Source organism: Mizuhopecten yessoensis, unplaced genomic scaffold, assembly GCF_002113885.1.
Source record: "Mizuhopecten yessoensis strain PY_sf001 unplaced genomic scaffold, ASM211388v2 scaffold5979, whole genome shotgun sequence".
Taxonomy (NCBI): domain Eukaryota; kingdom Metazoa; phylum Mollusca; class Bivalvia; order Pectinida; family Pectinidae; genus Mizuhopecten; species Mizuhopecten yessoensis.
Window position 1 is genome coordinate 535,302 of NW_018406319.1, and position 59,112 is coordinate 594,413.

At 39.8% G+C, this 59,112-nt stretch overlaps 1 protein-coding gene across 1 annotated transcript; it reads left to right on the forward strand.

Moving 5' to 3' along the window:
* The first annotated feature begins 23,485 nt into the window (after positions 1–23,485).
* LOC110451385 lies at positions 23,486–41,731 on the forward strand. The gene is made up of 3 exons (XM_021499365.1): positions 23,486–30,732; positions 31,584–31,607; positions 40,771–41,731. The coding sequence occupies exons 1-3, from the start codon at positions 24,057–24,059 to the stop codon at positions 40,782–40,784; spliced, it is 6,714 nt and encodes a 2,237-aa protein (XP_021355040.1). The 5' UTR covers positions 23,486–24,056; the 3' UTR covers positions 40,785–41,731.
* Positions 41,732–59,112: the final 17,381 nt, after the last annotated feature.

Below are 59,112 nucleotides of genomic sequence, written 5' to 3' on the forward strand. Positions count from 1 at the left end.
CCCGTTTAGTGTCTGACCCGACACAACAACACGCGCCTACCCCCGTACAGTGTCTGACCCGACACAGCACCACACGTCTAATCCCTTCCATTGTCTGACCCGACACAACAACACGCGCCTACCCCGTTTAGCGTCTGACCCGACACAGCAACACGCGCCTACCCCGTTTAGTGTCTGCCCCGACACAACAACACGCGCCTATCCCGTTTAGTGTCTGACCCGACACAACAACACCGCCTACCCCCATACAGTATCTGACTCGACACAACAACACGCGCCTACCCCGTTTAGCGTCTGACCCGACACAACGACCACGCCTACCCCCATACAGTATCTGACTCGACACAACAACCCGCGCCTCCCCCGTTTAGTGTCTGCCCCGACACAACGACCACGCCTACCCCCATACAGTATCTGACTCGACACAACAACACGCGCCTACCCCGTTTAGTGTCTGACCCGACACAACAACACGCGCCTACTCCGTTCAGTGTCTGACCCGACACATGAACACGCGCCTACCCCGTTTAGTGTCTGACCCGACACAGCAACACGCGCCTACCCCGTTTAGTGTCTGCCCCGACACAACAACACGCGCCTACCCCGTTCAGTGTCTGACCCGACACAATAATACGCGCCTACCCCGTTTAGTGTCTGACCCGACACAACAACACGCGCCTAGCTACCCCGTTTAGTGTCTGACCCGACACAACGACACGCGCTTACCCCCATAGAGTATCTGACTCGACACAACAACACGCGCCTACCCCGTTCAGTGTCTGACCCGACACAACAACACGCGCCTATCCCGTTCAATGTCTGACCCGACACAACACCACACGTCTATCCCCGTACAGTGTCTGACCCGACACAACACCACGCGCCTACCCCGTTTAGTGTCTGACCCGACACAACATTACGCGCCTACCCCCGAACAGTATCTGACTCGACACGCGCCTACCCCATCCCCAACCCTCATACATACTCTTTCTCTCCTTACACTTCACCGTACAAATATAATGTGTATACATCACAAGCAATAATGGATGACTTGCAATGTCTGATGTCTAGTAGATAAGGTGCACATGCAATTCTCGTGTACCGGGTAATTTACTTGGAGTACATGTTCAGACAGTTGGTACATGCAAACTGATAGAACATTTTCTGTTTTTTTTACATAATATACTGAGATCGTCTTCCATTCTGAATGTTGCCTCCCCTTCTCGACTTTCCCTGTAGATCTACATCGTAAACTGGTGAGATTGAGGTAAAGCACTCCGTCTAGATTCCAGGTGTTGTCTAGTAAGAAAAGGGTTCATGCACATTGCTACCAGCACGTATACTATGCTGAATGACTTTTTGCTATTCACACGACCTCTGTCTGTCGGAGTTACTTTGTATGTAGTACAAGGGGTAACAGAAGTAGTCAGCATCAGTACCAGTATGCCGTAGGTATTACTAGAATAGCCTGCTACCGTAAGTCCTTATGATATTTTGATGTTGTTAAATTTTGGCATTTTTAGCTCACCTGACACGAAGTGCCAGTTGAGCTTATGGTATGGTGTATTGTCCGTCGTCCGTCAAATTTTTCTTTTAACGACTTCTTCTTTAGAACTGGAGGACCCAGGACCATGATAGTTGGCCAGTAGGTACCTAGGACAGAGTACTATAAAGTTTCCTCAAATAAATGTCCTTGACGTACTTTCAATGTCACAGGGGTTTAATATGCAAAATCATTTAAACAACTTCTGAATAACAAATAGGCCCAGAAAAAGACATTTGGCCAGTACGTACCCGAGAAAGAGTGCTGTAAACAACTTCTTCCGAATAACCAGGAGGCCTTGAGCAATGATACTGTGCCAGTAGGTACCTGTGCTATAAAGTGTCCTCAAATAAATGACATTGACCTACTTTCGTCAAAGGGGTCAAATATGTAAATATTTTAAACAACTTCTACGATACATGGAGGCCCTGTGTGATGATATTTGACCAGTAGCATGCTGGTATAGAGTAGTATAAAGTGCCATTTAGTCTGGAACATTCTTACGCCAAGGAGACTCGGTAAATATAATTATTTACAAAAGTACTTTTATTGAGAATATTTTTCCATGATTGCTCATATGTCCAGGTGGGCGATACAGGCCCTCTGGGCCTCTTGGTTTTTCGAAAACATTAAAAATGATCATCTAGTCCGGTTTCCATTACCTGTCAAGTATTCCCAGTAGATACAGCTTGGGTTGTACATGATATGTTCCTGCGTTTTTGTCTAGGTACATGTATGACTAGGGGATTCGGAACTGTCACTCTAAACTCACAAAGAAAACACCATTACATGATTGTGTAACTCCGCTAGTACACCACAACAAACCACATTCCACACTGCACTGAATTATCACGTTGTGTTTGGTTCGTTTACTTTTTTGTCCAGACCTGTTTCCCCCAGCAGGAGTAACCAGGTGGGACGTATGATGGCCGCTTACGACCATCAATATTTCTACCTGTTGGGATTTCTATGTAAGTCGAATTCACGACAATACTTGAGTTGTGAACCAGACGTGTACGGAATCGAACCCTGGACCTCTAGAGTTTAGCGGGTATTTAATCTGTTGCGCTATTGGCCATGATACACGTATTTGTTCATACCTTTCAGCAACATTGTTGTGAATGACATCACAATATCATATACAATGTATAAAAGTTGGGAACACTCTATCTAAAATACCTTCTATTACACATGACCTTCGTGGTTACTTCCGGGGATATGATTGATAATTGATTAATTTAGAGATACTGACTTAAGTTTTAATCGTGCATTGGTTTGTACAACTAAAACGTCATTCGTGGACGTGACTATAAATAGAGTAGAAGCCCCGACCTGATTTTGACGTTACTGTGTCTGGATCCGATAACTGTTTTCAATGGTATTTTATACCGTACCGTATACATGTAAGGGGGCAATCACTGTGTACTTCCATGTACAGTTTTATATCTGGTAATTGTTTACATACTAACAGCAAACATCACCCTGTGTCTGTCATGGTCTAGTGCGAGTCTACAGGCCGGACATCATCCTGTGTTTATCATGGTCTAGTGCGAGTCTACAGGCCGGACAGTATAAGAATGGCGAGGTTTCAAAGAGTCCGTATCATGGTAATCTACCGCCTGGCAATTCGGTCTCAGGGATACACATCAGGGTTTGTTAGAAGCTTGAACTGGGGTAATTTGTCAAGGCATTTGTACGCGCTTTACAAGCTTTAGATGTATCCCCAAAAAAATGGGAAAACATATCGTCGAGATTAGGATAGCATGAGTCAGACATTGCTGTACTCCTTTGTAAGGGATCAGCTGGAGATCGTATATCAATCGAAGTGATGCAAACAAATTCGAAGAGATGGTGTCTTAATTTCGAACACATACTCTAACGAACAATAAAAGGTGACTAGAAGTTAAAGTTTGATTGGTGATGTAATTCTTCTCGTGAGAGACGTATCCAAGATTCCGTGTATGGGGAGGGATATAAGTAAGTGTCTTACTTTATTGCCCTTTAAAACTTGCTTACAATGACAATGTGTAAATGGAACACGTTTGTTTCACACAAGAAGTGACGATGTAAATATTTTCTCAAATGTGGAAGACTTTCATGGAGATGCGATGTCCTGATCCTGTATCCTTCTCCTATACAAGTACCATCATATACCGTCATATACCGCCGTCATATACCGTCATATACCGTCATATACCATCATATACCGTCATATACCGTCATATACCATCATATACCGTCATATACCATCATATACCGTCATATACCATCATATACCATCATGCTCTGTTAACTAAGATTTATGGGAAATTTGCTTTATATTGGAGGGGGAAAGGACAACGACAACCCTATCCATAGAAAGAAACTATACCCCAAAGCAAATTCCAAACGCCATGTACCCTAGACAAAACAACGGGCAGTATTCATATCTCCATATATACTTTGGCAAACAAAACCCAAGTTAATTTCAATCGTCATTCTGTACCTACATTTTAAAGCACAGGTCAATTACAATTATCAACTCTTTAACGAATGCAAGTCCTGTGAAATACCCAAGTATACTCTATGCCAAAATCACATGCAAGTCTAGGCTAAGCTTACACTTCGTGATATCCCCCCCCCCCCCCCCCTCCCTGTGTACAGGCTCGCTAAGTAGCCTTACAACATACGTGCACGCTACATCATCACAGCATTACAGGGAGATATTGTTCACACAATACACCAGTAAAAATACAAAGGTTGTCATGGTAACAGCAAAAAAAATGTGATAAACCTGGAGTGCATGGTACAAACGCAGCTGTCATATGACACAGTTCTTTCAATGAACATATTTGAACTTTGCTATAATATTGATTAATTACAGAGTATAAATACGCTGTGAGTGATAAGTACACGTGTAACGTATAGTTTGTGACCATCTACATCTGACACGCAATGACCGTAATCTACTGTACAATGTGTTGGGGAGTGTGTGTATTGGAGGGGGATGTATTGTTAGATCCACAGGTACGATGGGTTGGGGAGGGTGTGTATTGGGGAGGTTGTGTGTATTGTTAGATCCACAGGTAGAATGTGTACGGGAGGGTGTGTATTGGGGAGGGTGTATGTATTGTTAGATCCACAGGTACAAGGTGTTGAGGAGGGTGTGTATTGAAGGGGGTTGGATTGTTAGATCCACAGGTACAATGTTTACGGGAGGGTGTGTATTGGGGAGGGGGTGTGGATTGTTAGATCCACAGGTACAATGTGTGCGGGAGGGTGTGTATTGTGGAGGGTGTGTGTATTGTTGGATCCACCGGTACAATGTGTTGGGGAGTGTGTGTATTGAAGGGGATTGTATTGTTAGATCCCCAGGTACAATGTGTACGGGAGGGTGTGTTTTGGAGCGGATTGTATTGTTAGATCAACAGGTACGATGTGTTGGGGAGGGTGTGTGTATTGTTAGCTCCACAGGTACAATGTGTACGGGAGGGGGTGTATTGGGGGGGGTGTGTGTATTGTTGGATCCACAGGTGCAATGTGTTGGGGAGGGTGTGTATTTGAGGGGAATGTATTGTTAGATCCTAAGGTATAATGTTTTGGGGAGGGTGTGTATTTGAGGGGAATGTATTGTTAGATCCTAAGGTATAATGTTTTGGGGAGGGTGTGTATTTGAGGGGATTGTATATTTAGATCCACAGGTACAATGTGTTGGGGAGGGTGTGTATTGGGGAGGGTGTGTGTATTGTTGGATCCACAGGTACAATGTGTTGGGGAGGGTGTGTATTGTTAGATCCACAGGTACGATGTGTTGGGGAGGGTGTGTATTTGAGGGGAATGTATTGTTAGATCCTAAGGTATAATGTGTTGGGGAGGGTGTATATTGGAGGGGATTGTATTGTTAGATCCACAGGGACAATGTGTTGGGGAGGGTGTGTATTTGAGGGGATTGTATTGTTAGATCCACAGGTACAATGTGTTGGGGAGGGTGTGTATTTGAGGGGATTGTATATTTAGATCCACAGGTACAATGTGTTGGGGAGGGTGTGTATTGAAGGGGATTGTATTGTTAGATCCTAAGGTATAATGTGTTGGGGGGGGTGTATATTGGAGGGGATTGTATTGTTAGATCCAAAGGTACAATGTGTACGGGAGGGGGGTTATTGGGGAGGGTGTGTGTATTGTTAGATCCACAGGTACAATGTGTACGGGAGGGGGGTTATTGGGGAGGGTGTGTGTATTGTTAGATCCACAGGTACAATGTGGTGGGGAGGGTGTGTATTTGAGGGGATTGTATTGTTAGATCCACAGGTACGATGTGTTGGGGAGGGTGTGTATTGGGGAGGGGGTGTGTATTGTTAGATCCACAGGTACAATGTGTTGAGGAGGGTGTGTATTGAAGGGGATTGTATTGTTAGATCCTAAGGTATAATGTGTTGGGGAGGGGGTGTATTTGAGGGGATTGTATATTTAGATCCACAGGCACAATGTGTTGGGGAGGGTGTGTATTGAAGGGGATTGTATTGTTAGATCCTAAGGTATAATGTGTCGGGGAGGGTGTATATTGGAGGGGATTGTATTGTTAGATCCTAAGGTATAATGTGTCGGGGAGCGTGTATATTGGAGGGGATTGTATTGTTAGATCCAAAGGTACAATGTGTACGGGAGGGGGGTTATTGGGGAGGGTGTGTGTATTGTTAGATCCACAGGTAAAATGTGTTGGAGAGGATGTGTATTTGGGAGGGTGTGTATTGGGGAGGGTGTGTGTATTGTTAGATATTCATTCTAAACCGATCAGGTATACCATTTGACCGCAAGTTATTTACATTGTAACAAGATGGCGGCGCCAAGATAGCTTTTAATTATTGCCAAAAAAAGGATCATTTCTTTTCGGAAAGTGACAGTATATCTGATCATCTTTATGAATTATCTTCCATATCACATAGAACAACGTTATGTACTCGTCAATTTTCAGTATTTGAAGAAAGGGTGTACGAATGGTACACAGGAGGTAAATCAGTTTCATTCCCACTGAACTTGAATTGCGAAGATATAATAAACAACAGTCCATTTCTTTATTGTTGAACTCAAAGAACTATTTTTTACGTATTCGGTGTTATGATTAAGGTGTAAACATTACACTAAATGAAAAAGCACGTGGGAAGTAAATGTTCGCTCAAAGATCTAGGCAAAAATACCCGACGTGATAATTTGGTGATAATAATCCTCTTTACGGTTACTTGATGCAGCAAAACATGTATACATTCAATGTAAAAATATATAAAAACTACATTGTATTAGTCCAAAGTGTTATCACAAAATGTGGTGTCAGTACGGTTTTTTCTGCAATAATGGCGTGAGACAGTAAGGGAAATGAACAAAAGGGAACAGCAATGTTTTATGCGAGAGATTGGAAGTACATAAAACTGTGTTCAAACTTTTACGAGATACTGGTTGTTTTCCTAATAGATTCACCAGCAATCGGGGCTGATAAGAAGTGTAAAACGTGTCAGTACGCGAGTAAAACATCAATGCGCAGGTAATGACGATACAGTCACAGGCTATGTCTCGCGTAAGGAAAATGTGTATTCTATACATGTACTGCCAGAACCTACTTGTACAACATGTAGACACTTCATGTAAAAGTGAATGGAAATCTGATATGTCCTTCATAATTTATCCAATATGTAATTTCTTTGGGTTGGTAATCGACACCATATGCGTCTCATCCATATAGGTAAGGTAACAAGCCTCTCATCATCCTGGTGTCATTGTTTCTCCCACAACTTGTTCGTTTGTTCGTAAATGCATACACCTACTGTAGACCTATACGTTTGAGTAATACATTTGATCTCAATACGAGCGTCTCTTATATCATAAATACATGTCTCTGCCGTTCACAGGCCATGCTGTATATACTGTATTTCTACTCGTACGTGATATTGTAGAACACGGCACCATTTCATGGGAGTGTAAACTAGGATTGTAAGACGTTTATGATCTAGTTAACCCGTTGTGTATCCAATATGTTGATTTAGTACTACGGATAAGAACTTACCACCGGAAGTCAAAATTGCACCATGTCTGGCCTCGGCCTGGTCAATGCGTTCTACGGTGGTGGTCTTGAATATGTTTGTGTTTCATGATCACTTGTATATACTATGTCACTGGGTTCATACATGTCCCTAATCGTTTATCTATTAAAGCGGAGATACCGAGATCGTATGCTCATTATTGATCTTCTGAGTTCGTCTATCGTCGTTACCGTTAAAATATATTGAAGCCGTTACAATCTACTTTAGAATTGAAGTTGAGCTACTGAGTTCGTATATCGCCCTTACCGTTATGATCTGTTGAAGCTGAGCGAGTGACATCGTCTTACAATTTATTGAAGCTGTGCTACTGAGTTCTTACATGTATATCGCCGTTACTGGTGCAATCTATGGAACCTGAGATAGTGACATCGTCGATACAATCTATGGAAGTTGAGCTACTGAGTTAGTATATTGCCGTTATCGGTACAATCTATGGAAGCTGAGATAGTGACATCGTCGTTACAATCTATTGATTGTATTGAAGCTGAGTTACTAAGTTCGTTTATCGACGTTACCGTTAACAATCTATGTAAGCTGAGATAGTGATATCCCCGTTACAATATTTAATCAGTTGAAGCTCTTCTTCAAATCCAAATATCTGCTGATATGTGTAACCCTTGCATTTCGAGGATACTTGAACGTTAGCCATCGAGTTCGTACATTATCGTTACAACTTGATAAAACTAGAAAGTGATACCTATCGGGGCCATGTTTGAAATTGAATTGAACGTTTGGCACAGTTTTTGTGTTCGACAGGATCTCCTTCACTTTCCTCTCTACATGTAATGCCGGTGTAAACAGATGGAGGGGTACTGTTATCAGGTCGGGGTAAGGAGAGGGAGGGATAGAAATCTAAAGAGTCTGTAAATAAAGCTAGAGAATTTTGTTGTGTTTCAAGATTTTGCTAATTTGGATATCTGTCAGATTTCAAGATTTTGTTATTTTGACAAGGTGGATTGAAGTTTTGATAACTTAAATACCTGCACGCTGTATCTGCCTCCTATTTCCCAAACGTTCGTCGGTTGTGCCAATATCAATATTGTCTTTTAGTCTTGTATGCAATGGTAGACTAGACAGCACCGCAGCAGCCATGAGCACTGCCACAAAACGGACATGCGCTATTCCTGGAACGAATTAGCTATTTTTGAAGGATAATTCAGAAGTAATAACGTGAAAATGTTGGGAAATAGTCTGCTAAAGAAGCCATAGTTAACGAGTAATTGATAGTTTTATTAAATTTTGTATCTGGTGCTGGAAATGGTTTGGCAACCATGTATATCCCATTGATATAACAAACAAAAAATGAGAAAGGTGAAATACGTTGTGGTACATGATGCAGTGTTCTAGGTATAGTAAAGGCGTTCTCAGAAATCCCTGAGATAGGTGCATTTGGTATTCGGCTGTAGAATGTACGAGTGTTTAATTTGTGTACATGATACTAGAACTATCGAGTTAATGTGAGAGTCGTAACTTGAAGCATATCTGTACAAAAACAAACAGCGGATACAAGAATGCACATAAATAATATGCCTTCATCATATGTAAAAGAAAGTTATGATCCAATGGTGCTGTCTGCATTTAATGATATATACGCTCATTTGCACATTACATGTGGTGCATGCATATAGTATATCAAGATACCTGTATCGGGAAGATAACGGATACGCAGTGTATTACACGTGTCTACACACGGCCAAATGAGCACGTGCTATACAGGATACATGGTAGTGTTGATATTATAACTGATTCTCTATCACAACAATGCTGGACGTATTTGTTGGTGATGATAAGTCTTTAATTTCTACAATAACAGTCGAGTACCTACAAGGTGTGTGTGATGGGGGTGGTGGTGGTGGTGGTGGTGGGGAATACTCCGACACGTATGTATCACATATACAATTGTATTTACTGCAGTGTACTTTGTAAACATCCCTGTTAGTAAACATCCCTGTTATTTTTGGTGTTGGTCTTGCAGCATTATAGTAGAACGTTGCATTGGCATTCTTACCAGATTCCGTATTCCCTACTCGTCATTGGACAGACATGTTCAAGGCTACATATTTCAGTCTAGGGTTTCGTTCTTGTTAAACATATATTCTGTGAACAAGAAATATGGCTGTCGAGAGCGGAAGCCTTGTATTTCGAAGTTCGGCAATCGGACAGCTGTAGTTAATTAGTAAATAATTAATGGACTTTACAAAAACCATAATATAATGCAGAGTAAAAAAAATGCAAGTCCTGTTGCTTTTTCCACTAGCTTTTCTCCTCCCTAGTTTGAAACAGCGGGAATCGAATAACCAAGTGATCAAGATTATTACACTGTAGTCATATTTTCCCGGTGTAATTCACTATCTATGATAAAGACTGGGTCCGTCTATTACATGTAACGTGCTAGTTTTACACAGATCCAATGGTCTAATATGTCGGGGTTTAATGTATCAGGAGAAATACAATGTAACTAACACTGTATTGTTCATCCTCGATAGTCCAGGGGTTACGCTCACTTACGTGTTGAGAACACGAGTGAGCTTAACCCCTGGAATTTTGAGGGGCTTATTTCTTTCAAATAGTGAGGTTTTGTCGAAAAACAATAGAAACTTCTTAAACTCGACACAGGTGGAATAATAAAGGTGTGTTCTTCTACTAAAATAATATCGCTAAGATGGAGTGGCACCAGTCGTGTGTAGCCTGTTCTTTCATCGCTCATACAAATGTATCATCGCACCTCTCCTTTGCTGCTGACAAGTAAGATTCTCCAAATCACCATGTAGTCGTAAAACATAGCAGCAGGAAGCCGTAAGTGGTTTTTTGACGTCTCGATTACGGACGGTGTATTTTTACACTCTATGTTTAGAACGGATATTTTAGTACTTCCACGAACTTAGATAATCTAATTCCGTGGTACTTCGTAAGTTATTAAACAGTGTAGATCAAGTGTACAATGATGGTCCAATGATGCTCATGTTTTAGTTCTTGGTTGACATCAGGTAAGTGTTACGTTCACACGTCTTATTGATGCACTCAAAAGATTTGACAACCACAGTTAACTCTGATATAGCCCCACCCTCTCTGTGATGACCCCACCCTCTCTGTGATGACCCCACCCTCTCTGTGATGACCCCACCCTCTCTGTGATGACCCCACCCTCTCTGTGATGACCCCACCCTCTCTGTGATGACCCCACCCTCTCTGTGATGACCCCACCCTCTCTGTGATGACCCCACCCTCTCTGTGATGACCCCACCCTCTCTGTGATGACCCCACCCTCTCTGTGATGACCCCACCCTCTCTGTGATGACCCCACCCTCTCTGTGATGACCCCACCCTCTCTGTGATGACCCCGCCCTCTCTGTGGTGGTCGCAGTTTCTGTGTTTGACCCGGCCCTGAAGTGTTCCCAGTGTATGTGTCCCAATCCTCTGTATGTTACACAGGCTCTGTGATGACCCAATCCTCTGTATGTTATAATCAATCCTCTATTTATAACTAGCCTATATGTGTTCCTGTCCTCTATATCATCGATCCTCTATTTATAACTAGCCTTTATGTGTTCCCGTTCTGTATATAATCGATCCTCTATTTATAACTAGCCTTTATGGGTTCCCGTCCTGTATATAATCGATCCTCTATTTATAGCTAACCTTTATGTGTTCCCGTCCTGTATATAATCGATCCTCTACTTATAGCTAGCCTTTATGTGTTCCCGTCCTGTATATAATAGATCCTCTATTTATAGCTAGCCTTTATGTGTTCCAGTCCTGTATATAATCGATCCTCTATTTATAACTAGACTTTATGTGTTTCCGTCCTCTATATAATCAATACCCTATTTATAACTAGCCTTTATGTGTTCCCGTCCTGTATATAATAGATCCTCTATTTATAGCTAGCCTTTATGTGTTCCCGTCCTGTATATAATCGATCCTCTATTTATAACTAGCCTTTGTGTGTTCCAGTCCTCTATGTAATCGATCCTCTATTTATAACTAGACTTTATGTGTTTCCGTCCTCTATATAATCAATACTCTATTTATAACTAGCCTTTATGTGTTCCCGTCCTGTATATAATCGATCCTCTATTTATAACTAGCCTTTATGTGTTCCCGTCCTGTATATAATCGATCCTCTATTTATAACTAGCCTTTATGTGTTCCCGTCCTGTATATAATCGATCCTCTATTTATAACTAGCCTTTATGTGTTCCTGTCCTCTATATAATCGATCCTCTATTTATAACTAGCCTTTATGTGTTCCCGTCCTGTATATAATCGATCCTCTATTTATAACTAGCCTTTATGTGTTCCCGTCCTGTATATAATCGATCCTCTATTTATAACTAGCCTTTATGTGTTCCCGTCCTGTATATAATCGATCCTCTATTTATAACTAGCCTTTATGTGTTCCCGTCCTGTATATAATCGATCCTCTATTTATAACTAGCCTTTATGTGTTCCCGTCCTGTATATAATCGATCCTCTATTTATAACTAGCCTTTATGTGTTCCCGTCCTGTATATAATCGATCCTCTATTTATAGCTAGCCTTTATGTGTTCCCGTCCTGTATATAATCGATCCTCTATTTATAACTAGCCTTTATGTGTTCCCGTCCTGTATATAATCGATCCTCTATTTATAGCTAGCCTTTATGTGTTCCCGTCCTGTATATAATCGATCCTCTATTTATAACTAGCCTTTATGTGTCCCTGTCCTCTATATAATCGATCCTCTATTTATAACTAGCCTTTATGTGTTTCCGTCCTGTATATAATCAATCCTCTATTTATAACTAGCCTCTATGTGTTCCCGTCCTGTATATAATCGATCCTCTATTTATAACTAGCCTTTGTGTGTTCCAGTCCTCTATGTAATCGATCCTCTATTTATAACTAGACTTTATGTGTTTCCGTCCTGTATATAATCAATACTCTATTTATAACTAGCCAATATGTGTTCCAGTCTTCTATGTAATCAATCATCTATTTATGACTAGCCTCTGTGTTTCCGTCCTCTATATATCGATCCTCTATTACATGTTACTCGCCTCTATGTGTCCCCATACTCTTTGCTTTTCCGTGAGCTGTGTGTTACCAGTACCTGTGTGTTCCCATACTCTGTGTATTCAATCCTGGTCCGTGGTCCGTCCTTAAACAATTCTTGTTATCGCTATTTCTCAGAAAGTACATGAGGTATCGTTCTCAAATTTGATATGAAGGTTCACCTTGGTCTGAAGTTCTGTATGAACAAAATGGCCACAGTATGTACTAATGAGATCTTTCTGATATTGTGATGATCGGATATTTTTCTATTACATTTAAAGAATTGTACTAGTAAATATGTGAAACGGTTCATTTACTGTTTACATGACTTGATCAAACAGATAAGAGAAAAAATGAGAAAAGATCAAACTGACATAAGCTAAAGAAGATGGTACAATGGTGAGCGCGAGGATCCACCTCGGCTCTCTTGTTTCTGTTTATTGTTGATGTTTCTAGTGGCGTCGTGAAGATGTGACATAAACATTGTTGAACGTAGCTGACCGTGGTCATCAGTGAATGTAATACTGACTGAACATGATCTCTACAAGGCTCCGTCTACACTTGGGACAAAGCTTGGACAATTGTTTGTACCGGCCATCACAAAACCTGGGTCCGAGTCAGTAAAGATATGTCCTTAATTTGTGCTAATTGGCCATTACAGTTGACCTGTTGGGGACGTTAATAAGAATATTACCATGTTTGGACATGTCCGGTTAATTGGCTTGGCGACATCAGAGGAAATAATGTAGGCTATTACGAAGTATAATTAGTTGTGGCCCCTGTAGCTAAGTCGTTCATTTCGAGTCATTGTCAGCTTGTGTTTGCAGATACGTGGTTAATAAACTGTATTAATATGGAATTTTGCAAGCTAACCAGGAGTCGGATGAGGAGCTAAGTGAGTTGAGATCGATACATATTACAAGTGTGTATTGCCGGTAACGTCATATCGATATAATTACATCTAATTGCCACAGTGAAGTTATTTACATAACAATGGATATTAAAGGGCAATGGAAGGTTAGGGACAGGCTTATTGAATGTTACAAAACACGCACAGTCAAGTATATAGATACTGTTCGAGTCGTACTAATTCTTGAGTGTATTACACAACTGCAAAGACGCTTTATATTCAGCAAGGCGACTGGGCACTCAGCATGGACTGTATCAAATTGTTATTATTTTATCAGACATTACTGTTTCAAAAATCTGTTTCTTGAACTCCCATTCTATTTATTTACTTTTTATTGTGATTGGAGAGAATCACCATATATGGGATAAAAAATGAAAGCTTGGAACTAATGTTTGGTCCATCGCTTAGTTGTTCGGCGTATAACCCCTTTATCTTACGTCACTTTGGACGAGAAAAATTTCAACAGCAGGCACCCAAATTTGGTATTTCAAAATTAATATGTAGATAAGAAATATTGGATCTCGATAAGGATATAGAATTAATGACAAGTTTTGTTTTCTAAAATAAAGTAATAATGATAAAACTTTATCTAACTGTACGTACCAATATGGTGTTTTAACTTTTCAACTTCTGTATATGAATTGATTATTTCAATAACGATGTTAGTGTCTCATAAGTCAGCTAATTATGGCTGGGTATTGATCGCTTTCACCATGTGTATTTTATTATTGTGATTTGTATTTTACTGTCGATCAATGCGTGACACTTAAATTAACTCAATTCAATTAGTTTATTCTGTAAGCCTTACTACTTATAAGATACAAAACACTATTAATATATACAGGAGAGGGATAATTGTATATAATCGTATCACTATTATTTATCTTATCTCATGTATAATGTGTTAATTACTACTAATTAGACCTCTCGATGATGACATTGACATGTGACACGCGGTCACATTTATATCACGCGTGACAGCTGTTGATCAGCTGTTCTGTGTGAGTTTCCCCTCTCTCAAACTGACCGATTCGAGAACTCTACACATGTGTGTACGTAAGTATAGACTTTGTAGCGCATCTCTTCAGGATCTACAACTTCACCTCGGCGATGACAACACCCGATAGAAATGTGTGTGTTACTGATATTGTGAGTGAGTGCTGGGGGTGGGTAGGGGGTGCCGGACGGACGGAATTTAGGTGTCTTTAATGGGACTTGCATGCCTTATTATGATGATTCCAAATTGTTTGATTAGCTGGAGTGATTGGTGTAGGCATTGCTGACGGAACACCCACGGTACATCGTTAGACCAGTGATGGGCGCAAAGTAGTTTATATACAGCAAAACAATCGGTAATTATGATAACGAATTTCAGATATAGTAGATACTCGTGAGAGGGTGCTTCGCCAGACAGGAAACATGGTGAATACTCATAGGCAATGCCATCATCGCAGGTTACAGTCAGTGTTAGCTTCGGATAGTTTCGCTCTATCCATAAACACAGCCCGTGTTTGCACCATGTTGTATGGGTAAAAGATTATAAAAACACCTTTAAACATTATATACATTAATAAATATGTAGTACTATACATTATAACAAACATTACAATGAAAAAGGAGGACTAGAGACTTAGAATATCCTTGATTGCCTCAGTTTAATCTCAATCCTCCCTGTTGTCTTATCAGTCCAACTCTTAGTCATCCCCTGTTGTCTCCTCAGTCCAACTCTCAGTAACCCCATGCTATCTTCTCAGTCTAACTCTTAGTCATCCCCTGTTGTCTCATCAGTCCAACTCTTAGTCATCCCCTGTTGTCTCCACAGGCCAACTCTTAGTCATCCCCTGTTGTCTCCTCAGTCCAACTCTCAGTAACCCCATGCTATCTTCTCAGTCTAACTCTTAGTCATCCCCTGTTGTCTCATCAGTCCAACTCTTAGAAACCCCATGCTGTCTTCTCAGTCTAATTCTCAGTATTTCTCTGTTGTCTCCTCATTTCGACTTTTGTAACGCTCCCTCGGATGTCTCATCAGTCTGCTACTATGAGTCTAATGGACGTATATTGCTGTTCCTGGTCTTGTTCCAAATTGGTTATGAGGTTCACGTGGAGGTCTACAGAACGTGATCATAAGCTTCATGTCAGACTTATGTCATTAATTCTCCAGCCACCGGACAGATGGGAACTACAGATTAACATATTGACCACATGGCCAGAACTGGTCGGTGTACAGGCCGCACGCGTTATAGATTAGGCAATACGGCCAGACGTCTGGTTAATCATCTTGACCGATCAAGTGAGAATGGACCGGGGGCTGGTGACTTTAAAAATGCTTTTCAAGGGGAGTAACTCTAACATCCCTCGGCATCATACTTCTGTTCACTTCGTTTATTTCTCGCGTATTGTTATATTGTCCTTCATATTTGGGTTGTATCTCCCAATTTTAAACTAAGACAAAATCTGCAGATATAACTATGAGTTGATATTTGTACGTGTTTAGCACCTATTTTGAAACATAACCAAGAAAAATATCGTATTATTCGCAATATTAGAAGTTCCTGAAAATAGATCCGAAGAAATCGATGCCATTGCATGCATATGAAAGTCGTCGCGATTTTCCATAAATCTCGTATGAAATGGAAAACCGTATACCCTTATTCATGGCGCCTATCAGTCTGATATTTTTTTTTTCAATAAGTTCAAAATTTGACATCGTTTTTCTGTTCAAGAGAACAATCAAATAGATTAATTACACACGTGATATCTTAAAATGTTCACACAATTCACAGTATACATCGTCGGTCACAAACATTTCCAAATATTTTGTGGTTAAAAAAAACTGTTGAACGAATTTTATTTGACTAATTTTTGCAAAATTGGGATTCTGACAAAAATGAATCCAGCAAAGGAATAAATTATAAATTATTTAAAGATGAACTAAAATTAGAAAATTATCTAAATATCCTGTCTACAAAAATGCCATTATGTTCTGTAAAATTAGAACTGGCAATGCCAGACTTACAATAGAAAGAGGAAGATGGTTAAATATAGAGAGAAGAAATAGAATATGCCATTTGTGTAATACTGAAGTTGGAGATGAATTTCTATATATGTTTCATTGTCCAAATTTTTCAAATGAAAGAAAATTGTATATTCCAAATTATTATAGCAGGCAACCAAACTGTTTAAAATTCCAGCAACTTTTTTCAACAAATATCAAAGTTTTACTAGTTAGAATATGCAAATATATTAATATACATTGTAGTAATAGAGATAGCCCGTTCTCCTGGTTAAAACAGCACGTACTCTATCTTGAATGTACCCATTGTATATTTTCTTAATATCACATGTAAATTGTGGTTTAAAAGAATAAAATATTGTCTTGTCTTGTCTTGTCAAACGTAACACTGATAATCGATTATACAACACGTACTACTGTATATCGATTATACAAGATGCAATAATGTACATCGATTATACAATACGTGTTTAGTTTACGCAGCCTAACGCCTTATTACAACCGGCCTTGTGCATAAACAGCTGTCCTTCGATTTGACCAGAATGGTATTCATACTCTGCCTAGCAGATGTGAGTATGAATACAGAGTGTACTAAAAGACTTGACCTTCGTCTTGTGGTTGGCCATTGCCTATTGAACCAAAATGAACTTTCGTCCAAATATTGAGGGAGCAAATACAACATGGCAATGGTCACTAAATACAGAAATGGTTATGGAAATGAATCTGTTAATTACCCACATAACCACATCATCGTTACAGGATAATGCCGAGGTTCCATGCATATACAGTCTGTTTGGGTGTTTTTTTTTTACCTTTTTTGCCGATATATTTATTTGATGTCGTTTGGTTATATAAACCGCGGTAAATATGAGTTGCGAACTATTATTCATAGAAAATAAATAGAGTGTACAAATCTGGCTCAGCGCTTGAGTAGGAAAGAGTTTTCTGGAGCGTGTGTAACGCTGTGTAAGTTGTCCAGAAATTTCTGTGACCTTTCTACCTCTTTTTCACAGAGAACTGTACATTATGTCTTTGAGAAATGGAAATGTTTACATAATAAAGCTATAACAATCATATAAAATGTGTATGTCGCTTATCATGAAGAAATGCCAACTGCTATTTCAATGGAAATTTTTATTCTATAATCATGTAAAATGCACAATAACAAGATGGGAATCTGTCCTTATTTTTCTAACAAGCGAATTTATTCAGATTGCGGTTAAATCTTGGTCGTTGAAATTGTAAATATATCAGATGAAGTCGAGAAAATAAAGCTAAAAATTCTCTCGTGCAAAAAGGTCTTAAACAGATCCTAACTATGCACTGGATATAATGGAAACTGATAATTTGATAAAACTCTATTTGAAATCAATGAAATGGAATCACGGAGAAATGAATGCTCATACATTCATATTCCATACCAGAATGCATGGCTGCTTCACATGACATCACAAAGGGAAAATGACATCAAACCTAAAGTCTTAAATTGCAGACGACCCAGTGGTAGTTAATCAAGGAAGCTAATTATTGTTATATATTTAAGAAAACAATTACCGCCATGGTTACTGAGGGATGCAATTTGATCAATCTTGTATAATATTATCCTCCAGAAACCTCCACTGAAGGCCAAGTATGAAATTGTGCTATCCAATATTGTTTATAACCTGTTTATTAAACGTTGTCTTTATAACGACGGTCATACTCGCTGTTCTGTTTACGAGTCCTCGTTTTTAAACGAGGAAATGTTTTGTTTTAGATTTGTTCATGTTTTGTAGTATGCTTTTTATAAGTAGCAATTTCCCGACTGATTATGCAGTTTTCATCCAAGACCAACACCTAATTTGGGAAACAGAGTAAGATGTGTTTTCACGGAAGTAACATAAAACCTAAGATCTAATAGGTCCTGTGTTTGTGTTTCAGGTATGGCGAGTGACGTGTTACCTCGGACATCGGGTCTACCCTAGGGGGAGCCACCTCCTGACCGATCATAACCATAGGTAAGATATATAGGTTTACGGGGTAGCTGACCTCCAAATGACCCCCAGACCGGACATTTGCATCTATATCAGCTGCGTTACAAATGCAAGTTGATTACTTCGAGGTTTAACCGTTTCAATAATTGTTTTAGATTACATACAGATCAACGTATAGCCACCGTTAAGCACCGTACTCCAATCAACTACACATAATCAACCTACTTATAACACATAAACATGCGCAATTCATTTTGTTCCTTTTAAAATATTTTTAATGATTTTAAAATATTGCACTTGTATGGTCATTTGTTATGCCTTCTCTATTATCCTACCTGTATAGGCGGGTCGTGTGTATCACTTGTATCGTCATGTGTTATGCCTTCTCTATTATCCTACCTGTATAGGCGGGTCGTGTGTATGTGTTGCGTGCTATCGGTGTAATATACATGTACCTGTAACGTCATTTGACGTCAACTTAATAGTATCGTCATCATGAGGTCGTAGTCTCTCATAGAATAGTGTATCAACTGAGTTCACGAGCCGTCCGTGATGTATACCGCCTGCTCACACGATAGATCTTATCGAAATTGTAGTAAAATCCCAAAACGTCGACACATTGACAGTTAACACGTAAAGTCTGTCCAGTCGAGCTTTATTTATGATTTAGTAAGTTATTACCACGAAATATGTCAAGTACCAAGACAAAGGACAAGAGCGAACAGTTTTTACGATAAGATTGATCCTCGCTACCGTTCTCCAGAGATTCTTACAGATGTAGACCGTTTTCCAAAGTTGTCGGTGTACGCATACTTGTTTACTATGTAACCTGGACAACCAGCTGCCTGATTCAGTAAACCGCCTCCTGCATCTTGTTGCGGGAAACGACGAAGCATTAAATAATGATGTAAATATTGTCGAAAACGACTGAAGATAATATAAGAGCTATGTTATCCCTTATTAACTGGCAATGGTAAAAACAGGGCTAACGTCATCAGACCAAGTAAACGCGTGTACATTTTGGACATCCTTGTTTGGGTCTCGGTGAATATGACGAACAATTTGGATCTTATTGTCCCATATAACATGTTTGTTCATACTTAGTGTTGTAAAATCTGAAAATCAATACTTTATGATGTCACCGCGCTGATGGTATTCGTAACAATTGTAGAAGTGTAGATATGTGTAACAAAATGGACAGAGAACTAAGGGTATACGTATTATGTAACAGACAGTTTGGACTAGTCAGCAGACGGTCATTCACCAAGGTGCCATTCTCCCGGGGCTCATTGCTGATCTGTCCTTCCTAAATGTTTATCAATAATTTCATCGCATTAAGATAGTATCTTCTGCAAATATCGCAATGATCTGATTTATTTTGCATTTAAAACCCCCACAAGTGACCTAATTCCTCCGGTATGATATACTTGGGAAACCGGTTAAAAGACAGGGCCGTTGTTCCCACGATATTGTATAACTATATATAAAACACTTATCGCTGTTCTGTTAGAAGTCTAAAGATTTTGTCTCTTGGGTTGTACAATTTTCTTTTTTTCTCCAGTCGCATAAGAACGATCTGATTCAATTGTTATGTTATTTAAAGGGCCCTTTATATTCGGTTGTTTTCTGTTTGAAACTACTTGAACCGTTGATCAGAAAGACTGGATAACCTCTAATACAACTTTTAATCAGGTGACATATATTACCTGGATGTGATATACTTTTAATTAGGCCAAACAGTTGCAGTGAGATCTGAACTGGGGCATAATTTAGTAATAACTTTATCACATAGACGGCTACAGTAAGATCTAGGTTGGGACAGATGGCTGCATTGGGGTCTAGACTGTGTCATATAGCTACAACAATCTCTTAACAAGGTCAGATAGCTACAACAAGCTCTAAACTGGGTCAGATGACTGCATTGGGGTCTAAACTGGGTCATAGAGCTACAACAAGCTCTAAATTAGGTCAGATGGATACAGGCAGCAAGCTCTAAACTGGGTCAGATGGCTACAAAAAGTATCTAAACTGGGTCAGATGACAACAGTAAGATCTGATCTGGGTCAGATTGATGCAGTAAGATATATGAACTTGGTCACATTGCTGCAATGGGGTCAAACGTGGCCCTGAAAATCTCTATGTACTACGAACACATTAAACACAGCGAGTTATAAAAATATAAATAGCAGTGACAGGTGACAACTAAACACGTTGATTACGTAATGTTCATTCCTGGTAATTAGAACCCCACCAAGGTTAATAACGTTCAGTTTAACTTATCATATTGCTATCACAAATGTATGTGATACCGATATCGTCCATAACTTCCTGTTAAGAGTAAACATATTGTTACCAGAATAAACCAACTAAATGTGTGATGATTCAAACAGTGTTACCGCAGACTTAGAATTCCGTCATGTTTCTCTACCGTATCGATCACATAAGATCTATTTCAGACACGTTCCGTTAGGTCAGTCATCGGCTGTGTTGTGTACAGTTTTGTATAACCTATATTTTGTTATCATAAATCTTGCCCCGTCCCCAACCCCCGTGGCGCCCTGCCCTCATCTATCACAACGTCGTGTTAGTTACATGTTCATAACAATGCCATGACCTATTAGTGCCATTTTTATGGACTTGTTTTATTTACTCCGACCTCTCAATATTCCATTTTTAATAATCAGACTCATAATATTTAATGTCGAACATGTACACATGTAGGATCGATACATAAAACATGATATAATACCGGGTTTACATCAGATGTAGGATTGATACATAAAACATGATATAATCCCGGGTATACATCAGATGCAGGATCGATACATAAAGCATGATATAATACCGGGCATACATCAGATGTAGGATCGATACATAAAGCATGATATAATACCGTGTATACATCAGATGTAGGATCGATACATAAAACATGATATAATACCGGGTATACATCAGATGAATAGGTCGTTAATAGATATGAATTAGGTGTGACCACGTCTATATAAATACTTAGATATACAAGTGTATCACACACTTAATCTGACTCGTTCATTATTAATATCATACATATTGCCTGAAAACGCAATAGTAATTAACCTTCATTCTTTTTCAACGTTAAACATGGTATCCACCGTCATATATGATAAGTGTTACAAAAAAAGATGTTCTGAGTAGAATATAACAGACGATATAAAACGCCACGTAATTAGCTGTTCGCTGTTAGGTACTGCATGTGATCAATACGATCTGCGCGTGACGGTACAGGACAATAACAAACTGTTATGTAAATAGGTACGGAGCAGTCTGTGTACATATTGACATAGTCTGATTAGGTATTTAAAGGGTAAATCGACGTACAATATTGTTCTATCATACTTGTTCTGTTGAAAAAAATACATACTGGCACTACTCGTCTGATAGGGAATGGTATCTGACATGCGTTATCTGGCGATTACATTTATTTCGTCCACACAACATCAGCTACACGAGTGTCGCCATTAAAACAGGGTATATACTAACATGTATCTCGTGGACTCAATTTATGGTGAATACTCTACAAATATTGAACAAATCTCAGAAGCCATACCCGATAACTTATCTCGCCGACTTGTTCCAGAAAATACTTCAGACATTCTAGTTTATATCATTATTTTTCTCTTCCAAAACAGGTATATAAGTTCGTAACCCCGTACATGGTCGTTGTTGTAACAAAGTATCGTTTGCAACACTTATTGTGAAGATATATATCTACCATTTTTAACGTTGAAAAAGAATGTAAGTCAATTATTTTCGCGTTTTCAGGCAGTATGTATGATATTAATAATCAATGAGTACGCCTAGTACAACAGCTACCTAATTACTACAGTGATACATGTAGATGGACTTGATATCTACAAATTCAATTCATATTAAATTATGATAGGCAGTTTTCTGAGACTGATAGGAGAGAATAATAAAATCAGTTATGAATTGTCAAGTTCTATTTGAATGTCCATCGAATATTTCTCAAAATGAAGCGATTCAACAAGACATATAGGATTGATATAGGTTCTAGTGACACGGAGTTTATGTGACGTTTGTACACGTACGTTTTAAGGACTTTTACTCGATGTTCTCCATATTGCTACGTTTTATTGATTCATAATTAAACGTGTAACTTTACATTGTGCACAGCGTCGAGACATAACAATCAGAGACTTACACATTGAGAAAATGTAACAGTAGCTCGCTGCTAACCACAATGTAATCAATATCGCTTGTCTGGTTTTACTATTCACCGACTTTAAAAGTTTAAAACTGACTAAAGGTGGGCGTGTGGAGGAATAAACAGTGTAATTTGTTAGATCTATGCATGGCATTGTCCCATGTATAGTACAAGTACCTAGTTAACCCAGCTCCGGAGGTCTAATGTCGAAAACAAATTGATAACCACCCTCGCCAAGAACAAGGCCAACTGACACTTTCCGAGAATAGATCAATCTAAGCTCAACAGGAACTATTTGTAAATCTTTAATACTTTATATTGATTACTTATGATGCAATATATATGCAGGTAAGCATTGAACTTTGTTGATTTACATATTATTCTGCAAATACTACTCATTATAAACATTGCATGCTATTTCTTTTTGTTTGTTTATCTTTCAATACTGATACTAATAATTGGAATATGCTATGATAACCAGTTTCCACCATGTCGTAGACGGGCCCACCAGACCGTACGGTATAATTATAAATATAAATACACAGTCGGTAACACCTGTACACGACCAATACAACAATACATGGCCTTCAACTGACTCGTGGAATTATACCAAATGCTTACGTCACCATTTGAAATAGAAATTAAATCTGTAGACATACACCCGAACAAAACACACGTGTCCATGTCGGTACACACACGGTTAAGGCTTATCGCTCCGTCCAATGTTTACATCGGATCCTCAGGGAGCGCGAAACGCTGTGACAGTATCTGTGTCCTTTGACCTGCCGCCGTCAGCTAGATTATCGCAGGTGAGGCATTAATCTTTGATAAACAAGTGGACAATTAGTGAGTGTTAAAACAAGTTAACGTCGCGAGCTGTCAGCCCAACGACACAAGCTCATGTGTGTCAGATCGCTAATAACACTGTAGTATCGATCCGGCCTCGGTATCATGTGACCCAGCTCTGACGCTCCATTGGATAACACCGCAAGGAATCTCGATCTATTCTAAACATTCGTCGATGTGGTACATTCACAAAATACTCGAGATGTTTTGAGGTGAGTGTGGGAATGTTAGCGGGTGGAACGTATATGTACCCCGCAAGGACACTGTTATTTCATCTGGCATTTTTTGGTAAGATTGAGACGGTAAACAACGACCATGCTGATGGCAAGGACTGACTGGTTAACAGAACACACTGTATATGTGTATGTATGTAGTGTATACCTGTGTTGTGCCGGTAGGTACAAATTACAGTAAGGAGATCAGTGAAGTGTGTCCAGTTGACAGATAGGAGAAAACAGCATGGAGAACTGGGCTACTAACACAGGCACGGGGACCACGGTGGGGGCTGACGGGGCATTCGAAAGGTTCCTCACGGCCGCTATAGCTACAATAATAACCATCATGTTTTCTTGGAGGCTTTTAGTTGAAAATGGTGATGAGAACGGTGATGTGAGTGCATATCAAATTCGTCAACATTTGCTTGCAGTGCAGGGTGCGACGGGTGGTGGCCCGCCCAGTGACCCGGAAGAGCAAGGTGACAGCGACGGGAGCAGACATCAGGGACCCCATGGAGTACCCATACCCGTCAGTAATCAGAGATCACATATGACCTCAGGTCACGATGTAATGGAATGTAAACACGAGAGTCAGTCACATTCTTCACAGTCAACTTATAGAATGTCCGGACATAACGTACCCCCAATGGACGAGGACGAAAATCAGACAGCACAGTCCGTTGGTGCCCATAGAGAGGAGGTGAATGAATCTGATGGGGATGAGCAGCCTGCATGGGGGTACAATAATTGGGAGGAGGATGCTTACTGGAATATAAACACGCGGAGAAAACCCAAAGACTTCATGACGTCAAATGTGAGGACCAGGTCCGAATCCTCGGACCAGAGTTATACGGGAGGATCGGATAGCAGTGACCCCGATGGAGGGGGTGTCGTTACGACGTCTGAGGGTGAGGACGAGCAGTATGTGAACCGCGAGTACCGCAGCATAGTGGAAAATGACGGTTATACTAACATAATGGGAGACAAAAGTAGTGATAGTGAAACTAGTGACAGTGAGGAGGGCGAGTACGAGCCCCCCATGATCGATTCCGATGATGACGACGATGCAAATTATTCGAATGCTTTGGAGCCTATTATAGAGGAAGATTCAGATGACATGTGTGCTAGCGAGGATGAATCAAATGATGAAAATGACGAAGGTAAGAGAAACTTTGGAAACAATGACAATGCATATGTGAATGAAAACAGTGATCAAAATACGTATGACAAAACACCAAATTCTGGTATTTCAAGCGATGTTGGAGATAAAGTCAATGACACCGTCAACGATCATCGCGGAAATGAAGGTGATAACGATGAAACTCGGACAGGTATAAATAAAACTGACGAGGGGACGGATGTAGATTCGCCTGTATGTGTCATACACGCTGAGTTAAACAGGCGTGATCCATCATATCCCGCGGATATACCTGTCGTACCTGGAGCAGACGACACCAGCTCAGACCACGTGGATTTGTTTACATCTCGGCGCGAAGGCCCGGGGCCCGCCATTGTTAATGTGATTGAAGGGGAGAGGTCACGGGTTGGTGACACCGAACATTGTATGAATGAAAGCCGCGTTCCAAAGCTTGACATTAATAAACATCACTGTAGGGATCTGGATTTAAACCCACCAGCAGACGACAGTAGCATTGCCGAATCGCCCGTACGTACGTGTGCGGTCGAGGATATATTTGATGGTTATATTTCGGACGAGTCTTGTAGTAGTGCTTCTGTTGTGACTGTCGTCAGTGTAGATGTTGATGACGATGAGGACGGGGAATTAAATCAAAACAGATCAACGGATCGTACATTACTTGGATCTGGAGGTCGCGGGGAGCCTGGGGATTATCCCAAACAGGAACATCCAATAGGCAGCTTAAGTGACGACGACGACAATGCATCAGACTCAAATTCCGAGGATTGTTATGATGGAGACGAAAATTGTGTTGAAAAAAGTGATTCTGTGATACACATTCCCCAGTTAGTGGAGTCAGAATGGGCAGAAATCGAGACAAATAACAATCGTCAGCCGACTGCGGGATTAAAGGACGGTGTCATTGATATCGACTTTATAGAGGAGGACAATGGGCAAAAAACACAGGAATTCACTTACGGCGATTTTATTACAGAGATTAAAGTAACAAATGAGGAATTATTACCGCCTACAGGTGAGGTACATGAAACCCCAAACTCTACACTAATTGTAGGTATAAAACACCCTACCACAGAGGAATCTGCCCTACGAACAGAAGGAGACACCGATCGGGACCCCAGTGATAGGGTGGATAAGGACGGTGCAGGCACCGGTAACACACTCTCCGACGACGAAATGTTCGCTCTGTCCCAATTAGCTAGCATCCCTGAGGAGGGTGAGGACCCCGTTGAGGACGATGGCGATACTGATCAAGACCCACGTGACCAGGAATCTTACTCAGGCGGCAAATTCAGTGATCCAGACTCTGTCAACTTTACTCCATTAGGACAAGAATGTGTCGAACAGCTGGAAAGTGTCAACACAAGCATTCCCGAGAGCAGCAATGTCAGTGTTATAAGTTACCAAAACATTGATGAGGATGAGGATGAGTTTACGGTTTCATCGATCCCAGACACAAATGTTGATACTGTGCCACGTTTTCAAAACATATCGACGAATATAGAGGATTACGTCAACAGCTCTGACGATGACGTAGAACCACGTGAGTACAATCCTTATGAAGACGACTTTGCCGAGTTTGAATTTGATCATGATTCCGATGAGGACTCTTTCTTTCTTGTGATGGGTGATCAAAGTCACCTTCGGAAATTGGACACGGTGACAAATCTGGACGCGCTTGGTCTGAATCCTTCTAATGACGGGTACGACGTTCAGCCAGGTGAGGACGGCAAGTCTGTGGTATTTACAAAGACAGAGGAGGTTTATACTGATCACCGTGTTAGGTACTTCACAGAGGACAGGGTTCCAAGTCCGACAGAAACTTACATTCACAATACAATTAATGAACAGGACGAATATGCTCCGAATGAGCATGTAACAGATACCGGAAGTATTACCAATGGAGTTGTAGAAACAGATGTGCCGTGTGTTATGAATGGTGTGAACGGTGTACACGGAGACAAACCACACGTTTCCGAGGAGGATTTGTCAGATAGAGACCTGATACCAGATGCCATTGATCGGTCGGCGTGCAATAGATCGGGCTCTCTGATAAGAGACAATGACAGAGAAAACGATTCTGACTTCAACAAAAGTTTAAAAAATGATTTATTGTTTGAGCACAACCAACTCGAGCAGTCAAAGGGAATTAGTGCGAGTCTAGATAATACGCAGGACATGTCGGACAATGATCGCACGAGTGACTCTCACTCAGACCTCAGCTCAGCTGATATGACAGGAAGTGGTGATATACGCATGCGTAGTCTGCAGGAGAATGTGATAGAACAAAGTTCTCGAGAAAGTTTGGACGAAGCATTGCATATAGATGAGGAACAAGACTCCGGGATACAGTGCAATAGTTTTTCTCCTAATCAAAGTGGATTATCTCCGGATAATAGACAATTTAGTGTCGTAACAGATGTCTGTCCACAAGGAATTGAATCTCGTAACGCAAGTGGTAGCTGTGATGATGTATCTACCGTGGAGTTGTTTATCAATGAGAGTGATTTGAATATCGACCAAACAGAACATGACCAGGGAAATCATACGAAAGTTCATGGGCAACACAATGAAACCGATTTAAGCATTGTACCGGCATTGATGTCAACAATCGAAACTCGGGAGTCTGTTATTGACGATATTTCGACGTTATGTCGTCCAAAGGAGACTGTGATCGACGATATTTCACCGTCAAATCGTCAAATGGAGACTGTGATCGACGATATTTCATCGTCAAACCGTCAAAAGGAGACTGTGATCGACGATATTTCACCGTCAAATCGTCAAATGGAGACTGTTATCGACGATATTTCACCGTCAAACCGTCAAAAGGAGACTGTAATCGACGATATTTCACCGTCAAACTGTCAAAAGGATACTGGGATCGACGATATTTCACCGTCAAATCGTCAAAAGGATACTGGGATCGACGATATTTCACCGTCAAACTGTCAAAAGGATACTGTGATCGACGATATTTCACCGTCAAACTGTCAAATGGAGACGGTTATCGATGACATATCACCGTCACATCGTCAAATGGAGACTGTTATCGATGATATATCACCGTCCAATCGTCAAATGGAGACTGTTATCGATGACATATCACCGTCAAATCGTCAAATGGAGACTGTTATCTATGATATATCACCGTCACATCGTCAAATGAAGACTGTTATCGATGATATATCACCGTCACATCGTCAAATGGAGACTGTTATCGATGATATATCACTGTCACATCGTCAAATGGAGACTGTTATCGATGACATATCACCATCAAACCGTCAAAAGGAGACTGTGATCGACGATATTACACCGCCGCCGACTGTAATCGATCAGGTGTTTGCTCCAAACAGTAAACAAGAATACATCAGAGAGACTAAAACGCCGAAGGAAACCGTCATTGACGATTGTTCAAACCCGCAATATAGAAAAGAAACTGATATAGACAATATATTTCCTTCAATACGCGAACAAGAAGAGCCTGCCATGCACGATCGGTTACCTACATACAATACAAAAGAAACTGCCATCGACGACGTGTCGCCTTTATCATTGAGGAGAGAAACAGTCTCAGACGATATTTCACCTTCAAAACAATCTACTATTAATGAAACAATCATCGACGATATATTGTCCTCAAACCGATCCATTGCATCTTCGGTTGAATATATTTCACCACAAACAGTCAAAACACAATCTCCAGTGAATCTGACAAGGGAGACGGACATAATTCCGAAGGCTGAGATACGCAATCTTGTTGTTGATGACGTGTCGACTTCGCTGCCGATTGCGACTAAATGTGAAACAAAACATGAATCTGTTATTGGTGACCCCGCAGGATCAGACGTGATTAATTCCAGTACATTGGACGACCTTGAAAGTGCAATAGCTCCGTGTATAGAGCAGTACACAAAGTCAGTGAATTCTCCTACTAAACTTCAGCCGGAAGTAGACCATGAACGGTCTTCAACAGAAAAAGTTGAAAAACAAGAAAAAGCGACGGATTCAGATGCATCCAACGAATACAAACATATTCCAGTTGTGCCAACGTTTGGTTGGGTTGTTCGAACGTCTGTTGTTAGTCCTTCCGGGTTAAAGGGTATAAAAGCGAAAATCAGTAAACAACAGGAACGTTCGCGCGTTCGCAAACCTGAGCAATACAAATCCGTGCTCACTGAACCTGTTGTGATAAACCCTTCTCCACCGGTCGTACGGACACCCGACAAAAATCCGCTACCCGTTATTCGCCAAAAGATCATGTCCTCTCGACACCGCTTTCTCAGTGCTGATAATCTGACGGACAACGTGAGCTCGCAGTTCGAGCACTTCAAAATGTCCGTGTCTAAAACGCCGACGAGACAACGTATTTATACGCGTCGCGAGACAACGCCAGCTCAAAAAACTCGCCGCATATTGAGCTTTGAGCGTGTAGATAATCTAAGCAGTATGCATTCCCCGCGGCACAATAGTGACGACTCGTTCGAAAAACCCGCGTTCGACACCCTTCACAAAGACTGTATGTTCTCGGCTCATAAACACAAAGAAATACAAAAAACCACAGAATCTATAGATCAATTACACGAACCTTTGCTCAGTTATGGGTCTGTTTCGTCATTGGTGGAAACAGATATTGACTCTGGTGAAACGTTTGAAACATTTTTCCTTCACGAAACTGACGTTGATATGTTTGGGTTTCAGCATATACCTTTACAAAGAACTGCAAGCATGAGTGACATGATAACGTCAAGAAATCTGGAAGAACAAAAGGTGAGGAAGGGTCGATTCGCCGACCGAAACATGCCAAAGTCTAAAAGTCTCATGGCGTTGGAAACGGACATCGACGAGGAAGTTGAGGGAGACGGAAGTCTTAAGCGTGTGCCGTCTATACACGAGATTCGCGTTGCTAAATCTCTACAGAAGCTTAACGTCCCTGATTGGTACAAAAGGTCGAGTGTTTCGCGGAGCGGAAGTACGTATAGTCTTTTCTCTGAACGACGAGACTCGACGTCAACACTCAACTCCATAGGGTATGCAATGTCCACAACGTCATGTCCTTGTCCCTCTATTAGTCCCACTTCCGGTGCTGTCGTGATAAAGACCAGAGTTACACCGTCGAGTGCAAATAGGTTTCTTCGTGCACCTAAACTCCCTGTTACGCCGGAAAAATCCCCATTGCCCCCCATGAACTTCCGATTACCTAGTGACAGATTACGGAAAAAAGAAAAATCTAAAGAACTCATGCCGATACCGGTCGTGCCTTTCTCACAACTAAGACTTATGTTTGAAACTGGTAAAAAGAAGACATCACCCGTAAAAAAATCTCCTAGTACCAAATCTGAAAAAATATCTCCTCTTCCGTCACCTGATGTACCAGATCACCCTGCTACGTCTCCAGTGACATCATCAGCTCCCCATCCAATACTCAAGGTGACACACGCTGACCAACCGCCAACGAATGGTACCACAACAGGCAGTAGGGATGAAGAGAGCAGAGTGAAAAATGGTCGCGTGCGAATTAGTGAACCTGAGGTTACAAATGTCAAACCGGTTCCTCCAGAAAAACCGGCGTCTTTGACTAATAAGGAAGCCAGCCAAGAAAAGCCAACTACGCCGACGAAAAAGGGATTCTTCTCTCATTTTAAAAAACAGAAAAGTTCCTCTATAAAGTCGGCACCGGTAGCGCCACCTGTGGAGCCAGAGAAACTCAAACCGTCCATCAAACCGCCTGTCCCCGCAAAACCCGTCAAGAGTAGGAAAGGTAAATATGACATATATATGGACTATCTGTGTTTAGGGTTGTAATTTCAGCCAGGTATTGGTTTAAAGTCTATCCAAATACAATCCATTGTAGTGCTTACTGTAAGCATCCCATAAATGGTTTTTTCTAATGAAGTTGAAATGCAAGTTCATGTTTTAGTCATGTCTTGTAAAAGTTTTCAATGAAATAGCAACTACGTGTAGTTTATAGAGAAAGATAACTTTTATTTCCTTATAAATCAATGTTTCCCCAGTTTTTGCCTATAACATTTTCATGTTATGATCACATCGATATTTGCTGAAGCTACAAATGTATTCATATTGTAACTCATTTCAGTGAATTGATATTTATAATGCAAAGACCATGTGTGAATGGCTACGGTCGCCTTCATCGTGGATTATCCACGTACCATTCATTTGTTCATTTATATGCTTTATTACACCTGTGATTAGTGTCAGCGTTCCCCTACCTCCTACCTCTTATAAAGGATATTTGATTTATGGAATGATTTGAATTTTAATTCAACGGAATGATTTGGATTTTACTATCACGCTTTAAGTGTGTCACCAATTAAATGACCTAGATAAAACTAACAGTCACAACAGATAGTGTGTACATATGTTCAGAGTGGAACTCTTTCGTATTGGAGATAAATTAAGGTTCGACTTTTTCGATTTAGGTATTTTTGTGATAAAATTTAAAACCAGACAAAATAACACATGTCTTGGTATATTTTTACTTTGAAAAATGATCAGGGTTGTATTGTTAATACTGGTCTTCAGCAAACGTTAACAGTTGATGTACAGTTTTGAATATGAAGCATAATTTGTTTTATTGTGTTGTTATCGCAGAGGAGGTTAACAGTTCGTCTGTCGGTAAGTGAAATAACATCATCGGCTAAATTATAAATATATTCTACAGCGCTTCACATATTTCTTGCAAATCGCCTCTTTTCACTCTGCTTTTGGTGGTGGTTGGTGGTGGTGCTTACCGTACGCTCTGGGTGACTGAATCTATCCACTGTAACCCTGCATTGTACTGTTATTGAAAGTAGTTCTAGTTACGTTCGCTTTGCTTCACTTAATTTATATGTTACGACTGATTAATCAGGTTTTTAATTAATTTTACTTCTCTTTCCGGGGCATTTTTTTTTTTATTCTGTCTCCATATGACGTCATTCCCTAACTAGACATACTCTTCAATCTATGTTATCACGTCCAATTAGGAATGTTGAATGGCACGAAGCCATACTACGTCTATTGTCTCGACATGACACAGGGTGCTAAGTAGATAGATGTATAGGTATCGATATGACGTCATATTACATGTACATTTGTATATATTAATGTCTGTCTCGACATGACGTCATATAGGCATTATGGATTTATAGCATTGTATCTTCAGGACGTCATATGAATTAAAAGGCTTGACTATTGTTATTGTCGTTTTCATGGGAAAATGAATGGAAGCGGTCTTGAACAAATTAAGCTTTGAAGCATCTTATGTTGAATTTGTCACGCGACTTACTCAGTTCAACACCATATAAGATACACAAAAGCGTGTTTAAATCCTCCTGTTTTAACTTTTTGTTAATGCATTGGATTAATACTTGCTAAACAGCGCAGAATAAAGGCACATATCAATATGATATGCGGTCCACACTCCACTCCCCCTCCCCACTTATTGTTATAATCTATATATTGTATATTGTAGGATGGCTCTTTCTATAAACTTCTGAATACACACGTTCTATGATTTATTTCAGTATGCAAAAGTCGATTTTCATACTAGTTGTTGCTGCTTTGAACCTTTTACATTAGACACTTGATATATAATACACTTGTTGTGCAGGAAGTCGGATGCTATGAATGAATTCTCTATGAAGTGAATAGTATTTGATTCAATGAGGGAAACAAACATCCATATCTCCTTACTTCCAGGGCAATATTAAACAATATATGTCATTTGTGATGTTACTTTTATATCTGGAGCAAAAACAACGTCATATTTCTCAAAAAGGAATTATGTGTTTCCTGGATGCGTTAGGTTTTGTTTCCCGGTCATGTGACATGTTTATAAATAGATTCAGACATACTATAGCATACACTAAGTCTGTATAATAATAATACAATTAACAACAGTTTTCCCCCCATCATACTATGCTATCGTACTACATACATAATAATATAAACTGCTTGATTTGATGCAGGGATTTATATGTCTAAAATCGTTCTAGTAAATGGTCATAGAAAAACGTATAATGCGTTCACAAGTAACTCTAAAAAGTAAACTCTGTTTCCACAGAATATTATGCAATAATCGAATTTGTATAACAAAATTTTAATTGTTTGTAGTCGTATGTAGAAATCATTTCCAGTTTCAAACTAAAATAAGCACGCCCCATATTAGCTTCATGCACCAAAATATCAAGCAAGGCTTTAAACACGAAACACACATCTACGAAACAAACAACTGAGATTTACAATTTCCACAGTGAAAATTCTGTCCACGTGTGGCGCGCTGATCGCCAATGATGGCTGTCATCATTGCAATGTCGGTTTTGTTTGGTTTTCATTTGGGTCCAACGTAGACATAATTAGATTTGGACTGGTCTCGTCTCGGCCTCCGGGAGACGGTAGCGACACGATTCTCGGGGGAATTAGCCCCGATTATCTCCCTGATGAATGGGGTTTTCCATATAGAGCTGTATCGATTGTAGGACACGCATCAGCACCTTCCGTATGTCTATATACTGACAGGGGAATACATACACACCTAACGGTACCTACTACACTGTGGGTTAGCATTATAAGTTTTATTTCTTCGAAAGTTTTCTGATATATACTGACATGCCGTGCAGATATTAATCTTATCTGAACACGAGTCGCTTCGTGAAGATAATCCAGTGAACCATAGTATATATATTGTATGTATTCATGACAGAGATATCGCCAATTCTTCATTCTGTAGACGGCACGAGGTCATGTTCATCCGCTATATACTTCAGGGAATTGGCTTACTGCTTGGTCAATGTTTGTATTTGAGAGTTATTTATATCAAATATTTATGCAAGAATTGTTTTCTTATTTATTTAAATACTTATTCGGTGTTATAAAGTCTCCAGCCCAAAGTACCTGCTTTTTGGGACAATATCTCAATGCGCGCCAACGTCACTGTACAAGTAATCAACCTAATATCTTGTTCAGGGGAATGAATATGTTAAATATATAAAGTAGTGTTAACCTTAGACTGCCAGCAACTTGTTATATAATTCTGGTAATGCAATTGCAAGCTTAGACAATTTACCAGCGAACAATACAGTAAACCATTAACTTATCCGTGTACTTCTCGGTTTGTGCCAAAAAGCAATTCGCCATGAATTTATTTTATTTTTGTCTCAAAATGCTGGAAATGAAACACCGACACCAAATTACCAACCGAAAAATAAACGGAAGCAAAGACATTAAATTGAACTTTATTACCCCAAAATTCGTGCGACATTTAGCTGTGTATATCATTCCTTCATCCGACAGCGGTTCAAGTGTGGGTCGATATTTCTTACCCTGCCTAGGAAAGGTCACATACAATTTAGTGTTCCCAGTGCTAAACCCGTTTCCTAGAAACTGTCTTCTGGCTGCAAACATTTGTGACGCGCAATGGGCATTAACAAAAGGCAAAAGTTATCGATATGTTGTGCTGTCTCTCTTGCCTTCTTATTGATTAGATTAGCCTGCGATGCGCCATATATCATGGCCGCATATGTGACATCCGGTAAATGAAAGATGTCACGCTTAATGTGGTAAGCACTGGTAGCTGTTGCTGTTTTCTCCTTGTTCACGTGGATGTGTAGAAAATAGGTTTTAAATTAATAGGAAGCAGTTCAAATACAAAAAAAACCCCACCGTAACTATAGTGTCTTTTCTTGTTGTCTAGTAGAGTCGTTTGTTTTGTATTAATTATTGTTGGTTGTTCAACGTCATTTCATGACCCATAACTAATTGTCGAAGTGTGTACAGAAGGAAACTCTAACACTCATAATTAGATCAGATCTGAACTTTTATTTATTTACCGGTACTAAAAGTCGTCTGGATATCATGCACATATCTTTAATAGTTTGAACTTTTTCCTTCTCTTTTTCAATGTCGTTAGATTCGTTCGTGTTTTCTTGAGACGATTCTGTGAGAGTGAATAAAATGTGGTATAACATTTTGATATTCTGTCGAAAACAGATCTAGTAATTAGCCAGCTGTGGTAGACTGTTATTTTATACTGGACATGCGTTATTAGCCATGGTCATATGCGTACATAGGTATACTATATAGGGTTATCATGCATTGCAATCGGATGTTTACATCATGAATATTCAACTGCTTTGCCGAGTTACGTTTCGGAACAAGTGCTTGTATTTACGTGAACGCTTGGTGCGTTACAAAAAGGGAACTCATTTTGATTTAATTGACGCTGGTGCGGTTTATTTTGACAGATATTTACACCCACGCCACCCACTTCACATGGCATATTGTTCAACTTTGATACCCAGCATTAGAAATGACTGTGCATTACAACATGTACTCGTTACGAAGAATACATCTATTTTAAATGTTTGCATTTTTATGGTCTTCACAATTACATGACTAACAGCGTACTTTAAAACATAACATAATATTGTGATTAATATTACATAATACATATTTCAACCGAGTTAAAAAGGTTTCTAAATAGTTTCCCTATCGAGTTTCTATACTATAGATTTATATGAAACGAGTCTCGGTGATATTCATAAAAATCCGAAGCTATGTGAACACATTAAATACTTTTCTATCATATACATATATAATTCACCAACACATGTAAAATAACCTCTCTCAGTGATATTTACCTAACAGTTTAAAACATCGCATTCTATCATGGTATATATCTAACCATTTCTTATAACGCATTTCATAACACAGGTGTTAACAAACTGGTTCACGGACATTTTCCGTCACTACGCGATGTACATAATGGATGCTTAATTCTAACTATTGGCTAGCTTTACGAACGACGGGTAAATAACATATATGAAATATTTTATTACAATGTTAGTATAGAGAAAAAAAACCTCCTCAACTTGGTCTCGTCACTTGGTACAATGATTCTTATTACACGTCACGTGACATCGAACTTTTATTAGACCGAATTATAGCTATATACAGACAGGCCTTATAATTAAAAAGTCAAATTAACGTTCTACAACTGACAAAAGCAAGCAACCACTGGTGGTGTATACATTTAGAATATACACGAGTAACAAAACAGGTAGAGCACGGACCTTTTATTTCCCAGACGGACAGATGGCGTTTAATCAACACATACATACATATATCATATCCCAACTGAGTGTATACAAACATACTATTCACTTTACAGAAAAATAGTAGAGAACCATCCATCCTGACCGCACGTACATAACCATCACATTAACCGCACGTACATAACCATCACATTAACCGCACGTACAAAACCATCACATTAACCGCACGTACAGAACCATCCACGCTAACCACACGTACAAAACAATCACATTGACTGCACGTACAAAACCATCACATTAACCACACGTACAAAACAATCACATTGACTGCACGTACAAAACAATCACATTGACTGCACATACAGAACCATCCACGCTAACCTTACGTATAAAACAATCACATTGACTGTACGTACAAAACAATAAGATTGACCGCACGTACAGAACCATCCACGCTAACCACACGTATAAAACAATCACATTGACTGTACGTACAAAACCATCCACGCTAACCACACGTATAAAACAATCACATTGACTGCACGTACAAAACCATCCACGCTAACCACACGTATAAAACAATCACATTGACCGCACGTACAGAACCATCCACGCTTACCACACGTATAAAACAATCACATTGACTGCACGTACAAAACAATCACATTGACTGCACGTACAGAACCATCCACGCTAACCACACGTATAAAACAATCACATTGACTGCACGTACAAAACAATCACATTGACTGCACGTACAGAACCATCCACGCTAACCTCACGTACAAAACAATCACATTGACTGTACGTACAAAACAATCACATTGACTGCACGTACAAAACAATAAGATTGACCAAACGTACAGAACCATCCACGCTAACCACACGTATAAAACAATCACATTGACCGCACGTACAAAACAATCACATTGACTGCACGTACAGAACAATCCACGCTAACCGCACGTAAAGAACCATCCACGCTAACCGCACGAACAAAACAATCACATTGACTGCACGTACACAACCATCCACGATAACCGCATGCACAGAACCATCTAAGCTAACTGCACGTACACAACCATCCAAACTGACAGCACGTACACAACCAACCAAGCTGACATGACGTACACAACCATCCACACTGACAGCGCGTACACAACCATCCTCACTAACCGCACGTACACAACCGTCCAAACTGACAGCACATGAGCAACCATCCAAACTGACACCACGTACCCAACCATCCACGCTTACCACACGTATAAAACAATCACATAGACTGCACGTACAAAACAATCACATTGACCGCACGTACAGAACCATCCACGCTAACCGCATGCACAGAACCATCTAAGCTAACTGCACGTACACAACAATCCAAACTGACATCACGGACACAACCATCCAAACTAACAGCACGTACACAACCCTCCAAACTGACAGCACGGACACAACCATCTACGCTAACTGCACTTACACAACCATCCAAACTAACAGCACGTACACAACCAACCAAACTGACAGCGCGTACACAACCATCCACCCTGACATCACGTACACCTAACCACACGTATAAAACAATCACCTTGACTGTACGTACAAAACCATCCAAACTGACACCACGTACGCACCCATCAAAACTGACAGCACATGCGCAACCATCCAAACTGACACCACGTACGCACCCATCAAAACTGACAGCACCTACACAACCATCCAAACTCACAGCCCGTACACAACCATCCAAAATGACAGCACATGCGCAACCATACAAACAGACATCACGTACACAACAATCCAAACTGACATCACGGACACAACCATCCAAACTAACAGCACGTACACAACCCTCCAAACTGACAGCACGGACACAACCATCTACGCTAACTGCACTTACACAACCATCCAAACAGACAGCACATGCGCAACCATACAAACAGACATCACGTACACAACAATCCAAACTGACATCACGGACACAACCATCCAAACTCACAGCCCGTACACAACCCTCCAAACTGACAGCACGGACACAACCATCTACGCTAACTGCACGTACACAACCATCTAAGCTAACTGCACGTCCACAACCATCCAAACCAACAGCACGTACACAGCCATCCAAACTGACATCCCGTACACAACCAACCAAGCTGACATGACGTACACAACCATCCACCCTAACCGCACGTACACAACCATTCAAACTGACAGCACGTACACAACTATGCAAACTGACAGCACGTAGACAACCATCCAAACTGAAATCACGTACACAACCATGCAAACTGACAGCGCGTAAACAACCATCCACACTAACTGCACGTACACAACAATCCAAACTGACATCACGAACACAACCATCCAAACTCACAGCCCGTACACAACCATCCAATTGACTGCACATACAGAACCATCCACGCTTACCACACGTATAAAACAATCTCCTTGACTGTACGTACAAAACAATCACATTGACCGCACGTACAGAACCATCCACGCTAACCTCACGTACAAAACAATCACATTGACTGCGCGTACACAACCATCCAAACTAACAGCACGTACACAACCATCCAAACTGACATCACGTACACAACCATCAAAACTGACAGCACGTACACAACCATCCAAACTGACAGCACATGCGCAACCATCCAAACTGACATCACGTACACAACCATCCAAACTGACAGCGCGTACACAACCATCCACACTAACCGCACGTACACAACCATCCAAACTGACAGCACGTACACAACTATCCACGTACAAAACCATCCACGCTAACCACACGTATAAAACAATCACATTGACCGCACGTACAGAACCATCCACGCTTACCACACGTATAAAACAATCACATTGACCGCACGTACAGAACCATCCACGCTTACCACACGTATAAAACAATCACATTGACTGCACGTACACAACCATCCACGCTAACCGCACGAACAAAACAATCACATTGACTGCACGTACAGAACAATCCACGCTAACCGCACGTAAAGAACCATCCACGCTAACCGCACGAACAAAACAATCACATTGACTGCGCGTACAGAACCATCCACGCTAACCGCACGAACAAAACAATCACATTGACTGCACGTACACAACCATCCAAACTGATATCACGTACACAACCATCCAAACGGAGATCACGTACACAACCATCCAAACTCACAGCACATACACAACCATCCAAACTGACAGCACGTACACAACCATCCACCCTGACATCACGTACAAAATCATCACATAGACCGTTCAAACAGGTTACACAAAAAGACTACAGTTAGACACAGTTGCTCAATTAAGTAATGACTCAATAGTAAGACACAAGTCATGTATACAGTGACTGTACACTACAGTGTAAAATATAGTTTTTACTTGACATGTTTAGTGTCGCCATACTTGCTTCAGCTTGAAGAATAACTTTGCTCGCTGTACGATGTGTGTGCGTGAATTTGAACCCCATTGCGACCCCGTTGCGTTTTCCCTCTACTGTTAAAGGTACACTACTGCGGCCGTACATACGAACAAATTGTATTTCTCCATACACGTATATAGCCCGACTTACTTTGTTTACGTGTGAACTGAGGATGGTTTAAATGGCATTCAAGTCCTTATACTTTTTGTATGGTTACGATTGTTTTGTGCTTGAAAAATAATCCACATTAAAGCAGGCGGAAACAGTTTTGCCATGGCCTTACAGGGTCACCCATCCGTAGCTTGGAATGTTAATGTTTCCAAACACAGAATGTACATAAAATAGACACAAGCTGTGTTGGCCCAAACACTATAACACATGTATTCTATACCATTATACAGTCACAGAAACCTCACCTTCGGACGATATTATACAGTGCACTACCAGCGAATCTGTCTTCATCCGTAAACAATATGATCGTAACAGCAATCTAAAAATAATAAAAACAGCTCTGTTTGTTTGTTTAATTTGGATTTTGTTAAAACAATTCTGCCGGATTTTGTTTTCGTCGGTAGATAGGTCAGGTGTCGGTCACCTATAAACAGTTAGGTTGTACACCTGTGCGCCATGTTTTGTGACAGAAACGCAGGAGAATCCCGCTTGTCGACATCCAATACACGTGACGTGCATAGCTCAGTGACTGTTAAAACATACTTGATATCTAATCTTGACAAAACATTAACTCCAGTAATATAGACCGGTTTTCACAATTTATCTCATAACTACCTGACTACTGCAGGTTGCTTCTAGCTCGTTTTCTAATTTTCGCGTAACATCACGCGGTGTGACGTCAGACTTTGTGACGTCACATTAACATGAGGTATTGAATCGCATTTCTCTCGAAAAAAAGAAATCAAATATTTTTGTAACAGAGTTTTGCTTGTATATATGGGTTTTTGGATAAATCAGACTTGAGAAATTTTATTGATAGCCTGTCTCACGAGTTTATTCTCCGACATAATTTATTGACTGAAACCTGTAGCTCACATTTGAGAACAAAATATTACAGTTAATGATATATGTATATAGCATAAATATATATTTACATGTATACACCCAGTGATGTAACCGATACAATGATAAATAGATAATGATTTACACATGAAATTCCTTCATAGATTAAAAAAAAAACATCTTTGAAAACGATATATGATGCATGCATTTATAACGTACATGTCGTCCTAACAAAATCGCATTACACATTACTTAGTATAACGAATTAATATTAACGTTTGATATTTTCCAGAAACTACAGTGTAACCATACAAAGGCCTATGCTGAAATGGAAACTTCAACGTTACCACTGAAACGGTGCTTTGTGTAAGCATGAGCTGCGATGTGACTACACGTGACAGTGGCTGCTTGCGAATCAAAAACGAGGCGAAAATCAACGTTAGATCGAGGCTTGTGAGGTCACAACAAGCAAGCGTTCTCGTGGCGACGATTCACCTGGGCGGAGACGGTATATCACGAGAGACACCAATACATATCACTAACGAATAAAATGCCTTTGTGTTTTTGGAATTACGTCATCATCACGTCATTCTTGAACAACGGATATATGTTTATAATGGAAAGGGGATACATGTGTAGACCGGAGGAATAGAACGGCAGTGCAGCATTTCGGATAAATATTGGTGTAATTAAGTTGCATTATTCAGAATGGAATATATTGGCCCAGGTTTCGTACATGTGTGACAAATGTGAGTCGGCATTCAACTGACGATTTATTCATTCTTTAATTTCAATTTGGTTGTTTGTGATGCTGTTTTATTATTCTGCAGCTTAAGACATGGACGTGCGGTTTAAGTCGGACTTCAACAGTTGGTAAGATATGTGTATCATTATCTGTTGTCTCTATTGTACCGTGGAACGCTTGCGTGTACCACAATTTTCAAAGTAGGCTTGAATTTCCCGCTATGAACTACCATAGTTGGCATCCTTACATCGTGAAACTTGATGACATCCACCAGGGGCCTGCGTCCTAGTAGTTAGAAGTGTGATGCGACAGAACTGGAAACAATATTGTGAAAACGCCGTGAAAACGCCGATTGTCAGGTGGACGAAATACATTGTTCTACACATTTTAATGTTCGTATTATTTAAGAAAAAGAGATGTTTGATAATATTTATATTTAATATGGACCCTTGAAACACAATAAATTATACATGAAATTTTTAGTCTGATAAAGGATCATTATTGTAAACTTGTCGTGTTTCGTTGTTGATTGTGTCCTGTCAATTCTATCACACCGATAACGGATTACAAAAACAGTAGTACATCCGTACATCGGGCGGATAACAAATGATAGTCGAGATAGAAAGTAAATATTATCGTAACTTTGGCCTGTAAATGAGGTTTATATCGACAACTCTGTGATAAGGGTGGTCAGATCAGGGAACAGTTTACCCAGAGCTGGGCCGGCCAATCCATCACTGCCTGACAAACACGGTCAGATGTACCGTCAGATCCAACACATGGTCAATATCATTTACATTATACGACCCAGAATGTACACCATACAGGTCAATGGTGCACTTAAATGTCTCAAATGTGAGAGTTGAGGGTACCCTAATTGTGTAAATGTACCTGTGCGTACATACATGACTACTCTTGCCCCAAATGTTAAGCGAAAACACTGCCGGTCACCCTTTGCACATTGTAATTTTATCCTTGTTGACCGACCATATTTACATTTCCCCTGTATAGCCAGAATATCAATTTACCAAAGTCTGTTGTGATTTATAATACAATCACTTTAGTCCTGTAATTTTGAATAGGCCGGATTACAGACAAATATTCATAACACGCGTTATTCGATATGCATACAAACCTGTTCTGAATTACAAAGGGATAACTCTTAATAAAATGAAGATTAATGCTAAAATATTTACATTTGCTTTGCATTCCATCTATATGTGAACTCGCCAGTCGGCTGCGAGTTAATCGTGACATCATTAGAGTTGTGACGTCATAGTCATTACGTTGATATACATGTGAGATTAATATTGAACTGCATTCTATTTAGAGTTAATCATGTAATTCTGTACTTGATTGCAATCAATTAAAATTAAAACAGTGACCATGTTTTCACTACAACTGCGGGACTGTCACATTATTTAGGATTCCTAATTTACACATCAACGTCATGATCTTTGACGTCATTGATGTTTATCCCGTCTCTAGGATGTTTCAAAATTGCGAATCTATTGCGAGTCTGCGACCAAAATTGATTTAACATGAAACTCCCCCACATTCCATGCTTTTTCCGAACAAAATGCAATATTGATGTAGTTTGGAGTTCTAGTAGTCCCAGTTTGGTCACAAGAATTAATAGTTTTCTTGTATACCAAACAAGGCAGGTCAGTAACTGTCTCATTAGTCTATTCCGTCTTTGCCTATTGCAGAGTTATCTTCTCTTGGGATTGTTACGTCATTGGCATGTGTGAGAAAATTACGTCGTTTTCTCAAAAATTGATGACGTTATTCTCACAAACAAGTGACGAAACAATCAATACCCTCTCCCAAGAGAAGATAACTCTGCAATACGCAAAGACCGAAAAGGGAACCACGAAGAGTGTTGACGGAGTATTGTCCACATTTCGGGACCTAGTCAATGTCATGGTAACGGTTTATCATTGGTACCTCTCAAATAGGCCTACCGAATATATACGTTTTACATTATGTTTGAACAGTCGAACACTCGCGACCTTGATGTGTTCAATGTCATAAATATCTAAATAATTACCGTTCCGTTGGTATTTTCTTAGACAGAATATCACTATATCAGTATCAGTTCAAATATACATTTAATTTCCACAACACATTTCCTGGAAAATACGGAGTATGAAATGTTGCAATTACAATGGTTCTTAGTCCGTTACTAAGACAGGGTAGTTCGGAAATACTCATGATTTTATGTATGGTCAAATTGCTATTGTGAGTTTAGTAATTGTTGTAATGTTTTGTTCTATAAAACTCCCCCGTATCGGCCGGCTATCTTCAACGTGCTGATTGATGACTTCACAATTGTAATGACGTCACGGCTGACTAGTAGGTTAGTACATTGTGGCAATGCAAAAGAAATGAATCATTAGTGATACATTAATGAGACTGTTTTGCTCTACAAGGTCGTATAGTCGGCACTCGCCAAAGACGGCCACTATTCATGTGATGTACAGCATAAACTCTCGACTCCCCCCAAAAAACAGGACAGCCGTACACGACATTCATTATAGCTTCTGAGTACATAAAGGTAGTGACTAGCATGTTCCCGAGATCTGATATCCTTGACATTGGCGACACCTTAATTAATCATGACATAAGTATGGGAAGTAACACCGAGACGTGGCGACAGTCAAAGTATTACTACAATCGCTAACCAAGATTGATATCCTTTAGAACAATTTTCCAGACGAGTAATTCACAAGATGACCTTTTCGCAAATCTAATTTCTTTCTGTCAAGACGTCGCCGTCGTTGGAAACTAAATGAGCTGCCATTCCATTAGTAGGTTGACACCTCACAACACGACAACCGGTACTGACAGTGTTTCTAATCTAGGTGTCAGCTCAGTAATGTCGAAACCCTCTTCACAGCTTTCAATTACATCAAAATGCGCGGAAACGTGACCCCTTGTGGATTAAGTCCGACAATATTCGTTATGGCCAGTCTTTTATCATATGATTTCGGCCATATCGTGGTTAGTTTAATCACTAGACGTCCGACTGGCATTAAACTGATATCCTTCATAAATCATATGTTAGTGATAGGGAAGTTAGTTAGAACATTGAGTTATCCGATCGAGATGATGAATAACTGCAATATTCATTGTAAATCACAGTATGCTAAAGGCGGGAGTGAAAGCTCCAATCTGAAGAGATCTAATATGTTGCTAACCGGTTTATAAGAAACGCTATCTACAACTATACCAAGATAAACTTGGAGAAGCTGTTGGCTAACACCATGGTTTAAGTCCTGATAAAGGACAGATAGCACGCGTCACCTAATACACTTGTACCTATTTGCTAGTAGGCCAACACTATTGTAGTTTCCGTGTACTTTTGATAAAATTCCTCCAGACTTTACATGGACTTGTGAGAATGCCGTAGGATTTGTTGCGGCGCTATAGTGGATCGAGATAGTGTACTAAGTAGACATTGCATCCATTGATTTGTGGAACAGATGCTCCTCCCTTCTCGGTCGTTTACTGTGTTTATAAAACTGATGAGACATTGGTTAACGCACCTTGCTGCATACATTGCGAGCAAAATATTCTATTAATATCGTGTTCTATATTTTACACGGTAACAACAGAAGAATTAACGTACTACATACATGTTTGTCGTGTTGTTAGTCCCCCTCGTGTGAGACACACACAGGGTACAGGGTACTAGAATCAGGTACATATACTGTTCTGGTATGTAACAAAGTATGAGTGTAGACAACCTACCCCCTTCGTTATCGCCATACTAAAGCGGGTCCTGATAGGCATGCAAAGCGCCCGGGAGGAAGTAGTGATAGAACGATGATAATATACTAGGTATCTGGAAGGTTTTGATAGGTGAAGATAATATACCAGGTATCTAAGAGGTTTATAGGTAAACACACGATGCTCCATAAGTACTCTATTACGACCTGTAAGGGATAACGGAGTTTCTCACAAGACTTCTGGAAATCAGTTTTCATTTCAAACACTTTGCGAGCACATATACATGCTATAACAGTAATAACTTTTCTAAATATACTAAATCATTTCTATTAACATTGCCTGTATTTTAGGATATCTATCATTTCTTTCTAACTCGCCTGTATATCAATTCTGATAACCTCTCCTATATTTTGGGATACTTATCATTTCTGTTAACCTTCCCCGTATTTTGGGATACTTGTCATTTCTGTTAACCTTCCCCGTATTTTGGGATACTTTCCATTTCTATGTACCTCTCCTATATTTTGGAATACTTGTCATTCTATTAACCTTCCCCGTATTTTGGGATACTTGTCATTTCTGTTAACCTTCCCCGTATTTTGGGATACTTGTCATTTCTATGTACCTCTCCTATATTTTGGGATACTTTCCATTTCTATGTACCTTGCCTGTATTTTGGGTTACTTTCCATTTCTATGTCCCTCTCCTATATTTTGGGATACTTATCATTTCTGTTAACCTTACCTGTATTTCGAGATAGTTATCATTTCTGTTAACCTCACTTGTATTTTAGAATACTTATCATTTCTGTTAACCTCGCCTGTATTTCGGGATACTTTCCATTTCTATGTACCTTGCCTGTATTTAGGGTTACTTTCCATTTCTATGTACCTCTCCTATATTTTGGAATACTTGTCATTCTATTAACCTTCCCCGTATTTTGGGATACTTGTCATTTCTGTTAACCTTCCCCGTATTTTGGGATACTTGTCATTTCTATGTATCTCTCCTATATTTTGGGATACTTTCCATTTCTATGTACCTTGTCTGTATTTTGGGTTACTTTCCATTTCTATGTACCTCTCCTATATTTTGGGATACTTATCATTTCTGTTAACCTTACCTGTATTTCGAGATAGTTATCATTTCTGTTAACCTCACTTGTATTTTGGAATACTTATCATTTCTGTTAACCTCGCCTGTATTTCGGGATACTTTCCATTTCTATGTACCTTGCCTGTATTTTGGGTTACTTTCCATTTCTATGTACCTCTCCTATATTTTGGGATACTTATCATTTCTGTTAACCTTACCTGTATTTCGAGATAGTTATCATTTCTGTTAACCTCACTTGTATTTTAGAATACTTATCATTTCTGTTAACCTCGCCTGTATTTCGGGATACTTTCCATTTCTATGTACCTTGCCTGTATTTTGGGTTACTTTCCATTTTTATGTACCTCTCCTGTATTTCGGGATACTTATCATTTCTGTTAACCTTACCTGTATTTTGGGATAGTTATCATTTCTGTTAACCTTACCTGTATTTCGGGATAGTTATCATTTCTGTTAACCTTACCTGTATTCCGGGATAGTTATCATTTTTGTTAACTTTACCTGTATTTTGGGATACTTATCATTTCTGTTAACCTTGCCTGTATTTCGGGATACTTATCATTTCTGTTAACATTACCTGTATTTCTGGATACTTATCATTTCTGTTTACCTTACCTGTATTTCGGGATACTTATCATTTCTGTTAACATTATCTGTATTTCGGGATAGTTATCATTTCTGTTAACCTTACCTGTATTTCGGGATAGTTATCATTTTTGTTAACCTTACCTGTATGCCGGGAGAGTTATCATTTTTGTTAACCTTACCTGTATTTTGGGATGCTTATCATTTCTTTTAACCTTGCCTGTATTTCGGGATACTTATCATTTCTGTTAACATTACCTGTATTTCGGGATAGTTATCATTTCTGTTAACCTTACCTGTATTTCGGGATAGTTATCATTTTTGTTAACCTTACCTGTATTTCGGGATAGTTATCATTTCTGTTAACCTTATCTGTATTTCGGGATAGTTATCATTTTTGTTAACCTTACCTGTATTTCGGGATAGTTATCATTTCTGTTAACCTTGTCTGTATTTCGGGATAGTTATCATTTTTGTTAACCTTACCTGTATTTCGGGATAGTTATCATTTCTGTTAACCTTGTCTGTATTTCGGGATACTTATCATTTCTGTTAACATTACCTGTATTTCGGGATAGTTATCATTTTTGTTAACCTTACCTGTATTTCGGGATACTTATACTTTTCTGTTTACCTTACCTGTATTTCGGGATACTTATCATTTCTGTTAACCTTACCTGTATTTCGGGATAGTTATCATTTCTGTTAACCTTACCTGTATTTCGGGATAGTTATCATTTCTGTTAACCTTATTTGTGTTTCGGGATAGTTATCATTTTTGTTAACCTTACCTGTATTTCGGGATATACTTATCATTTCTGTGTGACCGCACAACGCACCAAAAGGAGCGTGCGCCCCCCTTGCATACATCGTTCACACATGATCCGCACAACTGTGCGATTTAACAATCGTTCGCCCCGTTGTGCGCTTCTCTCCGCACAACTGTGCGATTTAACAATCGTTCGCCCCGTTGTGCGCTTCTCTTCGCACAACTGTGCGGTAAGGTACAATTTGTTGATCAACATTACGAAAGAAATAAATACGGAAGACTCGAGCTCGTATGCAATAATGTACATGTACACTGTATATGTACAATTTTACAATGCGTGTTAGTATTACAGAGACCGTACGCGCGTTAGACTGTCAAGAATGGATTTGGCTCCTATGTAACAGAACAGGTAAATAACATTTTGATGAGTGACCGGAGTTCTACCTGGTCTGTGCCTGACACATTTAGCTGATGTGTGATAACGTATGACCGTTATGAAAACACAACTGGACAATTAGTATTTGTTATTTGCATTCGGTTTGGCTTATATCTCCCATTCACCTGGATTTTGACACCGCAATGAGTTACGTAAGGGCCCAGGGCGGGGACAAGTACGGTTCAGGTTCATTTACAAAGTAGCTACATGATATGTTTACCTGTATACGGGAACTGTGTTATAATTTTACGTGTCGAATAAGGTCGTTCAAAAAACACCGAAAACACCATTTATAAATCACTATACGTCCCTGCCTTGCCTGTAGTTTTGAATACTTAATATTTTAATGCATCTTGTCTGTATTTTGGGACACTTGTCATTCCTGTTTAATTCGCCTGTATTTTGGGAGTAGTAGTACTAGTGCTGTAGAGACACATTCCAGCCATCTATATTTGCTTCAATGACTCCAGTCTGATGGAAAACGAACAGAATACTAGAGTGAATTCTTTAATATTTCAATTTCGTTCATCAATCTGTCGTGAAATTATTAAATATCATTACTCGTCGCAAATCCATGTTTTGTCATGGTTTTAATGATACACGTACCACTGCAAAAACTTACTTTTCTATCGACATGTTTTAATTAAATCGACAGAGAAGAAATAAATATCATTAAAAACCAATAGCAGTGTTCCTCCGGTCACTAGATTCAGATTTGTATTTCTCTCAGACATATAAAGTATGTAACAAGAGGTCAATATGTATCATATTCATACATGGCGGATAACAAAGGCATAAAGGCTACAAACTAATTACAAACATTCAATAGCTTTTCAAGTTTTTCTAGAAATTTGCTAAAAAAAATAAAACTTTTACATTGCATATAGTAAATAGTCCACGCATTTTAATAAGGTCAGGGTAAGTATAGCAGTAATTTGGAATACATAGTTGTCTTATTTGTTTAACAGATACATGTTCGCACTTAAATAGATAATGATATTCATCACCAATTTCATTAAAACAAAGATTACAAGTTCTGTTTTCTTTGGGTATTCCAATCCATCTTCCAGTTTCTATAGGTAAGTGCATATATGAAGTTCTAAACTTAACAATAATTTGTCTTTCTTTTGGCTTTAGTTTCACAAAGAAATTTTCAAGTTCAAAATTTGTTTTAAAATTGGAATAGGTAGATCTCACTATGGGACCTGATCTACAGTAGTTGCCTGGCCAGGTCCTACTTCATTTATTCCCAGAATGATATTAATTATAATGCGAGGTTGTTGTAGGAATTACAACTCTATTGGATTTCCAAACTGTTTTGCTTTCACTGGGGCAGGTATCCTTAAATGTTGGACATATGTGTATATAAGGGTGGACGACCCCTGGCGAGTAGATTTGTAAGGTCAGTCACTAAACCACTCCAGATAAGTATTCGTAATTATGTCTGTACACATCCACTGGTCATTGAGTGACCAATCTTAGCTAACCACACAAACTTAATCCTTCCAACCAACATGTGCTCACTTCTTCATGTATCAACAGTTTGGGTCAACGAAGCTCGCGAGGTGAGGGTTTACTGTAGTTGTCAAGGGTCAGCGAAGGTCGTGAGGTGAGGTTTACTGTAGTTGTCAAGGGCCGCATAGGGCGTGAGGTGAGGGTTTACTGTAGTTGTCAAGGGTCAGCATAGGTCGTGAGGTGAAGGTTCTACTGTAGTTGGCAAGGGTCAGCATAGGTCGTGAGGTAAGGGTTTACTCTAGTTGTCAAGGGTCAGCGAAGGTCGTGAGGTGAGGGTTTACTGTAGTTGGCAAGGGTCAGCATATATCGTGAGTTAAGGTTTCTGCTGTCAAGATGTTTACATACGATGTTTCAGTGGCCAACCTTCTTACGAAAGGAGGTTTTAATGCAATTTTAGTTGTTGACTATTCCGTCTTTGCGTATTGCAGAGTTATCTTCTCTTGTGAGCAGGTATTGATTGTTACGTCATTGGTTTGTGTGAGAAAATTACTTTGTTTTCTCAAACATTGATGACGTTACTCTCCCAAACGAATGACGTAACAATCAATACCTGCTCACAAGAGAAGATAACTCTGCAATACGCAAAGACGGAATTGTTGGTTATCACATTCGAACGACTAGTTTGACCGAGACCGTTGCTGAAGGTTTTTGCGGTATATAAGTGACCAATATGTTTGTATCAATGTACATGTACTTATGAGGCTAAAATCTCTTAAACAAGCGACAGTATACAAACGTTTTTCACTTGGAAGTATGTTATTATAAACAAGACATGGACACTGTTGACGTACTTGGTTTTATAATTCCTTCAGGCGTCATGTGTCCTGACCAGTATGTTATATATCTTGTACTGTGGTTCATATGTCAGCAATGCTTGCTGTGAACGTTCTTTACACATACATGAATTTTACATGTCCGCAACTATCTACCAGAATGTGTTTTTGCAAAGTTATCCGTTTGGAAACTATAACCATCTAGTATAGTACCACGCCTTATATTTGGTGACGTCATCTTTACGTAACCTGTCATAAACATGTTTTCTCAAAATGGACGAGAAAAATGAAATACGTAGAATGATTTGACTAACAAGAAAGTTAACCCGTATATTGTTAGATGCGTTTGATTTTTAGATGCCAGTATTTGACTGACCTATTCAGTAACACGCGACCTTCACCCCGACATCGCCAACAGAAATGCCCAACAGAACCAATGAAATGTCCTCCGTTCCACCTCAATTTCAGCCGGAAAGTGTAATAAAATAGTAATTCGGAAAAAGGGTCGGCATAACAATCGACTTTTAATGTTATAGGTGAAATGTGACCGAGTAATGCTATACAGCTGTTAAATTGTGTGAGATACATGTATACAGTTATCGTGACGGTATTGTCTCTGAGCTGCCTCAAGAAATATAATACATGTATGGTAATGAAACTATTTGAAAACATTTAACCTGACTTAAACAATATTATTTGTACGCGGACGAAGGTTTACAGACGAGCCTAATGATGTGTGTGATTCGTAAGTCCCTGATATTTACAGGTACGACTCCCAGGGAACGGTTCGATAGGTGATAATCCAGAACGGCACATCTGTCTCCTATCGAGTATGGCCACCAACAGTACACCATCGATCCCGTGTGAAACCATAGTAATTATTTATACATGGGTAACGGCGCACGTGTATTTCTCACAAGATGTAAACAGATGGCAATGTTTTTATAGGAAACAGGTGCGTCGTGCGTGCGATACTCAATTATTTGTCTTGGAAGGCAGAAGGAAAAGCACATCACACGACAGCTTTTGATAATGGTGTACACTCCTTAATAGCGAGTCCCTGTTTCACCAACGTAACTTCACGAGATCTTATTGAACAGTGTCTCGTAGGTTTGCAGACCAAGTTACTTGTCGTAGTTTTTCTACTCTCCGCCAGGCTTCACATCTAAAATACAACGACATGAACTTGCCTACTTTCTCTCGCGGGATATTCCGACTTTCTAAGATGACGTTTGGTGATTTCCACACAACATTGATTTCATGATCCTGGAATCCAGTGTTGCACATTGTCTGATATATAATGGCAGTTTAATTCACGAATGCTTGTTTGAAAGGGCGCTTGACGCCATCCTCGATATCCAGTGGTTACACTCACTTTCGCTCTCTACACCCCTGAAATGAGCGTCTGTTACTTTTAATTTCCCATCAACAATATTACTGCGAACAGGGACCTGTAAGTTGACGTGTCAATGTAAAAGAATGACAGTTTTGAAACATTACGCTTTAAAACCGATTTGAATATGTAAACCGTAAACAGACCAATCCGCCCGCTTTGTCAGGATCTGAACAAACCGTAAACAGACAAATCAGCACGCTTTGTCAGTATCTGTACAAACCGTAAACAGACCAATCAGCACGCTTTGTCAGGATCTATACAAACCGTAAACAGACCAATCAGCATGCTTTGTCAGGATCTGTACAAACCGTAAACAGACCAATCAGCACGCTTTGTCAGGATCTGTACAAACCGTAAACAGACCAATCAGCACGGTTTGTTAGGATCTGTACAAACCGTAAACAGACCAATCAGCACGCTTTGTCAGTATCTGTACAAACCGTAAACAGACCAATCAGCACGCTTTGTCAGAATCTGTACAAAGATGGTGGTTTTGGCATGTCTTAGTATCAATTAGCGCAACGTAGGCTAGCGGGGTTTTGGACTAAATAACATTATTTGTTCTGAATGACAAATAATTTCCTACAAACAAAACGTCTTGCTCTGGTATGTTATAGCAATAGAAATTATGAAAATACCAAAAAGATTCCATAATGGCTACCTGTTTAAAACTAGTGATAACAGTCGAAGCCAATGTCCTTCCTTGACCCTGTCAGGTCAGTATGTTCATGTTGGCGATATTGTTTAATTGTTAATGTATTGAAAGTTTAATGCATGAAATACGGAAGCGTGTATTCACTTCCTGTTGTTATCAGCAATATTTGTAAACATTCCGTCAAAGTGAACGTAGCAGCGACAACAACCGGTACACTCTATACACTACGGGACTCTTCAAGGCTATACATTACAATAGTACTTCTGAAGTAACATCCCACTTAGGTTTATGCGTGGAACTATTCCGTTATTTTGATACAGATATTATGTATACAATATATATGAAGGTCCAATTAGCCAAAGTTCTGCCCGTAACGAACATATAAGCTGCTTTAATGTAGAATACGACGCTCCAGAGCAGCATGATAAGCTGCTTTGATGTGTAAAGCTTTGTGTCAGTATTACAAGGTGTGATTGATCTATCTGTTTGGATCAGTTCGTGTTTACATTTATATTCCGTTAAATTCCTACCAATAGATGTGGTGAATCCATGAACTTGGTTACCGATTCATTGACAGTAACGCTTCAGATTCATCCCTAGAGTCAAGTTTGATCCTTAACAAGTCAAAGACTGGACAAGTCCAGTTAAATGTGCGGGGTGATGGGTTAATTCGTAAAGTATGAAAAGCGATAGGTACATTATATCCTCGAAACCCAGGCGTTCCGATCTCATTAAACATACAATGTATCTTCACAGTAGAGAACGTAGGTGTATCTAGAGCGGATATACAATGTATCTTCACAGTACAGACAGTAAGTGTATCTAAAGCGGACATACACTGTACTTTCACAGTACAGACAATAGGTGTATCTAGAGCGGATATACAATGTATCTTCACAGTACAGAGAGTAGGTGTATCTAAAGCGGACATACACTGTACCTTCACAGTACAGACAGTAGGTGTATCTAGTGCGGACATACACTGTATCTTCACAGTACAGACAGTAGGTGTATCTAGTGCGGAAATACAATGTATCTCCACAGTACAGATAGTAGGTGTATCTAGTGCGGAAATACAATGTATCTTCACAGTACAGACAGTAGGTGTATCTAGTGCGGACATACAACGAATCTTCACAGTACAGACAGTAGGTGTATCTAGAGCGGACATACAATGTATCTTCACGGTACAGACAGTAGGTGTAGCTAGTGAGGACATACAATGTATCTTCATAGTACAGACAGTAGGTGTATCTAGTGCGGACATACAATGTATCTTCACAGTACATACAGTAGGTGTATCTAGAGTGGACATACAATGTACCTTCACAGTACAGACAGTAGGTGTATCAAGAGCGGACATACAATATATCTTCACAGTACAGACAGTAGGTGTATCTAGAACGGACATACAATGTATCTTCACGGTACAGACAGTAGGTGTATCTAGGGCGGACATACAATGTATCTTTACAGTACAGACAGTAGGTGGATCTAGAGCGGACATACAAAGTAGCTTCACAGTACAGACAGTAGGTGGATCTAGAGCGGACATACAAAGTAGCTTCACAGTACAGACAGTAGGTGTAACTAGTGCGGACATACAATGTATCTTTACAGTACAGACAGTAGGTGTCTCAAGAGCGGACATACAATATATCTTCACAGGACAGACAGTAGGTGTATCTAGTTCGGACATGCAATGTATCTTCACAGTCCAGACAGTAGGTGTATCTAGTGACGACACACAATGTACCTTCACAGTTCAGATAGTAGATGTATCTAGTGACGACACACATTGTACCTTCACAGTACAGACAATAGGTGTATCTAGTGCGGAAATACAATGTATCTCAACAGTACAGACAGTAGGTGGATCTAGTGCGGACATATAATGTATCTTCACAGTACATACAGCGGACATACAATGTATCTTCACAGTACAGACAGTAGGTGTATCTAGTGACGACACACAATGTACCTTCACAGTACAGACAATAGGTGTATCTAGAGCGGACATACAATGTACCTTCACAGTTCAGACAGTAGGTGTATCTAGTGCAGACATACAATGTACCTTCACAGTTCAGACAGTAGATGTATCTAGTGACGACACACAATGTACCTTCACAGTTCAGACAGTAGGTGTATCTAGTGCGGACATACAATGTACCTTCACAGTTCAGACAGTAGATGTATCTAGAGCAGACATACACTGTATCTTCACAGTACAGACAGTAGGTGTATCTAGAGCGAACATACAATGTATCTTCACAGAACAGAAAGTAGGTGTATCTAGTGCCGACATACAATGTATCTTCACAGTACAGACATAAGGTGTATCTAGAGTAGACATACAATGTATCTTCACAGTACAGACAGTTGGTGTATCTAGAGCGGACATACAATGTATCTTCACAGTACAGATAGTAGATGTATCTAGTGCGGACGTACAATATATCTTCACAGTACAGACAGTAGGTGTATCTAGTGCGGACATACAATGTATATTCACAGTTCAGACAGTAGGTGTATCTAGAGCGGACATACAATGTATCTTCACAGTACAGATAGTAGATGTATCTAGTGCGGACGTACAATATATCTTCACAGTACAGACAGTAGGTGTATCTAGAGCAGACATACAATGTATCTTCACAGTACAGACAGTAGGTGTATCTAGAGCAGACATACACTGCAACTTCACAGTACAGACAATAGGTGTATCTAGAGCGGACATACAATGTACCTTCACAGTACAGACAGTAGGTGTATCTAAAGCGGACATACAATGTAACTTCACAGTACAGATAGTAGGTGTATCTAGAGCGGACATAAGACATACACTGCAACTTCACAGTACAGACAATAGGTGTATCTAGGGCGGACATACAATGTATCTTTACAGTACAGACAGTAGGTGTATCTAGTGCTGACATACAATGTATCTTCAAAGTACAGACAGTAGGTGTATCTAGTGCGGACATACAATGTATCTTCACAGTACAAACAGTAGGTGTATCTAGAGCAGACATACACTGTATCTTAACAGTACAGGCAGTAGGTGTATCTAGAGCAGAAATACAATGTACCTTCAGAGTTCAGACAGTAGGTGTATCTAGAGCAGACATACAATGTACCTTCACAGTTCAGAAAGTAGGTGTATCTAGAGCGGACATACAATGTATCTTCACAGTACAGACAGTAGGTGTATCTAGTGCGGACATACAAAGTACCTTCACAGTACAGACAGTAGATGTATCTAGTGCGGACATACACTGTATCTGCACAGTACAGACAGTAGGTGTATCTAGAGCGGACATACAATGTATCTACACAGTATATACATTAGGTTATGTAGTGCGGACATACAATATATCTTCACAGTACAGAAGTAGGTGTATCTAGAGTGGACATACACTGTAGCTTCACGGTACAGACAGTATGTGTATCTAGTGCGGACATAGACTGTATCTTCACAGTACATATAGTAGGGGTATCTAGTGACGATATACACTGTAGCTTCACGGTACAGACAGTATGTGTATCTAGTGCAGACATACAATGTATCTTCACAGTACAGAAGTAGGTGTATCTAGAGTACAGACAGTATGTGTATCTAGTGCGGACATATAATGTATCTTCACAGTAGGTGTATCTAGTGCCGATATACACTGTAGCTTCACAGTACAGACAGTATGTGTATCTAGTGCGGACATACAATGTATCTTCACAGTATATACATTAGGTTATCTAGTGCGGACATACAATGTATCTTCACAGTACATACAGTAGGTGTATCTAGTGCAGATATACACTGTAGCTTCACAGTACAGACAGTATGTGTATCTAGTGCGGACATACACTGTATCTTCCCACTACATACATTAGGTGTATCTAGTGCGGACATACAATGTACCTAGAGCGGACATACACTGTATCTTCACAGTACAGAGAGTAGGTGTATCTAGTGCGGACATACAATTATCTTCCCACTACATACATTAGGTGTATCTAGTGCGGACATACAATGTATCTTCACAGTATATACATTAGGTTATGTAGTGCGGACATACAATGTATCTTCACAGTACAGACAGTAGGTGTATCTAGAGCGGACATACACTGTATCTTCACAGTACATACACAAGGTGTATCTAGAGCGGACATACAATGTATCTTCACAGTACAGACAGTAGGTGTACCTAGAGCGGACATACAATGTACATTCACAGTACAGACAGTAGGTGTATCTAGAGCGGACATACAATGTAGCTTCACAGTACAGACAGTAGGTGTATCTAGAACAGACATACAAGGTATCTTCACAGTACAGACAGTAGGTGTATCTAGAACAGACATACAAGGTATCTTCACAGTACAGACAGTAGGTGTATCTACAGCGAACATACAATGTATCTTCACAGTACCGAAGTAGGTGTATCTAGAACGGACGTACAAGGTATCTTCACCACAGTACAGACAGTAGGTGTATCTAGGGCGAACATACAATGTACCTTCACAGTACAGACAGTAGGTGTATCTAGAACAGACATACAAGGTATCTTCACAGTACAGACAGTAGGTGTATCTACAACGTACATACAATGTATCTTCACAGTACAGACAGTAGGTGTATCTAGTGACGACTCACAATGTACCTTCACAGTACAGACAATAGGTGTATCTAGAGCGAACATACAATGTACCTTCACAGTTCAGACAGTAGGTGTATCTAGTGCAGACATACAATGTACCTTCACAGTTCAGACGGTAGATGTAACTAGTGACGACACACAATGTACCTTCACAGTTCAGACAGTAGATGTATCTAGAGCAGACATACACTGTATCTTCACAGTACAGATAGTAGGTGTATCTAGTGCGGACGTACAATGTATCTTCACAGTACAGACAGTAGGTGTATCTAGAGCGGACATACAATGTATCTTCACAGTACAGACAGTAGGTGTATCTAGAGCAGACATACAATGTATCTTCACAGTACAGACAGTTGGTGTATCTAGAGCGGACATACAATGTATCTTCACAGTACAAACAGTAGGTGTATCTAGTGCGGACATACAATGTATATTCACAGTACAGACAGTAGGTGTATCTAGTGCGGACATACAATGTACCTTCACAGTGCAGGCAGTAGATGTATCTAGAGCGGACATACAATGTATCTTCACACTTCAGACAGTAGGTGTATCTAGTGCGGACATACACTGTATCTTCACAGTACAGACAGTAGGTGTATCTATTGCGGACATACAATGTATCTTCACAGTACAGACAGTAGGTGTATGTAGAGCGGACATACACTGTATCTTCACAGTACATACATTAGGTGTATCTAGTGCGGACATACAATGTATCTTTACAGTACAGACAGTAGGTGTATCTAGTGCGGACATACACTGTATCTTCACAGTACAGACAGTAGGTGTATCTAGAGCGGACATACAATGTATCTTCACAGTACAGACAGTAGGTGTATCGAGTGCGGACATACAAAGTACCTTCACAGTACAGACAGTAGATGTATCTAGTGCGGACATACCCTGTATCTGCACAGTACAGACAGTAGGTGTATCTAGAGCGGACATACAAAGTATCTTCACAGTACAGACAGTAGGTGTATGTAGAGCGGACATACACTGTATCTTCACAGTACAGAAGTAGGTGTATCTAGAGTGGACACAAAATGTACCTTCACAGTACAGACAATAGGTGTATCTAGAGCGGACACACAATGTATCTTCACAGTACAGACAATAGGTGTATCTAGAGCGAACATACAATGTATCTTCACAGTACAGATAGTAGGTTTATCTAGAGCAGACATACAATGTACCTTCACAGTACAGACAGTAGGTGTATCTAGTGCGGATATACAATGTATCTTCACAGTACAGACAGAAGGTGTATCTAGAGCGGACATACACTGTACCTTCACAGTACAGACAGTAGGTGTATCTAGAGCGGACATACAATGTATCTTAACAGTACAGACAGTAGGTGTATCAAGAGCAGACATACAATGTAACTTCACAGTACAGATAGTAGGTGTATCTAGAGCGGACATACAATGTACCTTCACAGTACATACAGTAGGTGTATCTAGAGCAGACATACAATGGATCTTCACAGTACAGACAGTAGGTGTATCTAGAGCAGACATACACTGTATCTTCACAGTACAGACAGTAGGTGTATCTAAAGCAGACATACAATGTATCTTCACAGTACAGACAGTAGGTGTATCTACTGCGGACATACAATGTAACTTTATAGTGCAAACAGTAGGTGTATCTAAAGCAGACATACAATGTATCTTCACAGTACAAAAGTAGGTGTATCTAAAGCGGACATACCATGTATATTCACAGTACAGACAGTAGGTGTATCTAAAGCGGACATACAATGTATCTTCACAGTACAGATAGTAGGTGTATCTAGAGCAGACATACAATGTATCTTCACAGTACAGACAGTAGGTGTATCTACTGCGGACATACAATGTAACTTTATAGTGCAAACAGTAGGTGTATCTAAAGCAGACATACAATGTATCTTCACAGTACAAAAGTAGGTGTATCTAAAGCGGACATACCATGTATATTCACAGTACAGACAGTAGGTGTATCTAAAGCGGACATACAATGTAACTTCACAGTACAGATAGTAGGTGTATCTAGAGCAGACATACAATGTATCTTCACAGTACAGACAGTAGGTGTATCTAGTGCGGACATACAATGTAACTTTATAGTGCAAACAGTAGGTGTATCTAAAGCAGACATACAATGTATCTTCACAGTACAAAAGTAGGTGTATCTAAAGCGGACATACCATGTATATTCACAGTACAGACAGTAGGTGTATCTAAAGCGGACATACAATGTA

Coding starts and splice junctions, on each gene's coding strand:
- LOC110451385 (XM_021499365.1), top strand. CDS start 24,057: ATGGAGAACTGGGCTACTAACACAGGCACGGGGACCACGGTGGGGGCT. Junction 30,733..31,583: donor ACCCGTCAAGAGTAGGAAAG/GTAAATATGACA, acceptor TTGTTATCGCAG/AGGAGGTTAACAGTTCGTCT.